The following is a 72,089-nucleotide window of genomic DNA, read 5'->3' as shown; positions in this document are numbered from 1 at the left end:
CAGTCTCATCTTCCAAATGTTTTTCAAATTACATGTGAAGCAAGTGGAGAAGGAATGTTTCCTTCTCTCTCCTGCTCAGCCCAGAATTCCATTCCTGATCAGAAGTTAAAACGGCTGGGGATCTTAAGCAATAGTAGTATCGTGACTGACTCAGGCTGATTCGTATCAGCCCTGATACAACTGTAAGGCTAGCTGGTGGCAGCTGTTTGCAAGTGACATCTCTTTTTTTTAATTATTTTTTTTCTGCAGTAATTTCATGCCTGGATGTAAGTATTAGCAGCCATGAATGTTCAATCAGAAATTACATTGGTCAAATTATCATCATCAAAATAAAAAAAAATCCAGACATGAGTTTTAACTTATTTTCATGCTAGTTAGCAATTTTAGCAGAACCTTAAAAAAACCCGTTACCTTTGACATAGAGAAACCATCTTCAGCAGTGCTCCTAAGTGACTTTCATAAAAACATTTTATGCAGTAAACAGAGCCACCCTTATTTATTTACTTTCCACTGAACAATAGCTCAAAAATATTAGAAAGAAATGGTTTATCACAGTAAGCCACATACACCCTAGTGAGGAATATGTGAGAAGAGTAAGTGGTACATAAGAAATACTTAGAGATCTCCCTTTAAAAAAACAAATGAAAACTCAACAAAACAGCTGGAATACAACAGTGACATTATGCACCTGTTTAGGCCTCAAAACAAAGAAATGGAGTTCTGTTTTAAATTATTAAGGAACTAAAATAATAAGCATGATGAAATTCCATTTCAGTCCCCAGGAAAGAAGGGCTTTACACTTGCATGAAGAATTGTTTTCTCCAGCCTACTAAATGGTGCAGAGGTTTGTGGAAATGTCCGTAAGATGGGGCATACAATAAATGATTGGAGACTTGGGAATTCATTTCCTACGAATATTTTTCTTTCTTTTTCTGTCATTATCAAATTAACACAGACAATGTTTTTTATTATTGCCAAGTGGTTACTACTAACTTAAGTAAGCCTATTTTGAGGCATTTAAAGCACTGAGTTTCCTTAGAAATTAACAACTTTAAGAATCAGTACTTTTCATTTAAAGACTATAGATTTCCTTTCGCAAGAACTAGCATTTGATTCTAACTGCAGCTGAAGTGTCAAGTGTGACTTTGCTGTTCATGTCTATATCCAATGTACCTAAGGATAATGACCTTTCAATTCATCACACAATGTAAGTAAAAACTAAATCTAGTGTGTTGCCTGAAATCAGCTCTGGCTCTGTCTGTACTCAAGGAAGTTATACTCATGAGTAAATTAGATTACTGTCTTAAGAAATACCAGTAATTCTCTTTTCTAAGTATAGTATGGCATTGGTTAAAAGAAACACTGTAAATCTTATTTCCAATTAGCTTAAGCCCTATAAACATTCACTGAAGGCCCTGCTAAATCTGCTTAAATTCAGAGACTGTCCACCATTTGCCAGCTGATAGCTCCTGTCTGGAGATTTAGCAACAGATATCTGTGGGATGGGAAAAAGCTGTTTAGAGATGAATGATGAAGAGAGACCAAATCCCCATTAGCCAGATCTGAAAGCAGAGTCTAACAAATGACCCCATGTGATATTTAATAGTGCCCAGTTAGGCAAAAAGCAGTAAGCAATAGATACTGCTTCATATGAAGGACAGTGAAGAATTGTGTATATCCTACGTGCTTTGAGCTTCCTCTGGATTTGGTGACTTTTTACAGTAGACAAAACCCCCTTATACTTCACCAAACTGATAAATAAATATTTAGTTCATGAAGTTACATCAAAAAATGACAGTCTGGATTTTTATAAGGCAGATGTGTTTAGTGAGTTTCCTGAACAGTAATAAAAAAGAAGTTACCCTTCAGAAATGGGGAAGGAGAGTTTAGGTGATATGATCACACTGGAACAAAAAGTATAAAAAAGGTGCATCCTTATATTTCCTCCCATATTCACAACACTGTCTGTAAAGAAAACACTGAGATATGTGTCAGCGTCTCTTCTTGTCTATTTGACAATAAATTTAAAAATGTATTGAAGCCAACAGGAGTCCACTAACTATGGTGAGCCTTGTGTCAGAACTATTCTGCTTTTGCTATAGCAAATTCCTCTACCCATTCTCTCAGGCAGAACAGATTTCTTCGATGACAAAAAGCATCAAGCATCCTTTGAGATGACTCTCCTCTTTGACACTTGCCACACTGGGAAGCTGAGTAATAAGCTTAGGATTCAAACTTACTCCATTCAAGTCATCATATTTTGCTAAGTATTTGGACGTCTCTGCTCAGTATATTTTTTAAAAACATCAATGCCGCTTTTATTTTGCTATTTCAAAAATCTATGGATATCTTTCATATAACTCTGCATCTTCAAAACAAATTCAGTCTATAGCTGGGTAAAAAAAATCCATAGGTTTTTCTTGTTCTGAAGATTACGTACTGAAAGAAGAGGCTCGCTGTTCTACTGTAGTGGATTTCATATTCCTAAGATAAATAACAAAATGAAATATCATCTTGTTTTCTGATTCTCCTGTCTAGACACATTTTGTATAGTGGGCAATTCTGAATTATGAGACTAGAGTTCTGCTGAGGTGTTCTGCTGACATCACAAGCCATACAACTGAAGCTCAAGTGGTTTATGTTGTCATTAGAATCCCAAGATAGAATTGTATAAACCTACATAATTCATGGTGTGCCTGTTTGTTTTATATGATAATACACAGTCTGAGTTCCTGATTCAGTTCCTTGTATTCCCATTGAGGCCATCCTTCCCTTTCGCCCAAATAGCTTTCTGACAGCACAATTGAAGCAGCAGTTTGTTATAAAATAAAAGGTATTTTTGTAATTGGCAGATTTCTTTATTGAAAGAAAAGAATGAGCATTTCTTGAGAGGGAAATGTAGAAGTGAATATGTCAGTGGGGATAAAGAAGATGAATTCGGGGTTGAACCACTATTCATCAAAACAAGATCAACTAGAGCAGGAGAATGTAACAACTGGGAAGGAACAAGCCTCTTAGATGAAAGTATAGATCAAGCTGAACTGCTGGTCTGAAGACTATTCCTTTTAAGAGATTTAAATTATTTGAAAAAAAAGCAAGGTATTTTCTTATTCAACGAACAACGGATCTGGAAAGAAACCATCCAAGTTTAGGGTTGTCAATACAAGCTCTTTAAGGTTTGAAATATTTTAAATATGAGCCATGTCTCTTTGAATTTCTGAGCTGGCATTAGAAAGAACCATTCTTCCAACATGTCCTCAAACCTCCTTGGCCCAAATTTCTCTATGATAGGTGTTAATGCTAAGAGAAAATGCTGGCTGAAGCTTATGTGAAACTGAAAGTTTGGAGAATTTAAATACTGGCTAGTTTTTCTTTTTTTCCCTTCCCTGCATAAAATCCAATTGCCACAACCCCATGGCATTAGGCAGCAAAACAGTGTCACTTTTCTGAGTCTTGGATATGGTCCTTATGCATTTTTGAGCAAGGAAACAAAAGCGTCTGAAAATAAGAAGCAATCAAGAGGTAAGCTGGTATGTCTTCATGCAAATGTTAAGATAGGCTAGTTAAATGACTTTAAAATATCCAGTGAAAATTTCATTACTGTGTGTGGACTCCTTCTAGTAGTCTTAAAAAGTTGAATGAATAACGCATTGCAAATCTCCTATGATCTCACCCTAACAAAAGATATTTTTCATTAAAAAACAAACAGTGTAGCTCATAGCCTTAATAGAGGCTGCTTTAGTAGATCAGACTATTTTTAGAAGGTAAGTGGGGATTTTATATTTTCAAACATGTTGGCCATGATAAGAACCCCTTAGAATTCCTTCTTTTAAGTGAAGGATATCAGCAAACAGCTAACAGCATAATTTACAATTCTGAAATGATACTATTGTTTGTTTAAATCTGTTTTCCTTTTGAAACAAAACTTGGGCTGATACTATAGATTCTTCTCTAGTTAAAGTATTGTGCTTAGATTGTTGGGAAATTCAAAGCTCCCACTCTCAGCAGTGATATGACACAAATAAAAGATCAGCAGAGAAAAAAGGGAAGACTCTTTTTCATGAAATGGCACCAGAGGATCTTTCTTCAGGGAATATTTAAAATAGATGTGTTTACTTCTGTTACACTCACATGTCTGATAACAGTAAGCAGTTTAAGTATATACAGAAGATCTTTTATTCCTGCTTCCTTTGAGTGAAGGGTATTATGTTTGTAAATCAAAGTCTAGATGCTGGCAAAGGGAGCAAACTGCATAATCCTATTGAAAGGTTTATATCTTTAAACAGCATTTTAACATAACTGTAACTTGGCTATTCCTTCAGTTCAGCTTCAGGAACAGACACATGAAGACATGCTTCCCAATAACAAATCAGTCACAGCTTCTAAGAAAGACTTTTTAAAAATTTCTATCCTAAATTTTCAAACTGAAGGTATTTTTACTTTTATTTTTACAAACCACAATGTGTGTTTATAAGAAACAGTCCCATCTTCTCTGAATTTTGTAAGTGTAAATTAAAATTTTATATAAAGCAAGCCTTAAGCCTTAAATTTATAGAGTTGTGGTAAAATAAATCAATTTGATTTTTTTTTTTTTTTTACAGAAAGAGGAATTCATATAACTTTCTGTCTAGTAGTACTGCAGATAAAAAGAGTAGACACAGTTTTAGGTGTTGCATGCATTAAGTCAAACTCCTCAAGAACTATGAGCAAAAAGAATATATTATACTTGGAAATATTTATTGTGCTTTATGTTACAGTTGGTTTTTTTGTATGTGTGTTTGTTTCATTGTTTTGGGTTGTTTTGGTGGTTTTTTTCCTCCTAAAATTGCAAAGATCTACTCAGACTGGAGCTCTGGAAAAACCACCTGAACTAGATTGCTGATGTGACTCCAACTGAAGTCACCAAAGTGTCTGGCTGTAATATGCATTCTCTCCTGTCCCAAAACAAGAAAAAACCATTTTCATGTTTTGACTAATGTTGCTGGACCAAATATTAGCTTAAGAAGTAACTATGAGCATGATATTGCTTATTTTACACTCTCAATTCCTCACTCATTTTGTGAGAAGCGGCTCCACAGCAACATATAAAAGCCTGTAGGGAGAAGAGATTAAAGAAGTCTTGGGATCCAGCAGGGCAGTGGAGTGAACTAAAACCAGAAGGAGCAGAAACAGAGACAGCAAAGAAGAAGAGCGGCAATATTTGAGGAAGAGAGCAAAGAGCAGAGCTCCTGGAAATCTGTGGACAGGGAGACTGTTGCCTGAAAAGAAGGAACTGATTGTGCAGACTAAGATTGGGTGACACACTCTGGTGAGAAACTTGTTCTGACTAGGAAAATACCTGGAACAAGGAATAAATGAAGCTGCAGATTAGAAGCAGCCTGGATGTGGGCAATAAATTGGAGTAAAAGAGATTGGGCCAGGGAGACCCAAGACCTTCTGTCCCAGAAATATCTGAGCTTTTAGCAAGAGACTGAAATAGGAAAACTGAGGCCCTAAAAGTAAAATATATAATGATGAAGACCAAGTCTGGGAAAACTGATGGTACGTCAATGGAGAAAGGTTGGACTGAATAGAACATAAAATACCTGTCGTGGTTTAACCCCAGCCAGCAACTAAGCACCACGCAGCCGCTCACTCACTCCACCCCATCCAGTGGGATGGGGGAGAAAATCAGGAAAAAAAAAGTAAAACTCCTGGATTGAGATAAGAACAGTTTAATAGAACAGAAAAGAAGAAACTAATATTGATAATGATAACACTAATAAAATGACAACAGCAATAATAAAAGGATTGGAATGTACAAGTGATGCGCAGGGCAATAGCTCACCACCCACCGACCGACACCCAGCCAGTCCCCAAGTGGCAATTCCCTGCCCCCACTCCCCAGTTCCTATACTAGATGGGACGTCCCATGGTATGGAACACCCCGTTGGCCAGTTTGGGTCGGCTGCCCTGGTTGTGTCCTGTGCCAACTTCTTGTGCCCCTCCAGCTTTCTCGCTCTCTGGGCATGAGAAGCTGAAAAATCCTTGACTATAGTCTAAACACTACTGAGCACCAACTGAAAACATCAGTGTGTTATCAACATTCTTCGCATACTGAACTCAAAACACAGCACTGTACCAGCTACTAGGAAGACAGTTAACTCTATCCCAGCTGAAACCAGGACAATACCGAACAGAAAGATTTAGGCCCAGTAGAGCACATTCCTTTTTAAAAACTAAGATGGAATCCAGACTCAACAATTAATCTGTGAAATCCAGTGGCAAGTGTCTCAGGCCCACAAATACAGGTGTATGTTGGTAAGCCTGTTGAAACTAGAAAGTCTGGACTCAGATGTGTCCTACATGCATTTATATACAAGACGAGCAATCATCTTAAATGTTTTGACATGATCAAGGCTATAGCCAGTAATTTAACTGTGCAATAAGAAAATATTTGGAAGTCATGTTCCAGACAGAAAAATTCGGGCTTATACATTTCAAAGTTAGCTCTGAGTTTTGTAAAGGTATTGTCTCAGCAGCTGCTTTACACCAGCTTCCCAAAATATTCTTGTCCAAGAAAGTTCTGATTACTAGAAGTAGATGGATACTGTGCTCAGTGTGGGGCAGTAATAAATCACTTGGGACCAAAAAAAGGATAAAAAGTGAGAAGACGACAGGATTATTTTCATTCATTTTGGTCCTAGACATATCTGGGATTTATGCAGTTATAACATAAGCAGCCAAACTCTTTCCTGTACAAATTGTCCTGAATTTTACATGCAAGTTCTAAAACCCTCTGCTCAGAATTTCTTTTCAAGTCTAATTCGCAGAACTGTCATTTATAAATTTACAGCCCAAACTGCAGATGGTTTTGAACTGTGTGTATGGGATGGATTGTTATCTCATTCTAAATAGACTGGAATGGAAAGTCACATCCTACACCAGCTTGTACAAGAGAAATGAAATGATGGTTTTTTCTCCATGTATCACTTAGTTTAGTATGAAATGGAACTTTTCATGAGATTAAATTGGGGATGCAGACCAATTTTTAGTGAGTGTTTACAACTCTAACCATAACACATTGCTAACTGTGTTAAGTGACAGTGATTACTGTAGTTCTGACAATCAGACAAGATATCCCAAGGAGGAACACTAACCAAGATGAAATATTGATTTAATGTGTGTAATGACAACTGAAAAAGAAGAAAGGAGCTGTTCTACTAAATCAGATTCTAAAAATCAGTTGTACCTCACTCACTGATCTAAGGAGGGCTAAGTTTCACTGAAATAATATACACAGTTACTGTAACTTAATTATGACCCCCAAGTTTTAAGTTTTGTTAAGCAGTCAAAAGCTCCCGTAGAAACCTCATGGAAGGAAAAGACAAATATTTGGTGGCTGAGGCAATAAGCAGAGAGGACGGCTGTATCCTTAGCAACTTTGTCACTAGATATACACTTAACGGAGCTGAGTCTTGAAACACATCTTCAGACAATCTGACACTGGTTTAAACCTTCTGGAGTGAATTTCCACTCCAGTACACATAATGACATTTCTCTTTGATACAATGGTGTCACCTATCTGTACCGTAGTGAATAGTTGGGATAAGGGCAGGAGAAGCTAAGCTCCTAAGTTTTCAGTGGATGCTACACAAGTACATCCAATAAAGTCAAGGATGCCTGAACAGCTGATGATGGTACATGTACCTGGATCAGCTGTAATTCCAAGGTGAAATCCTGCTGCGGTTCTGAACCATGCCATTCTAAATCAGTCTAAGCTTACACATTTTGTGGTCTTTAACATCTACAGTTATTCCATGATGACTGGCTTCAATTTTACGGCTAATGAAAATAAAAAGACGAAGAGGCAATCCTCTGCTATGCACACAAAATTATAAAAAAATACTGTGAGAGCATTTGTATGAAAACACCAAAAAGCAAAAACAGTATTTCTTTTGAGGTAGCTTCTGGACACAGAGGTTTCTAAGCAGTTTTATTTGGTACCAGATATGTCTTGGAAAACAAATATGGTAGGAAATAAGAATCAAGAAAAAGAGCAGGTAGATTTAAAAAATAGCCAGCCAGTAGATTAAAAGCAAATTATGATTATGCTGAAAAATGAGAAGGACTTCTAGAGAAAGTCTAGAGAAAACTGAATGTAAAACCTACTATTAATACATATTTTCTGCCTCAAGCTGTTTATGCTTTTCTTCAATCACACAGCTGATGTTTAAATCTGAGTTTGAGAAATATAACCTGAGGACAGTCGCACTAGTAATATCAAAAAAATAAAGAAATAGCCATATAATAACATAATTCTTAGTATGTTTTCTATGTGATGACTGTTTGGACACTAACCTAAAAAAAGCTTGTGGTGCTTTCATTTTTCTCCTATGTACTTTTGGTTTTTCTCCATCCCATATTTGTATATGGTCCCTACCTGTTAGATGTTTAGATGTTTCTTAGTTTGATTGTATTAAATCAGCATAATTTGGGATTAGACTCTCAGAATCTTCCTATTCTGTGAATATGGTAATATAGAATTTTCACAGTAAAACTATGTGCATGACAAAGTATGTGAACAAGCAGATTAAATAAAAAGTCATTTTTCCTTGGAGGAGTCACAAAAAAAAGTATGAAGTTCAGCAAGCAAATCCACTACAGTTCCCTTCTCCTAGCCCCATTTCTCACTTCAGGAAAGCATCAAAGAAGCCTTGTTATACAATGGAATTAGAAAATGATCAAGGTTGTCTGTGAATTTCTATACGGTTTATACTATACATCTCACTAAAATATTTCTGAAATCAAAGCTTAATTTACCCTAGGAGAGACACTGCTGCAAAAAGCTTAACGAGTAGCTGTGGGTATAAGAAACATTACCAATCACCCCTTGGTACAAAATAAATAGTGTAAATTATGCTGTTTGAAGTGAAGAAAATGTTTTGTGTGGTAGGGCTATAATGAAGTTACAGACCACTTCATTAAGAAAGCTCTTGTAAATATGTATCTGATTATATTTAACTACAGGATACTTTTAGAGTAGCATTCCTTCCCAAGTAGAGCACGGATAGAATCTCTGAATGAAATATTGACCAAACTCAGATCAAAAGAGGAAAAAAAAAATCATGTTAGCTTCACAACGAGGGCCATAAAAATGAATTTGAATTAGGCAATATAAAGCTGCCTCCTGAAAGTGGTAGGTAGCATTCCCTCAGAAGACATTAGCCCCGGAAGCTTTTCCTTTTCATCTTCAAATCTGGGAAAGGGAGCAGGAAAAGAAAGCATAAAGAAAAGAAAAAAAATTGCTCCACTGCTGACACACACAGAATGAAGGGCTGAAGAAGGCCGATAGAGTATATCAGCTTTCAAGTGGACTTGGACACCTTACTGCCTCAGGTGCTTTTAAATGTAGCGAAGGCGAGAGCAAAGAGTCTGTGGGTATTGCCATTCTGTTTGGCTAGGGGCAGCGATACGTCTGCTCCCATCGCTTAGCAAAACTTTGGCATGATAGTTTGGATAATGCTTTAAAAAATTGGTATTGGTGTCAGTTAGTATTTTTACTGTCAGTGTCATGCAGTCATAGTGTACAGCTGTAAATGTGGACTGAAGTAAATGTTCTGGCTACTATGTACTGGAGAATAACAGAGAATTTCACTGGGCTGGAGTATGATTTTTAAAGTATCCATTCTGTGAATGTATGGATGGAAACAAGATTAATGAGAAAATACTAAATAAGAATACTCATGGAGCATTTGACTGTGTCGTCCCTGATGAAACTGTTTACAAAAGAAATTAGCTGTTTTCATGTATTAATACCTTAATCCCCTTGTTTCCCTGTGGTACATGCAAGTATAAAACTTGCCTTTCACTATGGCAAGCTTTAGATTAGCTAAAAATGAGATAGACCCTCAGGCACCAGTGCTTGAAAATACTGCCCGACTCAATCTAGTTTCGTTGAGCAGACCCTTGTTCAGATTCATTCCTCAGCATACAACAACATTTATATTGCTAAGCCTGCAAAGAACTGTGCCTTGTTAAATGACATTTACAACTGCTTGAATTTAACAGATTTTTATATATATAGCTTGTATTTGCTCAGGGACAGAAGTAAGAAACTTCTGAAATTTTCAAACTTTAATACTTAGAAAAACCTCAAGCAGAGAAAAAAAACTTAAAAAATATTTAAAAACTTAAAAATATGTTTAAAAAGTCACAAACGCCTTGCTTTAATGACAAACAAGGGCTCTTGTTGCTTGGAATTTAGCCTTCAATTATATCCAAGTTCCTGTGTGTAGAAGCATCCAACCCATACATTCCAGTGTTACAAGAAAATCTGTTTTGACTTGGGAGCCTTCATAACACTTAAAACTGACTTCATGCACACACCCTGGTATTTTACCAACCTTTGTATTGGCACTGAGTACAACTAGGCAGTAAAGTGGAGTGGAATTTTTCATTTCAGCTCCAGTGTTTGGAAAGGCACTGAGTGCTTGTAACTCCAGATGAAGTGAAAGGAACATGTAGATCTTTAACACCCATAAAATTCAGCGCAGAGGAGCACTTATAATAGCTGATGGCTGTGAGGATGGAAAGGAACAGTGCTGTCCTTCTGACCCTACAACCGCAAGTAGGTTTAGAGCCAGAGGTGAGCAGGAAATATATTTTCCGTGTTCTGTATCACTGATATTTCAAAACTTTTCCCTCTTTTCATGAGGCTAAATGTTAATATTGTGTGGGGATATAATGTTTTAAAAGACTGGAAGAGGCAGATTGGGTTGAAGACTGCTTCTACGTTCAGTGGAGGTGTGGGAACCAGTGTCCCCCTGCCTGTCCCTGCCTGGATCACAGCAGAAACCAGAACACAGACTTTCCTCTCTTGCATAAATGTTCTTAGCAACAGCTAGAGGATGGGAAGAAAAAACACCAGTCTCGACCCAGATCTATCACCTCTCCCTTTTCCAGATTTTCATCTTGAATTTCTGAAAGGTTTTCCTGAATAAAAATTTCATCAGAAAAATAGTCCTCCTGAAGTATCATTTAAAAAAAAAAAAAAAAAAAGAAGCTGGGGCAAGGGGGATTACAGACTGAGAGTGTCTGTGATCTTTTGGAACAAGTAATGAAATTTTCCTTGTCTTTACACTGAAAAAAAAAAGAAAGCTGGAAATCCGGCCTTTTCTTTTAAATTAAACTAGACATCTATTAATTATTGAAATTTGCAGATGACATTTTGGGTTCTTTAGAGCATCTAATTTTCTAAAGATGAAACCCCAAACTTCAATCACATTTATGATGTCAGCTCTTTCTGTTTATTACTGGTTTGCTGCCATATTGTTCAGCTCTATTCTTCTTTATAATAATGAACATTAATAATTACACCAGAGTAACCTGTACTAAATGTCAACAGTTACCCTACAGAATCAGCAGGGTTAATCCACATTGTCTAGGATCATTGAAATAAAGATAACAGGTACTTTTCTAGCACCTAATCTTCCATGAAACAAAGAGTAATAATAAGTACAAATTGAAATCCCTGTCATGCCAAAGGTATTCTTCTTTGCTGACAACATTTAGAGTACATTGCTCTAAGAAGATGCTTAGACAGTGAAACCAGACATCACAGTAGTGTCACTCCTCTCAAAAATAGTATCAGAACTGTCAGGTCATTTTGGATCCCTGTTGGCCTTAACACATCAGTCACATTGTGTTCACATAAGACTTTGCTATTTAATAATTTTTTACAAGAAGAGAACATTTCGGGTACTTGTGTGGGGTTTTTTTCTCATTTTTGCTGTCCTGTGTGCAATCAACTTCTGAAAAGATCAGATGATTTTGGGAAGGTTAGTGTTCCAGGGACTCTGCTTCTCTGAAAATAAATTTCACTTACCATGATTTCTGTGCCAAACAAGACACTAAATCAGCAAAATGGAACTGGATTCAATGAAACTGACCCCCTTTGTCTATTATTTCACTGAACTTTAGTTATTTAAAAAAAACCCAAACACCGACACTTTTTTTCAGTGAAGCATAAAAAAGTTTTAGAAGCAATATTATTTTTAAAAGGCCAGCAGTGATAACCTTACTAGATCTGAGCATGTCATCACTCACCCTACAAGATGGTCCTAATATATGTAGATAATTCTTTCAGCTGTTTCTGTTTCTTGATCTTCCCATGAGCATACCTGAGAACTCCATGACTCCACTCCAAAATAAACCTCAATCACAGTACACTTTCACAAGAAAGTATTTTCTTAGCAGCACTTTTGATGACTATGTCAAGAGGCATTTTACCCCTCCTCCCTTTAATTTGACATTGATCCAAATAGCCAAGATTCGCAGGTGCTGAGCTTTAGCTATGAATCATTTGATCTGCCCACCCACAAAGAATTCCTCTGGAAACATACAGCTATTGCAGCAGTTCTCCAGCTTGCTATTGAGTATAACAGCCACTCATGGTCGCTTCATGATCACAGACCAGAAAGGAATCCTGAGGCATGTCCAGATTACCTTATAGCACCTACTGTAAATTAAATAGCCCCCCTTTTTAGTTCATTCAATTGCTTCAAACTCCTGGCTCTGTTATAACGTAAGTAAAGCTAATTGGGACTGGGTTGTATTTCAAATAGAGTTTAAAGATACCTGCATTGAATTAAGTAGAGTAATTCATGGAACTGTTTGAAAGAGGATTTACTACAAAAATCTCATGTTTGTTAATTCACGTAGAGGAACAGCATCAAAATTGTAATTTAACAGGCAGTATCTGCTACACAGTTGGGTCCCTTTGCATGTGTCAGCCTACACTTGAGTCTTTGTGAGCAGCAGAGCACAGAAATAGGTTGGAATTAGTAATTGTGACCTTCAATCACAAAACCAATAGGTATGTGATGTTACTCCAACAATTATCAGTGCAGGCATGTAACACTTGGTTGGTTCAGGCAGGTGGCACAAAAATAAACAAAACCTTTACCTTAGGCTTAAGCTTTTCATTTCTCATTATTGCTTCTCTCAATTTACACAGACTCTGACTTCTCATTCCCTAGTGGTTTGTTCTGCAATTAAGACCTTTGCTTCGTTTTAACTTCCTAGTCACAAAATGAGAATGGTGACTACTTTGTGTATCCTGTGCTCTCACTTAAAAAGCCTCAGCCTGAACTTAACCTAGATGTGCCTCTTACCTGTGAGAAACGACTGCCTGCTCTCCTTCTGAGGCTGGGAAGCAGACCAAGCCTCAGGTCTGGTAGGGAACAAGGGCTGTTCAATCATCGTGCAACCTCCTGAGGTTTCCCTGCTTTCTGCAGGATCCCAGAATCCAGTTGCCCAGAAAATGCAGACAGGAGCTGCAAGAATACATACAGCAGTTTGATATTTTGCTGGATGAACTTGTGTACATGACTTTCAATTTGCTATGGCATGTTCGTAACAGCAGATATTTACATATTGCAAGAGTTGGCTATATATTATAGGTCAAAATAATATGTAATTCTAGTTTCTAATATCTAATGGAATTCCATTTTGAGCTAAAAAAAACATGGAACCTTTTCTTCTCTTAAATGTTGAAGCACAGCTTTTCCTTCTCCACAATATATCTGAGAAATCTGTCAAAAAACAGCAATTAAGAGATTCAATAAATCACCATTAAGCAATCAGAAGCAATGCACATTTCTATTCATTTTTCAAACCTAAAACATAAAAAGTATCTTCCCCCGCAGTAAGACCAATGTAATGTTTCAACGTCTCTTTAAAATGCTTAATGAACTGGGAGGATTTATCTTTTATAACAAAGCATTTAGAAAGCTTCTCTCCCAAATGTTAATATTCTGTTACAGTAAGCTAGTTGTATGAAATATGTTTAAAAACATCTGAATGGTAGAAGGAGCTTATTTATCCGTCTACCAGTGAAATGTAGGGTCCATAGGTTTAGCTTTTAATAATTTTAATTATAACATATGGAAAGCTGATCTGTTCACACACAAACTCAATTTTTTTATCAGTGTCCAGTGGTTAGAGTGGGAATCACAATTTCAGTCATTTTTGAGAGAAACTTTTCTTCACTCGTTTCATCTGTAAGGGCAGACTATAGGATACAACTTACTAAATATTAACAAATGAAAAAACTAGAAAGTTACCTAAAAGATCAGGTAGATTCACTGGGTGGGTAGAGAGTGAAAGGCATTTTGTATGCTTTCTAAAGACTTATTTCCCACCTGCTTCTCAATTAGAAATTCCTTTTACTGTCTGTAGCGTCATGAAGGGAAAATTGCAGTGAAAACACCACTGCTGTATTAAAAGAAGAAAGTCCCCAAACCTGAAAAATAGACAACTTATTTTGGTTTTCTGTGGGTCTCGTTTAACTTCTTTAACCAGTCTGGTGAACGCATTAGCAAAAACGCTTTTTGTTGAAAGATTCACACGTTAGATTAGCTGAGACATCTCACATTCTCATTCTTTCATACCTCAAAGAAATCATCCTGCAGGCCAAACCCCACACTGAAATTCATAGTATTTTAAAGGTCAAAAACAAGCAGGAAAAAAGTCAAAAAACATCTCAGAACTTGTTTACTTGTGAGAAAGAAACCAAAAGTAGGAAGGCAGCACACTTTGTTTATCTTTACAGGTCACCTTTTCTAATTTGATATGCTGTATACCATCGAAATAAGAGAGTTTTCGAGGTTAATAGTCTATCAGTCAGATTGCATTCAAGAATCTTTTAAAATATGGTTTTGGTAATAAATGAAGTCTGACATGATTACTTTCTCACTATATCCAATGTTTGTTTTATTCAGAAGCAAAATGGGAACCTTTCATGAATAGCAAGTGGTAGTAAGGTAAGTAATCTAAAGACTGGCATAAGAGGAAATTCAAAGGTTATAAAACTGTAACGTTAAAATACAGTAGTGAAAGAAGAACTGCAAAGGCGTTCAGGCATCTGGTTTTGAGGTTTACTAAAAGTATTAGGGCTAGTTCTACACAAACGACAGTTCTTTATGCTTCTTTATTTTCAAATGATCAATTTTTGGTCAATTAAGAAAACTTAAACATCCATAAACACATACCATTACAATTATGAGGATTTATTTAGACCAATTTTACAACTACTGTATTCATAAAAAGGCAGTGTGCTGTGTAAATGAAACACAAATTTTATTGCATTGTTATTATGCTACCATTGGAAATGAAATTAAATAGTTAAAAAAATTTGAGTATATTTTGCATAACAACTGTAATGTAAAAGATGCGTGTTCTTTCCTCTGGGATGTCTGGCAATTTCAGCAATGCATCAATATAAGGGACTTCTTAAACTCTTTTTTTAAAGACAGTACCTCCGTAGTGAAACATTCACCCACAGTTTTGCTGATTATCATTGGTTCTTGCACCTGAGTAGTTTTACAGTAAAGCAGCAGCAGGGAAGAAAAAAAAAAAAATCAGTTATGTAATCACTACTGATTATTGATTTATATTCCCCAAAGTTTTAAGTACAAGAGTGAAGGCTGAAAATCTGTGAAAACAGGCTGGCTGAAGTCAGTAGACACAGAAAGGACACAGATTATTTTCCACACTATGTGGTAGTTACCATGGTATACCTACCACACAGTACATTTACTCCCCTCAGATATTACCAGAATAGACTTTACCTACTTTGGCATCCCCTCCCTTCTCCTCCCATCACACTTTTTTACTGATTGCTAAGGGATCATAAAATAGTAGTACGGACTAACAAAACCTCAGGGCTCAGATTTCTTACTAAGTAAAATTCTGTTTGGAGAGGCAAGGTCAAAGGGAAAATGCCTAAAAGCTTTGTTCATTTCAGCAAACTGGGAGATCTGGTGCTCTCAGGTTTCAGCAGAGTTGCTAGCAAAGGTTATCACACCACTATTTTACAATACTATGAAATGCATGTATTAGCTAAGGCATTAAATACGCCTTTGTTGAAGGGAAGAGAACCTCTACCCCAACAACACAGTCAACAGGGATCAACAGTCTCAAAATGTTCTTAAAGTTCCTCTCACCTTGTACAAGGCAACTAATCCAAGAACAAAAGCTTTTTAGAATAACTTTCCAACGGGGAATAACTTTTGGCATTGACTTCTCTTTGTCTAGAGTTTCATCTTCATTCCAGAATTAGTCTGGATGGTAAAATGCTGGAGGATGCTCAGATCAAGTCTGCATTAAATTTAATATCAGGTTCGGCCTAAGAAAAAAACAAATCCTGAATCTAATGTATTCCAGGTAGGGTATAATGCCCTATTCAGAGCACCTTTAGACTCAAAGGAAGCAGAGGAGGGGCAGAGGAAAATAAAGACAAAAAGGAAACAAATTAAACCCAAAATAAAAACCAGGCTAGTTGTGTCTTAAAAATGGAAAAGATTCATTCAAGCCAGTCAAGAAACAGATTTCAAGGGGGAAAAAAAAATACCCTTAACATCTACAGCACAGTAGAAAACAGGAACAACAAATGTGAATTCAGATCTTCCAAGGCAAAACGAAAGAGGGAGAAGTTAGATAAATACAGCTACTTACTGTTAGAAGGAACAGTGCTTACTCCTTGTCATTAGCTGGTCACTGGGAAAGAAAAACCAAAACATTCGGTCAAGCTGACAGTCTATTTTTCAGTCTGGCACTGCCCACTACACTAGCCAGTCCAGCTCTCCCTTAGACGTTCTGCGGTGGTGCAGTATGGACGTTGTAACTGAGGGAACAAGACTGACTGTCTTACTAGCAGACCAAGTAAAATGTTTTTGGAGCCACTTACGTTCCAGTAACGAAGAAGCTAAATCAAGGTGTGAGAGGTCTGTTGGTACGATGTCTCCAAAGTAATGGTATTACAAGCATGTAATCTGCTCTCATGCAGAGAAACAGTATATCTTGCAGTTCACTTGAACAGTGACTTTTTCTTCTTTACACTTCATTCAGTTATGCTCATCTGCTGCTGGTTGCTTCTTTTTCCTTCTCTAATAAGCAGAATTAGTAGGTGATATACTCACAGTCAGAATTCACTGTGATTGCAGATTATAGGAACATATATGTTACTCACGTTACTTTCTATTTTTTTTGACATCATTCTGTAGACCACCTTCACAGATTCTCATCACTCAGGGCATGTAGTTAATAAGGTGTTATCCTCTCTTTCCATTCATTAATAAGAACATAAATTGAAACAATTCCTAAAGTCACTCTTTGTCACATTAAAATTAACAGCTGGAGCTTGATTCTCAGCAGTCATGCAGTGAGAAGACCTCAAAGTCTTTGCATACTAGCAAAGTATAAATAAATGAATAAAATAAAATCTCTAAATAGATGAGCTGCACCTCTCTCTGTACTTTTTTCCATAGCCAATATTCAGTCTGTGTAACAGGTGCCCTCCTTCTCATTTCCAACTGAAACAAAGTTGAAAGGGTTACCCAGCGTAAAACTTTCAGTAATAGAGTCAGAAGTGTCTGATGGAGTTATTGCAGAATAACAGAAAGAAGGCTAGCTCATGTACTGCTAAGGATGTGAAACAGAACTGTCATATTAATGTGTGAAGTGTCATGAAAGAAAAGCATGGCATAAAACATGGTACTTTCACACAGATCTGTCAGAAAGCTTCTAACAATGTGTTTACCAGAGTTGGCAAGAATTATCGGGCCTGCTCTGCTATGCCTGGTCTGGCCTCATACTACTCATTATTTATTTTTCTGCATTTATTTTAGGAAGGCAGTAAAGACCATGCCTCAGTTTTCCACTGTGTGCATTTGAGTCTGAACACTTGGAAGAACGGATCAGAAACACAAGGATATATGTAACAAAATTTTTTACTTTATCTGTCACTTGTAGCTTAATTGAAGGCGGAACTGTAGTGGGCTGAGTCCACACCCGGAATAAGGTGGAGCCAAGGTGATAAGTAATTGTACTTCAAAGCTATATAAAAATCTTTAATTTTTTTTTTTTTTTTTTTTTTAAGGTCTAATAGAACTTTTTCTTGTTTTCAAAAATTTACCATGGGTTTCCCTTTTCTTCCCTCCATCTTTTGGGTTCTCAGTAATATGTCTGTGGTTGAAGAGTATAGATTGTTTTGCTCTGTAAGAATAGAATTTCTATTAAAAAAAGTGTACCTCCTTGTGAACCTCTCTGAGACTTTTATGAAGTGAAGTACTTGGGGATAATAAATAATGTGAGTCTTCAGTTTCTTGCAAACAGTTTTGGTCCTGAAATCTAACTGCTTAGTTAAATTCCACAAGTATATTGCAGGAAGGCAAATGGTTTTAGTCCATAAAGTTTACAAAACCCACTGCCTGTGGGTTCTGTAGTCATGTTTGTCATTCAGCGAAATGATTTATCTCTTGGTGTTTAACTGAACAGAATATTGTCTTTTATGATTTTCTTCCCTTGATATATACATTGTCTACATATTGTTTTCAGAATTCTAATAAGAATTTCATGGATTTCACAACTGTGGATATAAATCTATTTGCAAATTATACACCTGCATCATCTTTCACATCCTGTCTTCACACAGAAGAAAATTCACTGATTTTGAGGGGATTGTTCACTATATATACTATAACTGTAGGCAAACTTACTTTTTTGAAATCTGTTGCACTTCATGAAAGCACAACTAAAATCAAAGAGGTGTATGAACCAATTTCATTTTCACTAAACAAAGCTTTTAAGTGTTCTCACATTGGTGTGAGATACCCTGCTATTTCCTTTGCTTTTTTTGATATTAAAAAAAAAAGAAAAGAACAAAAAAAACCAAAATCAAAACCAACACTCAGAAAAGTTTAATGTTTAAGTGAGAGATGTAGGGAAAAAAAATTGTATACATTTCCAACATCAAGGTTTTATTTGTCTTATTTTTATTCTCTCACATCTTGATCAGGATAGACATATCGTCAAAGATCCCCTGGTAACACAGAGTGACAGGGTGTATACGGATGGGTTAAAAGATGGGATTTTGGTCCATGGATGAACACTGGGGGAGAGGTAGATAGCTGAGGAAAACGCAGTCGGCACAGAAAATGGATGGTTTGTTGCCTGTTGCTTGGAATGCTGACCACAGAGATAAGAGAGCTGAGCAATACCGGTGGAGGACGGGCAGCAGGCTGTTGCACAGCACAGCCTTGTGCATGATCGGTGCGTGACTGCTGGATGATGACAAGATGCCGCGTGTACAAAGCCCATGAACCAACAGACAGGGTGGCTGTGGATCATGCAGCACGCCTGGCCAGCGAGCGCATGCCTCATAGGCTCCCTATGTTAGAATCGAGGCGTGTTTTGGCACCCGCTGGCCACGTGTGCCGAAAACCGTTCCTCTGCAAATGTATAAATACCGGGATTTTTCCGAAGAGCATCAGGCTGGTGTATGGCGAGGCCACTGTTGCCTCCATGGGGACGCCTATGTAAAGCTGGCACCTACTGACTGCTGGGCTGAGCTCGCGGCGCAAGACGGTGCAAGAATGTACGAGTGGTCCATCTTCCTCACAGTCCTCGGGTCGGTATGTTAATTTGCTTTACAAGATACCCTTAGCATAACGCACATCTGTAGTTAATAAATGCTTGCTTTTTCCCCCTCATAGTCAGCGTGCCTGTGTTCGCCTTCTTGGGAATCTTTGAAACCGCCCTAAAACATAGGGTCAAAGGCAGGAGGGTCTGTAGGACCTCCTTTCATATAACCTTGAACAGGTGGATGGACAATTCATCATATTTCTTCAAGCATGAGACTTTGAGGGGAAGTATCAAGCAGTGTATCTTGAAGCATATCTTGAAGCATTACTTGAAGATTTCTTTGTAATCACCTCTCCAAAAAATTTTTCATTACACTGTTTTTCTTCTCAATAGAATATAGCTGAATAGATGTACTGCAGTATATATGAATATGTCATATTCCATGTGAACATACATACACAATCATATCTTTCCCATATTCCTCCAAGGCTGCATTCTCATACCCTCACTGTTTGGTATACAGGGGAATCTTATGCTAATGCTCAGTAAGTTTACATTAACAGATGCTGGAGTGAAGAGACAATCCAATACCTTTGGTCTGGAACTCAAGGAAGATCTCCAGACTCTTTATTGGATCTTTATACACAGGAAGCATATAATTACTGCTTGGGCTTTGCTCTGCTTACTTTCAGTTTTTCTTGTTTTGTTTGACCACTTCCAATACCTTTAAATGTAGTTTTGAATTGCAGAGTATAAGACACATGCTGAGAAAAATGCTTTTACTTACTAACATATGTATTAGCTACAGGTAATTTCCTCCTCTAACAGCTATCAGAGCTGTGTAATAGGTATTCACGCCCCCCACCCCCGCCAAATGCCACCCTCAACCTCTCCTACTGAATTACAAAACAAAGAATTAAAGCTCTTTTAGTCTTTCATGTAGAATTCATTTGCATATGTTATCTTCTAAATGCATATTTTTGCAGGATAGCTGTACCTTTGCAGGGCTGAATAATTCAATCTCACAGTCCCATAACAATTTCTAAGACGTAGCTACTCTCTTGATTAAATGAAACTACTAGTGATCCTATCATAAGAATGACAACACGCACGTGAAAAACTATTTGAGAGAGAAACCATTTCATCTCAGGGAATGGCACCTGCCTAGGTAGCTGTTAAATAAGTAAATAACTGTAATGAGTAAGTGTGCTTGAACAAACAGAGATATGTTTGTAAATCCATTGAAACTTTTGCTGGCTGGAAGCAGGTTCACTGAATATCAAACATTCACCAACATTACAGGTCTGGAATTTTTGTTAGACTTCATGACTACTGCCAAGGTTCATTAAAAACACAAATTCTAGGTTTCTCTGCATGGAATCACTGTGTGGTTAAAAATGTTTTTTAAAAAGGATCTCTAACAACCTTTTTAGTATCCCAGGGACTAACCTGTGTCCTTTGGAATAACAAGGTTATACTAGCAAATATGAAACAGTAAAATTTTCTGGGCTTCCTGGTTCCATTCTGGTTAGATGAAATGGGGAAAACCCCCAGCAGGCTCTTCCCACTATCTTAGCATTTTTGTTTCCAGTAGAAGTTAGTAATTGTAAGTATGAACTAAATAATATACAAGTAATGATAAAAACTATTAGTTTAAGATGCTATAAAGGTAAAGCGTTACTGCTTTACACTCAATGTTTATCTCTGTTGGAACAGAGATTTGGGTTAATTATGAATGGTAATACTCATCCCTGCAGAGGAAGAAGGGCAAAGTACAAGGACCATTGAACATTACAGTTTTCCAATGTTACCTAATTATAAGAACACCTGTGCTGAATAACTTTTCAGCTGATCTATTTGCAGAGTGCTTAATAGTCCTTAAAATTCCTCATTTCTTAACAGTAATGGGCCAGCGATGTTTGCACATTAAGTTGTGTAAGAAATATATTGGCAGAAACTGCTTGAAATACTTATTTTCCTACATTATATGTAACCAGTGTTTTCTAGCAGCGTGCTTACTTGAGATCTATGCCAATAAGTACATTAAATATTAGTGCATATTCTTGGTCATTTTTGTTAAGGGTGAAGTGTTTTGCCTATGCTACAAAGACCTCATTCTAGAGAAAAAAACCAATGATTCATCTAATCAGCTCAGAGAAGTTACTTGCATGCCAAAGAGCATGTACACTTCTAAAATGTTAAAAGGGAAAGTTTTCTTCTACTTCTCCCTCTCTCACTCCCTCTTGCTGTCTTTTTTTTTTTTTTTTTTTTTTTGAATACATCGTACCCCTTGCCCCACAGTATACTGGGCAGATTTAAACATCTTCAATATCAAACACAGTATCTTCTCTGTTACTTCTGTTGCTAGAGAAACTGAAAATAATTATTTCTGGATGCTGCAAAATGGATCCTTTTTTTCACACCCCAAGACTTAGTAGTGAGTCATCATTACAAATCCAGACATAAGTGTTTATAGTAGCTCTGGAAGAGTCCCACAGACAAATGCTAATGGTTATTAATCTTTTTTTGATTGCTCATATCTGTTAAGTTCCTCCGAAGTTAAATAGAAAACTAGCTCTAGAAGTTAATTAGATGAAAGTCAGGGAGAGGAAAGGAAGTCAGGAAATGCTTTTAAAGCTGTTTAACTGCTGAACTTCCACAGAAATCTTTTTGGTTTGGATAACTGTGCAGTTTATGTTGCCAAGTCAAGAAATTAGCAGAGGACAACTGTGGAAGGTTTTTTGTAGGTTTTATGTGTGTGGGGGGGAGGGAGAGGGTAGTTAAGACATGCTGCAGCGCAGACAGATCTAAGTTCAGAGCCAAGGTTATTGCAGGAGTTTCTGCAACCTAGATTGTAGAAAAAGTTATGCTATGACTATAATGATCCATTCTGAATTTAAGCTATACTAATTTAAACTCTGTTTTCCTCTCACCCTGAGATCTTCTTGACTGCTACCAGAAGCATCTGTGCGTCCTTCGGCCATGTGGCTGTCTTCCAGGCTGTTCCTACTTATAATCTCTTTCCTTCAGTGGTTTAATAAGATGCTGGGTGATCCAGTTTTCTCTGTCAATTGGAAAACTGATGTTTGTCTGTTTGGATCAGAGTATTCCCAAGGGAGGGAAAGGCCCCAGAAACAGTCTTAGTAGTTTAATCATAGAAAGATATATATGTTCCTTTATCTGTTTTTTAAGACTTAGCCTTAGAAAAAAGTCAATCATGTACCTGTGTAAGAAGAAAACAACTATGGAATCCTAACCAAGTATAAAAATCTGTTATGTAAAATTAAACTATATAAGGCCATATTAACAAGATGTTTAGAAGTTTCTTTAGTTTTACCTGCTTTAAAGAAGAACATGTGTGGATCTGGATTCCAAATTAGTATCTCCTAAACTGGAACTCAATATTGCTCAGTCTCTAACATAGGTTGGACAATAAACAGATTTCTTATGCCTGGAATCTCCCACTGACACTCTTGCTAGGAAACATGAGAAGGTAAGGTCTTCACTGCACATTTGTAGTGTATTCAAATCTGAACTTGATTTTTAACACAAATTGTATGCAGGGTGGACAAAGGTTGTAATTTCAGATATCTTCAATAGATATGAATTTGTAAAGACTTTCTTGGTTTAAGTTAGACAGCATACTCAAATGTTGTATATACTTTATATCAATTTAGATTCCCTTTGGTATGTATATCTATCTGCATGTATCTAATTTTTGGCTCATAATTCTTAAAACTCCAGTCTAGGCACTTGAAAAGATAATATTATCTTTAACTGTGAGAAGGTCTAAATCATCAAGTGTTAGACATTGTTTTCTGCACTGGAGCAAGTGGTATTACTTATTCCAAATACAGACCTGTGCTCACTGAAGGGCTCAGGGGTTGATTTCTGAGAATTCAGTCTGGCAAAGACCCACAGATCACAAAAATATACGTAGATGTCCTTATATATCAGGCTTGCATTGAGTTTTCCCTCAACAATCTCTCCTCTCCATTTGATTATTTCAGTCATCTATTAGAGAGAGGCTGCTCCTATCCACACTAAGCAGACTGGACTGGCCCTGAAGCAATCACTTGATATTGGCGTGAAAAAGCAGCAGGGATCTTGGAAGAAGTGAGAGAGGTAGGAACTTTCTATGAAATAATCCTTTGAACTGAGACTGAAAATGGACAGTGGCTGTGAGACACTGTGGCTGGGAACAGGTGAAGAAGAGCGAGAAAGGGATTTTATTTGAAACACAGGTATTAATGTCAGCTCAAATATATTAGGAGTAAGCCAGGCATTGAATAAAGGGTTTTCTGTTGCAAAAGTCAGGATTGAAGGTGGTGGGAAGATTCGTATGATCCACTCAGTTTAGAAGATAAGTAGGAAAAAAGTCTTAAGATAAAGCAAGTTCTTTAAAAAACCCATTGTGCTTGTATTATTATTTTTCTTTTTAAATACTGTCAGAATTAGGAAAAAAATCTGAATCCAGAAAGAGATGTCAAGACTTAATTACAAGGGAGGATCTATGCAGTTTTAGAACATAACATCTATATTTGACTTCTGCTGACAATGCATCTGGCTGGCAAAGAAAGAAAGATGGAGTTGAAAAGAAGGATGTGACTTTTAGGTGCACCAGGACCTTAATTAAGTGGGGGAGTAAAATTATAAAGGAATTTTTGTTGGCAGTCTTTATTTTTTCCTGACTGCCAATCAGAAATGCCTTTCTTCATTTATTAAAGAAAATGGCAGATTTTAGATGTAAGCTCAAATGTGCTCTTGTAAACGGCAAGTGTTTAGGTTTGTAAATGTCATTAAACCATGGAAGCAAACAATGGGTGGTATTTTGTTGCATCAGTTATGTAGGCAATGGTCTTTTGGAGCCAATATTTCTTTAGACTTAGAAACAGTTATTGTGGTGTAGTGGGAACCTTGGCAAAACAGAGATCTTTTTCTGACTTTTTGCTCTTAAAATAGTGTGCTACCTACTTTATTTCCAAGTAAATATAATGATTTGAACATTTAATGACCCACATTTCTGCAATGCAGAATTTCAACTATATAAGTTATTGATAAACATATCTACTGTTCCTGTTTCCAGCTTTATATCGAGCAGAATATCAGCAGGTAACACCCCATGCCTTGGTAGCACCTTTCTGTAATTTAACAGTACTAAATACAGACCAGAGCGCAACTTTTTTAGTAGGCCCTTATTTTATGAACCTTATTTTATCATTTCACTGCATGGGAGTAAGGACAAGTAGTATTTATGTGTCTCAGTTCTTCCCAAGAACTATTTAAATTTCTTACATACACAGACTAAAGGTGAGTAGCCTCCTCTTGTCTATTTGAGAACACTGATGTTCAGGTTTGCTAGTGTATGTGACCTGCCTTGATCATGTTGCAGTAGGAGAACTATGTCAGTGATTTTAGAAGCAACTGGTGACAAGTTGATTTGCAGATTACTCTGAGTCCTTCAAGACTGGAATTTTCTTATTGAATTACCTAAATTTCTCAAAAAGCTCATTTAATTTTTTTATTTTATGTAATTTTAGCATAATAGTAGCTCTTTCTGTAAGTTGATAACCTTAGTTAGATGAAATGTATTTTTCCATACATGATTCACAATACTCAGGAATTCTTTGTTCCTCTTACTGTCTTTTGAGCAAGTGATATTTGTGATAGCTTTGATCTTCTTTGTTGTTTACCAGGCCTCTTGCTGTAATAATTGCTCTTAGAACTGTTATTTGCATAGAACAAAATTTAGATTTTTGTTTACGCTAGTTGTAACCTGACCCCCTGAGTTCTTTCTAAAACTGTTTGAAGCCCCTGGTCATATAGTTTTTCCCCTTTACACCCACTTCATGTCAAAATGTCACCTAAACAGATGGTCATACATTCTAGACCTTCAAAACCATATGTATTTTCTACTAAAACAGCCTGATTGCTGGACACAAACCAAATGGCAGTCTGAGAAAACAGCATGTTGGAAAGGGGGTGTTGACTACGCACCGTGTATATGTGTGCTATGTGTTTTTAAAGACAACTGCCAGACTACGCAGATGTAAGAGGTATAGGAAAACATTTGCCATCAACCAACTGTTTTGGAACTTTTCCTCTTGTAGGTAGTGGAAAATATTCGCTTCTTATATAATTATTTGATTTCTTTAGGTCAATACAGAGATGAAGAGTTCTGGTTTGCCTTTTTTTTTTTTTCTTTTTTCTTTTCTGTATTGTGAGTGTTTACCTTCTCCTAGTTTTCATTTCTTGCTTTGAGCTTGTCCAGTTATATTCCTAGGGCAAGTGGGACATTATCTGAGGTATGACTAATGGGGTAGCTATATTCATTCTGGATATTATCCGCTCAACTAGGTACTCCCTTTCCCCTGAATTTTTTTTTTTTTTTTTTTGCGCTTTCTTAATTATATCATTTTCACACATTTCCAATGAGGGAAAGCTCATGACCATGCTGAATACCCATCAGACGGGCACTTTTCCCAGATGAAATTTTAACAGGTGTCTGTTTCCATCTTTCATGTGCCCATATGCTCAGTTCATGTTGAAGACAACATAGTCAGGGCAAGTTCTTTTACCTTAGTTCAGTCTGACTTCTCTTTCAGTTTAAATGCCACTAGTCCTGGCAATATGTGGCCTTGTATTCCTGTTGCCAACTTCAGTTAAATATAGTAGTCCATTTGCTTTCCTTCAGACTGATAGCTGCCTTGAAGGTAATACTGCCCATCATTCCTGATGAAGAATTTTTCCCACTATAGTCATTCTCTTTCCACATTTTTCATGCTTGACTTGGTTTTTTGAACACTGTAAAGTGATATTATACACTGTCATTCTTATCTCTTTTCCCAAATACTCTTTCATCTCTTACCTCACCTGTGGTCCAGAGCCTGTTTTCTATGTGCTCTGACTTTGAGAAACATTTCAGGTAACATTTTGGATTCTTTGTCATGTTTTTTTTCTTGTCTGCCTTGGTCATGGTGTCAGCAAAACTGACCTTTTCCGGTCAGTTTCATTTTGAGTTGGATACTGTCTCATATTTGGCCTATTTTTGCTGCACTGTTAAGCATAAACTGTGAGCTTTCCATCCCTCAGGATCTGGGACTAAGCATACAGCTTAGTGCCTACAGTGGTGTTCTATGTCCCTTTCTTGAAACTCCTCAAAAAAAGCTAATCTTCTGAATTCATTTGTACTTGCTTCTGTTTTCCATCTTATTTTTGCTTCACCTCTTTATTTAAAAATGTGTAAGTTGCATTTCACTTTTTTATGCTGACACTATCCCTGTCAGAATTCTGTGTTGCAGAACACAGTAGCTGTTGTCTAAAAATAAAGATGTAAAATATGGAGGAAATCTTGGAAATGGCAGGGTATTTCAGTTCTTTTTTTCTAAATGCATGTATCTGACAATTTAGCTGGCCAAGTCAAAGTGTTGGGGAAAATAATACAGAGTGACACTTAGCCATTAAGTCTGTACCTCAGGGCAAGATATGTTGGTTGACCTGGTCTCATCCTTAGTTACAGCTTTGTGTTGCAGTGCTCCCCTTAGGTATCTTTTTAAGATTTCCTTTTCCTGGTATTTTGTATGTGAATAGTTCTACTTGGAGGCAGGAGGACTCATTACTCCTTAGATGAATAATATTAGTATAGTCCCTGAAGACCTTGGCAGGGATCTTTGGTTTTTTGTTTGTTTTTCATTTTTCTCAGCAGAGATCTCTTATTTCTCTTGTTCCGATTCTGTTGGAAGTGTTGATACATAGGCCATTGCTCTTCCATGTGTCATGCTATAAACTTTAGTCTGTCTCTGCACCATATTCTTGAAAGAAAACACAGAAGTTTCTTTGGACTTTCTATAATGAGGGGTGATTGAGCTGCCCTTTTATTCTCCCAAAGCACTTATTTTAAACTAGTGCCTTAAAAACACTTGCAATGCTCTTGATTCTGCCTCAGGTGATAATGTATAATTTTTGTCTATTGGAATACAGATTCCACTGGAAAATCTCGAGGCAGAACTTCACCCATAGCCAATTTCTGTGTTGCAGGTTTCTTATCTATTTCCTCCACTCTCTTTCTACCATCAAGCTCTGTTCTGTATTTCTTATACCACCAAGACAGACACAAACAAAACTGTTTTGTTGCCTTGTAAGAATCATGTATCTAAGACAAGAGCTTGATGATGTGGCATCATAGAAGAGTCAGAGCAAAAGTCTTTGATGCATCCCTCAATTTGAGCTTCTCCCCCCCCACCCCCCTGCAGTAATATTTTACTTGTTCTACAGCAAGATACATTGAGTGAGAAAAATAGGACTCCTACCTGAGATTGTTCTCCATAAAATTCCAAGGAGCAATGCTGAAAATTGTCATCAAGTCTTAAAACTCAAAAGAACAGTTTTCGTGCCAGGAGGTGCTAGTCAGTTGTGATGCCAAGTAAGAAAAGAAATCAGACTCTATAGAGTCTGTATCATTAAAGTATCATTTAAAATACTATTTGTTAGAGCTAACACAATAATGAAAGAAAGAATAGTGTAGATAATCTTACATCCCTTCAGATGCTGGGAACACAGAGTTGTGCAGCACCAAACGTGCCTCCAACCAGCTTGCAGCACATTGTGCAGGCCCCGTCTGAAGAAAGGGTCACCCCATTTTGGTCATTCGAACTGTTACCAGATTTTCTTACAAGAAAACAGCTCTATTCATCATTTCTACTGTCAAACAGAGAGGTTGTTCGCACGAGAACTTCTTGCCGTGCTTTTGGATAGAGGCAAGACGATGCAGGAGGTGTAATTGCTGGAACCAAGGGGGAGCTGCCTGCAGGATCCTCTGCTACAATGAGCAGGCTGCGGTTATCCCACGGGCGAGGGGTTTGTGTGGCACAACACCGGCCTGAAGGCTAAACTGTGCGTGCAGCGCAGCACAATGCTGCACAGCACAGGCCTGGTCCTACTCACATTAACTGTGGTGTGGAACACTAACTCTTCCATGTACAATGGTCTTGTGGTCAGGATCACTACAAACCGTTATTTTTTGGAAATTGTAAACAATTGTGTATGTTTGCTATCTTTCTTGCTAATAAAAAGGTGGAAGATCATACTGGTTTGGAAGATAAAATGTCTTTTCAACCACTGAGTGGCTCCCTCCAGGTGAGGATTGCAGCACTGAAAGGAAACAGTAAAACGTCTTGGTCTCATCCCTTGCCTGTGGTGTTCTTGTTTGGTGAATAAAGGATTCAAGTCATTACACTGTCAATCTGTCAGATTCACTGTGAATGAAGGAAGGATTTCAAAACTGCCTAAGTAGGATGTGTGCACTTAAGAAGATCAGGTTCTTTTGAAAATCCCAGACTAAATTCAAATGATTTTCATGGATGTCAACATTTTCTCCCTGCTTTTATGGAGGGGGGAGAAAAAAAAAAAAAAAAAAAAAAAAAAAAAAAAGAAGCTTTATTCCTGCATATTTTTCTCATTCCTGGAACAAAATATCGCTGTTGTATATAAAGCTTTATTTTTGCCCAGCCCACAAGTTGCTTAACTACACTAACTGAGGGAAATTTAAATTCTGAAATATGTCCATCTCAGAAGTAGACATGCCTGACCTACTTTGATGATGTGTTTCAGGATGACAGCAGGCATTTTAATGGTGCAGTACTATAACACATCTTCAGACTGAGAGTTAACAGTAGTTCCTAAACTTGTTTCTTGATTACCATTGTTCTATGCTTTGGGTTTAAGAAACTGGTTTAAATATACTGTAACAGGGTTATGATATCACTATTAATAAAACACTAACATTTGGCTTGTCAGGAAGCACTAGAGCTCAAGGGCTTTATGGAAAAACTGGCAATGGGAAGAGTCAGAAAGCCTGAGTGAAGGGGAAAAAAAATAATCAAATTTTAACCCCTTCAAAAAATTCCCAGTTTACTTTTTTCTTAGTATCTGTTCAAATGGAATAATTAATGTTGAAAAGACAATTTGATTTGGACTTTTTTTTTTTTTTTTTTCAAAATCACTTTTCTTAAGGAATAGCTTGGGAAAAAGATTGTCACTGTCACTATAGGGTATCTGCACATGTTCCCAGCCGTCCTTTGGGGAAAGCTATTATAGGTAATTGATGCTGTTTCTGAATGAAGATGTATTTGGCCAAATGCTGCCCTCAGCTATGTCAGTGGAACTGCCGATAGATCAAAGCCCATGAAATGAGTGATTTTCCAGTGGTATAACTGAGGGCAGATTTTGTCCTACTGCATTGAAGTACGTAGGCAGTTTAAGAAAAACATGAAGTCTTTTGATCTGCTTATAACCTCTAGTAAAAGTACACAGAGTCATCTGACAGAATGAAGCTCTTCTGTAGAATATTTCTGCGATCTCAGTTACTTGATAGCTGTCCAGCTAATTCTTTAATTCATTATGCTGTGTGCTACATTATTACATTTCATACTGTAGCCCTGAGAACATGTTCCCTCTTAACCTTTAAAGGTATTTTAATCCAGAAATGTTTCCCCAGAGAGGTTGCACTGAAGAACTATAGTGACTAATAATTAGATGAAAAATTGTCCTGACAGGTTTATTTTTATCTTGATTAAAATTATTTTTGCTTTTTATATCATACCAATATTTAAAATTTACAGGATTTTGGGGAATTTATGGAAACCTCCACAAAACTTGCTTCCAATGTTTGCAGCAGGACAATTCATCGCTGGCTTCCTTTTTTTTCTATTAAGCTCTCAACAATTCTCCCTTTCAAGAGTTAGATAGGAAGGCTGGGGTAGTGCTGAGTCTTGAACTCTCAAGTAGAGTTCTTGTGCCTGAGCTGTACTACACAGTCGACACCAGGGCTGTGGTAATCCAAATCCATTCTGAAAATCCAAACTGCTGGCAGGAGAAATCACCTGAATACTCAAACAATTGTCCAAGTCAGCCATGAAAAGTATAGCTTCTGCAGAGAAACTTTCTTACCTGTGAACCACTGCTGGAACACCTCTCTCCTCTTCTGTTGGGGATATGATTCTGTGGCTCTTTGCCAAAAGTCTTATAGAGTTGAGAACATTGACTTTCTCTTTCTTTCATCCCTTGCTGTTGCAGATTTCCATAATGTGTTTTGATGTGTAACAAAATATTTAACAAGGCTGATATTTAAAGTATCATTATTGGTGCCTGGGTAAACATCACTGGGATGAAGCAGGAATTAATGTAGCACAGCTATTGTTTCAGGTTTTCTGCCTGCTTAGTCAATCATATTTGCATGCATCAGTCTTGCTTCTTGTTTTAAATCTTTTCTTTGCATCTGAAGCAGACAGATGTGTTTAAACAAAATCTAAATAAAGCTGCAAGGTTCTTTCACTGTCACTACAGTTTGGCAAATGACCCTACATAAACTCCTCTCAGTTTCTATGTGTGATGGGCAAACCACAAACTGTCCTCAGTTTGGGTTTGTTTCAGATATTTGGCAAAGTACAAGTTGGAGTCCTCTGAAATCTAATGGAAAGAAAACAAATGAAAACTTTCCCATGTGAACTCTTGCATTCAGCTTCTGGTCTCAGTGGGAAACAGGACAGCAAGAGTTTCCTTCATGGCACCAGGTTTTCTGCCATGCAAATTTTCAAATGTTCTAACAATTTAGAAGCTCAGTGAAGTATATTATTAAGTGGAGACAATAGGTCCTCTAACTATATGAGGAAGTGTTTGGTTTTGTTGTTGTCTTACAAATACATCTATGGCCTTCTAAAAAAATCTGCCAGAAATTATTCTTGCTGTCATTGAGCCATTATCTCAACCTATGAGAATGTGTTTGGGTTTTGTTTGTTTGTCTGTGTTTGGGGTTTTTTTTGTTGAGGGTTTTGAGGTTTGTTTTTGTTTTCTTTTTCTTTTTTTTTTGTTTTTATAGTTAAAGAGTTTAATAGATTTTTCAGGCTAAAGAGTCCCTTAGATTACTTATAACTCACACCAAGTTCTTCTGGAATAGAAATCTTTGCCCAAGTCAGCTACCAAGTAAGGTATGTTTTCATATGACCTCCGTAGAATTCATCAGCCCTTAGAAGTTATTATCATATGAGTACAGTTCCTGTAAAATAGGACTGGGGTAAAATAGGACAGATCTAGGGACTTGATATTTTGAATGCATGCAAGCATGCCTAGATCCAGGTGCATATAGGTTAGAGATTCTTTCACAGCTTGGCTTATCTCTTTTCAGCACAGATCAGTCTCCAGTTCATGCTTTTAGAGTAAAAAAAAAAAAAAAAAAAACTTCTTTGCAAGAAATATTTGGAAGACATAGGATAGTTTAAAAAATCTGGCATCAATGGGTACTTTACCATTTCATAATAAAAGCATCATATTGACTTTTTGGCCATAATTCTGGCTAGTCCTCTTTCTTCCTCCCATTCCTCTCATCAATATGCTTTGCTTAAATCCAGATTTTATTGATTAAGGCCATTGTATAGTAACATGATTCAGCCCATGACATGAATAATGAAGTGACTTGATTTCTGTTCTTGGCAATGGCTGTGAAATATTTTTCAACTCTATCTGTGATCATTTAATTTTAGGAGGTTGTAAAACTGAGCTATTTCTATGTCTAGGCAGTACCCAACCCCAAAGGCACTAATTTCAGTGGGGATCCATCCAGCTAGCACTTCAGAAAACCAAACGCATCCCCAAGTAAAATAATAAGATCTAAAAGAATGGCTCTGAGTGAGCGCTTCTTAGAAATGAGAATATTTGTGATGTGAATTAATCTAAATAACTTACCATTGGGAAAAACGATTCTGACATGCAGAACAATATCAGTTCTGTAGGGGGCAGGAAAGAACCTGTTTCCAGTGAGAAATCAGTAGGTCCTACCAGCTTTTAAAATTAATTTCTTTTCCCCCCTGGAAGATCTTTATAGTGTCTACAAGATGTAAATACCTATGAGTCTGTGATGTCCTCCTGTTTGTTTATTTGGTGCAAATGTGATAGTTTCTGCTTTGTGCCAACTTTTATGCCATTATTTCAGTAAATTTTTGGTTTTTATCAGCCTCTTTCAATTTCTTAAGGCAAAATCTTTGCATTTGAATGCTATGGACCCCTCAGAAAATATTTGTTTGAGAGAGCTGGTCCACTTCAGTTACTCTGCTGAAGAAGGAAGCCTTGGCTGCGAGGACGATTTTCTATCTTAAACCATATTAAATTCTTAAACAGACTTACACATGTTACATAATGTCTATGCAGTAATTTATATTATCTAAGAAAGATGACTGATAGCATAAATAATATTCTACACCAATAAATCTTATACTGTAAAGTAGTTTTTGCAATATATGCTTTCTTGTATCTCTGTGATAATGCAGTAGTGGTAAAATCTTCATTTGCAGGGGGTTTAGCATACCGTTTATATCTGACAAAAGTTAACTTTAGCTCAATTATTTCAGTGGATATCTCAACATCTGTCCATCTCTTTCCTTTTGTCGGTTCCCCCTCCTGCTCCCAATTTCAAGTGTAGTTTCTCTGGCCAGGTCTGTATCTGCAGCAAGCATACCCAATCTGAAAGAATAACACAAAGGGTCACTTCCATTTCTGCTTAGGCTTTCAGTGAGGGCAGTATGTACACTACAAACTTCCATGGGGTGCAAGGATACTTAGTGCACACAGAGACTTAGACTGCTACAGTCTGAATATGTGCAAACTCTGTTTTTTTACCCTTTGCAACTCAGTTAAAAATGCAGACTGATTTTTAGAGGAACAACTGGACTTTTTAACAGCTGCTCTCAGGCAAGAATTCACAAACCTTTAAATGGTTAAAGAGGGGGACTTTAAAGGTATGCTTTGTCAAATGTCAGATTTGAGATTTGACATTATAAAAAAGTAATTTCCTCAACCTAATTTTTGAAATGGCTATTCTGACTGTGTTTTCCCCAAAAGCAATGGCTTGAGGCAGACATCCAGCACAGATAACATCAGCTCAAGTAGTTACATTTTGGGAAAGTTTTTTTTATAAGCAATGGAAAATGTCTTCCTTCAGAGGGAAAAGATGGGCTCTCTGAAAGGGTGCAGGATGAACAACCTGCTCCTGAAAAGAAGTGACTTGACCCAGTACAAGGCGTGCTTAATAACTAATTACATCATTAGCAGTTAGAACTCAAATAGCTTAACCAGGATTCATATATATATATCATTGCAAGTGTTCTTTAATACAAGTAGATGGTTCATAAAAAAACACTGTGCCAAGAGAACAATAAATAAAAATCTTTATTGAACTGGTATACAAAGCAGAGTAAAACCTGTGCTGTATCTAGTAACACCATAATTACTCTGCTAGGCAATACAGGGGTTAACTGTTTGTTGTTCTCATTAACAGTTGCAGAAAGAAATGGTCCTTCACTAATTGGCAGATATTGGCTAAACAAAACAAGACTGGACTGGAACACTAAATAACACATGTTAGGTAAGCAGTGAAAGTAAGAGAAAATATATATATATATATTCTGATGATACAGATATTACTCATTTGAAATCATAAGGTCAAAACTAAAAGTGATGGAAGGGAGCATATCTACATTTCCCTGGGTTCATCCATTTCTGGTGACTTCTGATCATTTGCAGAAAGAATCACAGAAATTGAAAATACTGCCTGGATCAGCTTAGTGAATGGACTTTTCCATTTAACTGTGTCTAAGGATAGGTGTGCCTTTTATATCCTAAATGTAAGGATGTGAAAGGAAAGATAGAAAAATTGTAGGTTTGACTGGGTGTCGCCAAATTTCTTTCTAAAATAGTATGTAAAATAAAAAGCAAGTAGTGGATTTGCCTCAGACGTATGAAATGGCATTGTATACGGTCCATTGAATATAGGCAAGGATTTGGGTATGAAAAACAGCTGCACAGTACAGTTAACAGCCTTGCCATAATCCAAAACATAATGTATCAGGTTCTCTATCTTTGCTTTTAAAGTTTGTCTTCTGCTATAAAATGGTATGGTATTAACTGCCAGAAACAGAAAAGATCATCCAGGAGACTACAAAAGCTTCTGAGATTGTTACAAAAATAGGGATTAAAGTTAAGACATTAAAGTTAAGACAGAAGAGCATGGTATACTCCAATATAAATGGGGAGGCAGATCATATAGAATTAAAAAAAAGAGTTTCTCTGGAGCTGTGTCTCAAGAAAAGCCGTATAATATGTTGTCTAAGACTAGCAATACTAAACGTGCTCTGGTATGATGCAAGATGAAGTATAAAAATCAGCATGACATAATGAAAAAGAAACACTTTGGTTCTGTTATTTTTTGTTGGATGAATTTAAGTGAAGAGTGCAGAAGAGAAATCAGTTGATGTAGACTGCATAGTTATCACCCCACATAGCACAAATCATCCCACGGACCTCGCTTTGATGGCCAGGAGACTTCACTGTGTGGTCATTCTGTCAGTCAAACACAAGCCCTGCTGACACTGTAGAGGAGGTGAAACCCTTAGCCGTTTGGGCATGAGCGTTCATGTTTATTCCAGCCGGCTGCAACTGGTAGAAGGCAAACATTACCGCTGCTAATATTCTCGGGGCATTGCATGATACGCTTGCTGAGATGAAACACAGGCAGGGACTATTTCACCTCAGTTTTCTCTGAGGAATTGTAAATTACCCTCATGAGATATTCAGTAACACACACCAGATTGGCTGTTTATCAGCCTGTTTCAGATGGGTTGGTGTAATGGTTTCTACAGAAATTCTCACTCCTTGTAATTTAAAATATGGGTCCTAGAACACCAATATATGAGATTCAGTATAGCAGGCTTTAAGGAGGAAAGGAGTTTTGCCAGCTAGCAGAGGAAGGGGCAGAACCTCTCCCCTTTAAGATGCAAGGTACAGCTAGATTAGAGGATTATATTTCTACCAGCAATCCGACAGGAACTTCTGGAACAGAAGTAAGGACGAAATGGAGATAGTGGAATAGAAGGAAGGCGATCGTTCCTCTGGCTATATCTGTACAGAAGTTGAGAAGGCTTCGGTGTCTTTCATTAATTCAGTTTCCTTGTTTGAGATTGTTTGGAAATTTCTTCCCCAGTCCTTCTCAGTCTTGTGCAGCCAGAATAAGAACAAAGTATGATGATTTGCCATCTCACACATATCAGCCCTTCCTTTTTACCAAATGCTTATCATTACTGTCGTTTATTATGACTGAGATTACCCTCTTGCCATCATACTGATTGCTGTTATTTCCATGCATGGGTAAGAGAGATTTGGTTAAGTAGGAAGTTTCAGACAGGCAAGCATTCCTGCAAGGGGTTTCACTCCTCTTCTTAATGGTGCCTGGGAGCGACTTTAGGCAGCAGGCAACAACAGAGGTGAGAATAAACTAAGCTCATATGGTCATGTGAAAGGCATTGATTTTCAACCTTATCAGTGCCTCTTATGCGATGGGAGAAAAGCAGAGTACAAACAAGTGACCAGCATCAAATTAAAAGATGGGTGTGCTGGTAGCACATGCCTGGAATGATCAAATGAAAATTATGATCTTCAAAAATCTAGTTCAGTGCACTACTGTAGTCTCAGCCAAGTCAGCAAAGACGTAGATTAATTCAACCTCGCTTCTTGCTTTTTTTCTTCTTGCTTAGTTTGAGACAGATTGTATTTATTGCACAGGCCAGCACTACACCAAACTACAGCACGTTCATTCCTTAAATGTCAGTTGATTTTATGAGCTCAATTTAACAAAAGAAGATGCAGAGTAAGAGACTCACAGTTATTTATGGGTAGACCAAACATTTGTTGAAAATTACAGAGGTAGAACAGGATATATAATATCTTTAAAAGTACTGGGCTGAGATAAAGGAAGAAATAATAAAGGAGGCTACTGATCAGCTGTTGCTCCAGATTTAGGGAAAGAAAAAGAACAGGTGGTGCTGGCAGCACACACAGAAAGCCATGTACACTTTATTCTGAGAGTAACAGCATGCAAGGCTTTGAGCCTATACAGGCAAACTGAAGAAATTCCAAAAGTATGTGCTGGCTTGCATAGGAAAGGAAGGACAGACACTTAGTGAACACATGTTCTGGACACTTCCTTTATTTCTGTTGTCCCATCTCTATCCAATATGTAGTTACGAAGCTATCTGTTGGATTACTTTTTGTCATTCATCAATTCACTATATGAATCATAAATAAAAAATGTAATCGTTTCTTTTGTGGAACAATCAGAAATCTGTCTCTTGTATGATGCTGGGAGAACTGTTCTGCCCATGTTGTAAGATTTCAGTGGTGTTATAAATAAAGGGCATTTACCTGAGTCTCTGAATTCCTTTATGGGAGAAAGCCCTATCTTCCAGCCTATTTCTAACATTAGACAGAAAATAATTTTTCTTCTGATACAATTTTGTGTCCAGGACTAAATTTCTGCTACAGCTGAAGTCATGCCAAAGCACATGCTGCCTGCAGGGCAGAATTCTTATTACTGTCTTGGAGCAGCATTGTCTTCCAGAACGGTTCTGCATTTCAGGCCATGCATAATATCATGGGTGCTCTAATACAGAGCTACGTTCAGGGAAAAAGCTGCCTTAAGAACAATATTCCTACTGTTACAAAGATTTAATTCTGAGAATTTTCAGGAAAAACTGTTTTTTTCACTTTGTTAATAATTTTAGGGATGATTCCAGGGAAGACAGCAATCTCTTCAGAACAGATATTAATTATCATTCTAGATTATTACTTAATGATGAGAAAGGGTGATGAAAGAGAATACACGTGTATATAAAGATGTTGTAAACCCAGTGGTACCCAACAAAATAATTTCAGTGTTGAGAGACGATTACATTTCTCATTTGTAATTTTCCTTTTATGATGAAACATGACTCAAGGGCAGAATTTTTATAATTGCTATTGATGCCTAGATAAATTTTGAATTGTTCCTTTAAAAATTGCCCTTAATCCTCTCCAAAGTCTCAGCGGAACTCAGTGAAATGTTTTCTGATACAATATTATTTCACACAAGGATTCGAATAAGTAGGTGGGGTGTTTTCTCAGATTATATTTTTTTTTTTTTTTTTAGTATTAGGAAAGGGAAAGGACTATATTTTATCACCACATTACCATACTAGAAATTCTACATATTGTAAACTCTAGAGTTTTTACAAGGACTACTGCTCTGTACCAACTCAAGCTGGAATGTGTGAACAGTTCACTAAGGGTGAAGCAAACAGGTATTTTGCACTAGTAGAGAAGCAAACCCCCAAAGTTTTCTCCTTCTCCTTAGACAAAGCTGTCTTTCTTCTTCGTTGTGCAGTGGTGCTTCGTACACAAGTACATAACACCTCCGCTGAGCAAGGGCATCACCACCCACATCATGGTAGACGAGGTGGCAGGTCTAGCACGCACCATGTGGTGTTAGCATACAGTAATGACAGGTCAGGCTTCAGCGTTTCGGGAGTGATGGCACAGGCAACACGGCCTTTTCCAAGTTTGCTTAGTAGCGAGTAGCTCGCCCCCGACCCGCTGCTGTTCTGGGCTGTTTGCCCAGAAGTCTTCCCAGGAAATACTAATTCATGACAGCAAGAGGAATCATTCTCCATGTGCCTCTCTGTGGAGACAGCAGCAGACTCAAATGCAAAACTGTGCTTGTTGTTTTTCTCTGCAGTGCTTTCAAGTACACCCGCAAACCTAACAAAATGGCAATGTCCCTGAAGTACAGCGGAAGCATCTGTTGAACTCAGGTGGCCGATCGGGGTAACCAGCAATGTCTATAAGAAGTGAGAAAGGAGAGAGTAAAGATCAGTAATATGTAAGACAGAGACCTGGTATTCATTTTGCCACAGAAATGTTGTAATTTTTGTGCCACTGTTGATAAACTGTTGCCATGCTGAATGAACCTCAGCCACACGATTGCAAAAGAAATTGATGCTGATTTAAAAAAGAAAAAAAAAAAAAAAAAAAAGGTGAAGAAGGTGGTTGGCTTTGGATCCAGCCCACAATGATCACATGGCTGGGGCAGTTAGGTTTCCTGGGCTCTCATGGGAACTTCAGTTTCATATGTTTGCTCTCTCAGCCACTTGCTAGCTCAAAATAAAGTGAAAATTTTAGACAGAAGGCTTAGGTAGAATTAGCATGTAGAGCTCTCTCTTGGGTGATAGCGTTTTCAATAGTGTACTGCTTAGAATATAGGTAACGGAATGGTGGTTTCAGTTAATTTTTGCCAAAAAGGGAGTAAAAAAGAAAACCTTCACATCTGAAAAATTGTTGTAAAGGGAACTGAATAACCTAATTTGAATCTCCCCTTATCTGTGTACTGAGGAAAAAAGAAAAAAAAAAAAAAAAAAAAGAACAGATGTATAGATGTTTGATTTAGATTTTTCCAGAGAATATACTTAAAATGGCAGAATTATTTCCATTAATGTTCCACTTTGAATACAGATAACAGGCAGTACAACCTAATTTTGTATTTGTTATATAGAACAAGAAGTACCAAAAGGAAATGGCTGAATTAATACTGGAAGAACTGAATTTATATCAAATGTATCATTATTCTCTGGTCTCCAAAAGTAATTAAAACTGGGAAATAGGATTGCAAATGAGCCTTTTGATGTGATATCAGCAAATCTACTGTAACCAAAGGATGATTGGCTGAACCATGTCTTTCACATGATCTAATTGAGAATGTGTTTTACAGACACAATTGTACAGAGAAACTTAGTTTTAAATAAATTCTAGATTTTATGCAGTAGAATAGACTTATTTTACAGAAAGGCATGTATTATTTTACACACGTGAATCAATGATGGTTTAAAAGTGACTCATAAAAGTGATTTCACATGAACAGATATTTTGCATATTATACAAGAAAGAACGAAACAAAACATGTAAGGTAACATATGAAATTACATCAAGTATTTCTCCTCTGTTTCATGTAAAGGATGTAAAGGATCTTTTAGTTAATAACACATATGGGATTTGGAAGCGCTGCATTTCTTCTAATCAGCCAGTGATGAAATAAGAAGAAATTCTCTAATGTTTTGTGTTGAGGCTTACACAAATTATAGATAGTGCCTTAATATGCTGCTTTTCCTTTTTGGGGATACAAAGCAGCTTATCCAAACAATGAAGAATGCTACATCCCAGCTGTGCTTCCATTGTACAGTAAGGAACTTTCCACCCTTTACCTGCTGGTGAAGACTAAAAAGGTATCCATGCTGTTGCAGGTTGATTTCTCTTTTGGGAAGGTGGTAGGGATTCTACACATTTATATTTTAATACCTTACGTGATCATGGAATTACATATTGCCATATTGCACACAGCCCGCAGGGAAGAGTTAAAGTTAAGGTTTCAACCCTAAATCTTGCATTTCCTGGCTAGTGAGCAATTAACTTATAATGTTACTTAATATGTTTGGGCTGATCCTGTCACTGTTAAAGAAAACAGCAAACTTGCACTTGTTACAAAAATGGAGACCCTTGTATGCAATACATATATAATCATATTTCATACCATATGTAATGATTTTGTGCTTTTTTAGGCTGTTCAAAGATTTTTTTTTTATTTTTCCTCTGTTTATGTTTAGCATGATATGCCATTTAGTGAGGAAGCAGAGATTTAGCCAGATTATTAAATGAACAAATTAAATGTCAATTAGCGCCAATATTATAGTGTCAGAATTCTAATCCACAACAGAATTTTGGTTCGGCATAGTAATCCATGCTCATTTGCTTCTCATTTGTGTTGTTAATATTTATCTTTCAATTAAATAGTAAATAAGATGAACTTTTAGCCAAAATGTTCTATACATTATGGAAGAGTTTAGGGTCTCTGTAAGGTCTGTTCCTTGAAAATGTCAGATTTTGCAAGTATGTGCTCAACAGTATTTTGATGTTATCGCCATAAATGCCCTGGATTTCCTTGGAAATTAAATAAAATCAACACAGTTTCTCTCCAATCCCCCTAAGGTATATACAAAAAAAAAGGTCACTTCTGTATAACCCATTTGGTGTTTATTTGTAGATTTTAATCTCTTTGAAAACTTCCAATTTGCCAATATTTCCATTAAGGCAAAATACTAACATTAATATCAGCATCTGACTGAAGGGGACAGAAAAATCCGTGCTTTATTATAATAGTGCAATTTAAAAAAAAAAAAAGAAAAAAATAACACACTATTTACAAATCATTAGCCCTAAATTTACTGCTCTTTTAACAAAAAAGCTAGACCTCCAAACACTGAAGAGTAATTATATATCAAAAAACCAAAACCTGTTTGCTGATATTTAGTAACTAAATTGCAAACTGATGGTTCTGATATCTGTGATTTTTTTCCCCTGACTTTCTTTAAGTCTAAATTCCCTCCTGAAGCTCTAAAAATGTCAGGTTCCTGCCTGTTCATTAATGATTCACTTTACGTTTCATGAATGCAACAAAGAGAAAAATATTATTAGTTTAGCTTAAATATCTAGATATACTTCATGGATATCATAATGTTCAATTTTCTGTACTTAAAGTATGTTTATGCATAAATAATTGGCTAAATTAGTACCCAATAAACAAGAGTATGTGTCTCTGTCTGTAAAGAAACCGGAATGGTGAAAAATAGGAAAAAAAAAAGAGACTTTAATTTCCCTTAAATGTTCAGGTAGGGAAATAGCACTTATTGATCTGATCTAACCCATATGATTCAATGGATAATTCCATGTTGAAGTACCACAGAATGTTTCAAAATCTGCCAGCTATTGATAACTCTCCAGGGCTCATATTACAAACTGAACAAGCTGACTCTGTTTTAAATCAGCATACAGCTTTTTCTCTTCCATTATTTAAATGGGCTTTGGAATAAGCATTTCTAGAAGGAGAGACAAAGTGATCAAAGCTCACTCTCCTAAGCAAATGGCTGGCTTTCCTTATAAACACGATTTTACTTTGTAACATGTTGCGTTCTATGACCATGGGGATGTGGAGGAGGCTTTGGCATATGCATGGTTTATTTTTTTAATTTTTCAGCAAGTATCTCTTTTTAAAAGGCTTCCTGCAGAAACACAAAGTATGTTTCCCTCACCTAAAGAGCATGATTTCATTGTCTTGATATCAACTCAGCACTTCCAATTTTCATAACCACAGTTATGGCACAAACTTGCATATTGTTTTTGGGCAGGTATCAGGGAAACACATTGAAACAATTAACAGATTAAATTAAAACAGAGCTAATTTATCAGGAAAAACAATTCCCTCAATCTTTATTATGACTTAAGATATAGAAGAAGTCAAGCCAAGTTTGCACAATAGTTGTCTGTTAAGCATACAGACTAAGGACTGGATTTGAAGACTTCAGGATGTGTAAAGATGACATTGAGTTGGACAGGCAAAATGTTAAGTACCAAGCACACTAATTAAGCACTTAAGTACTTTAAAAAAAATAATAATCTCAAGAGTGTATGTGGATCCAGTTATAGGAGACATCCAGTGGAACCTAATTGAGTTGGAATAAGAGGAACATTTAATTAATCTGTTGCCTGTCTACATTTAGCTTTCAATTAGAAAAGCACCACACTGGGAGCTGACAAAGGAAATGAGGTATTGAGGTCTTATCAAGAGAGATCTTTCTCACAGCACTTTCTATATGGGGCTCCGATCAAGAAATGTGGCCCCAGAAACATGTTTTTCTTTTTTCACTAGCTTGGTCAGATTTTTGCTTGTTTGGTATTTTGCTTAAAATATATTTATATTTGCTTTGTTAAATACGTTTTAATCAGTTATTTTTTCATGCAAAAATATTTCAAAACTCAGTGTCTCTAGTGCTGGTATACCTGGGCAAACAACAGCAGTTTGGGTGACTTGAAATGCAGTTGCTGAAATGCAAAAAATCAGTCTAAGAAACAAACACACTCTATTTACATCAGGATATGCTATGTCATGTTTGTTTAATATAAGATCATTCTTAGTTATTTGAGATACAGATGTTAGTTTATTACAGTGTGTTATGAATGAGAAGCAATAGCAAGAAAGTCATGAATATTAATCTTGTGTCTAACACAGATGCTACTACTTTGGCAAATATCTTTAAAGCTGGTAGCTAAAAACAAGTTTATAGTTTGATAATCGTAGTCTGAAGACAGATCAAGACATGTATATGGTAAGTATTAGGGACCAGCTGCACTGGGAATTAATTGTAGCTTATTGGTGGTTACTATATCATGATGTGACCTCCATTTCAAGTAAACCCCAATAATATGATAATTTCTTACAGCTCCATATTTCCGAGTAATGAAAGGGAATGCATTTTATTTCTCAAGTGGTGATAATTTAAAGATAGTTAACATTCATAAAGCATTTAGAAGAATTGGTGTAGTTTGAAATTATATATACAGATGAATGAAGTGAACTAAGAGCTGAGCTTGTCACTATGTAATTGATATATATCTTTGCAATGACCCTTTCATTTAGCAAATGAAAAATTTCACTTTATTTGGTGTATTAGTTTAAATGAATATTGCATCATAGCTTGTAATTTTGATGTTACGGTCAATAAGTTATATCATTTGTGATGAGTACTTCTGTTCACAGTGTTAAAAAATGTATTTGTTGATCTGCATTCTGCTGTTGTTGATGACAATGATCATAGCTGGAGATTATGCAATGAGCATAGTGCAGAGAAAGTCCCTTAGAGAGCAGTGTAAGCCTTGTTGTGATAAAGACAGCTAGAGCTATTTCAAAAATAGCGAGTGACAGAAAAACAGAGAATATGAAAGTGTTAATTCACTTAATTCAAGAAGTATTTGACTGTAAGTCAAGTCTTCATTCAACAGCTATGACCATGCTTTGTGAGCACTCAAACAATGAATTCAACCACATTTCCAGCAGAGAAGACAGAAGATGGCTTTCAGGTTATCAAATTTAAGGTCAAGTGCTTCAACAATATGAGTGGCTGGTATGTATTTTAAGTGGTTGTTACGGGGTGTTTTGCTTTAACGAAGAGAAAAAGGGAGGAAGGGCTGAATATAAATCAACCGTTCTTTCATCTGCTATGAATGTTTATACAGAGACAAATGACATTTTTTACTTTCCCTGAGAGCACTTCTATTCACAAGGAACCTGAACCTGTAACTCCCTAACATCTAAAATGTCTCCTTTATCATTTTTTCTTATTCTTAGCCAAGTACAATACTACTTATTTACCATTTTAAATTATATCTTATTATTTTCAGAAAACCACCATGTTTCCTTCTGGATTTTTGCTCTGTTTCAACGGTTGACCTAGAGTTTCAAAAAGGTAACCTCCTCTCCTTTAATAAGTGTACTTTGGTACGTGTGAAAAATACTCGACATAACTAAGCTGTTCTGTTCAGTTCCCTAGGTACATTATTCTACTTCTGCTTTGGGACAGTATAAATACAATATGTGGTGAACTAACTGGAAGTACTGTATTAATTGAAAACAATCCTGTATAAAATACACGCATTTTCTGTCTGCAGTCAAATAAGGGGAATGGTATTTCCTATGACTGTATTGAATTTCTTCAAAGGGTCATGTTTGTGTTTAAACCTTACCACAAAACCATAGAATCCACACCTTCTTAGTTACATATAAAAACACTTCAGATATAACAAGTCCTGAATGAGTATTTACTTAGCTTTAAAAACAAAAACCTGTAAGACTGTAATTCTTATTAGATACCAGATGCTTTTACTTTCTATGGAGACCAAAGTTTTCTTTTGTTCTTCTAATAGGATCATCTTTAAAAGGATTTTTTTTTTCTTTTAGGGAAAAAATACAACCCGCCAAATTTACAGTGATTTGTCCCAGAAATCTTTGGGTTTCTTATTATTATAGTATTCCTTAATATAATTGCTTTCTTGTATGGAAAAGAACTCGACAGTTTTAAGCTTTATTTTTTTCTCATTTGATGGAAATTGTTTTCTGTATTAAATAAAGGCCTATATAAATGAGTTTAATGTCTCTCACAAGCCTGACTGATCAGTGGATGAAGTTAAAGAATCACCCTGCTCTTTTGTTCCTTCTGCTTGTTTTTCTGCTGTCTCAGTTCTCCAAGCTGCTTCACCAAGCAGCTGCACAAATTTATGTCAGAGCTAGAGACAGTGGGATAGAATCAAAAGACCCACAGAAGGGAGAGCAGGATCTGCTTTAGACAATGCTGGGATTTATCGTTTATCACCTCTGGCTGGGTTTCACAGAACAACTCAAACCAGTCAAAAATTAAGGCTGGTAAGTTCCTGTCCAGCTTGTGTTGATGCTGGGATGATGTGCCAAAATTAAGAACCATTTCAGAGAGCTGATCTGGCTGAAAACCCTTCCTACCAAAAGCTTGCTACAGAAGCATGCAGGTGAGGCAGCAGGCAACAGCCTGCTAAATAGCAGGTGTGGGCAAATTCCCACAAATAGCAAGAAGACAAATCTGAAAAAGGTTGGTTTGCTTCAAAGAGTACATGGACTAGGATTCAAGTAAGTTGCCACACATATTTAGTGTTTGGGTGTGAATATGGCAGGGAAACCCGTGGCTCCTTATATCAGCATCAGAACTTTCATTGACTTTAAGGAAAAGGTTTTCACTTCAAATTACTTATTCTTCCACCAGCATCTCTAGCTAGGGAGTGTAAGAAGAAACATGCACAGAATTTTAAACTTGTTTATAAATTCAGCAATATAATAAAAAAAAAAATGCACCTTGATCACATGAAAAATATAGCTGGTTCATGTAAATTTTAGAGAAGGACTTTAAAATTGACTACTTTTCTGGGAAAGCCCCCAACAATTTTCTTCAGATTTCATCATAGGGAATTAAAATGTCCTGAGAATTGTGTTAACATTATGAACTTCTAGTGTCAAGAGTTTTTCCAAGAGTCATATAACATTACAGTTCCTGCTTTTTATTGCTATAAGTAAAAGCTGGGGGCATTTTACTCCTATTTTGGAATTGTACAGTATCATGGAACGCAGCCCCACTATTTTTGTTTATATATATATATATATGTTACATGGAGAGACCCTAAAGGTAAAGAAGATTGAAATCAAATAATGGTCTAATACTCATCGGCATGCCTGTCAGTAGACAGATAGGGTGTGTAATTTTTGTTACCTACGAATGGGATTTCAAATACACAGGAAGGCAACTTTCCTTTAATCATGTTGTTGTTGCAGCCTGCAGAAAAGGCTTCTGTCAGGCACCCAGGCAGGCACAGGTGATTTTAGCTGGGGAAGTTTCAACATCAAGAGCTGAGTGCAGCTGTGAAATAAGGAGTGATACAAGTTACACGAGGCAAACGTGTTAGTTTGTGTAAATTGCTCTTTGTCAGGAAAAAATCGCCTTATACCTTCTTGCTATTTTTCTCTTGCCAAAAGATCACAGTTCTGTTTCTTCAGAGGACAGTTTTCACCTACCTATATTCTTGTTCCCACTTAAAAAGTTCTTGTCATAAAAGCATTGCTTGCTTAGTGTGTTACTTAAATATCCTCCATTGACTAATTGCCAGTAAGGGTAGACATAGTAGCTACAAAACTCCTTCATGGCTATGTTAACCCTTAATGAGGAGGGTATTTATTGCTGGAGGAGCTGATCATGCGTGAGAAAGCAGAACTCCAGTGCCTTGTCCACTAGTATTTCTCCACAGCTGTCAGCAAAGCCAATAAAGAAGGGTCTAAAGTGAATCTATAGATAAATGTAATCAGTTGTTTGCAGTTATTTTACAGGTTGACTTCTGATAATACATTATTTGCTTTATTTATCTCCAACCCCTCGTGGTTTTTTTCTCCAATTTGAAGAATTGGGAGAGACTTGCAGATGAAGGAAACATCCTACATACTGCAAACAGTGCTGCAAAACCTCTTCTAGAACAGCAGAATACCCTTTTTTTTTTCTTTTTGTCATTGTTCTGCACACATAGCATTCTTTGCAAAATATCAGTAGAAAAATACTTTGAAACCTAAAATACATCAGAAGGTATATCTACATTAGAGTTTTAGTTTGGATAAGAAATGAGAGTTTTTAAGCAAATCTCTTGATTGTCCTCACTTACCTATGCTTTGGTTCACATGCTGGGGCATTTGAATTGGCTTCCTTTTTTGATGAAACTAGACTCAAAGGTGTGCTCTGGGAGGACTCCAGATGTACACCACCTGTGAGTGAGCATTCAGTCTATGCCATCAGATTAATCCTACTCCAAAGTAAAAAATCCCCCAAAATACATATATGTATGACAGGTCCCCAACATCAACATTTTTTGTTATATAAATGCACTCAGGCTATGCTGCTTGCAAAGGTAGAATAGCCTTCATACTGTAACAAGGTATTGTACAATAACAAGATATCACTTTGTTCATGGCCTAGATTTATGCCCACAAAAATGACATTGATTCATTGTCTAACTAGGCTACCTCAGCTGCAGTCATAATTTTAATTGCATGGTAGACTTGTATTGCATGTTGCTGTTTCGGTAAATGGATCTAGAAATCCCTGCTGTACTAAGGTATCATTTAACATAGTGGTCAAAGGTAGGATGAAAGGCAATGGAAATAAACTTTGGAGCAAATGAGATTGCGTTCATCTCTCTTTACTTTCTAATTTTCTTTAGCTCATTAACAAAGTTCTGAATTCATTCAACTGTGCAAATGGGAATTTCTGAGGCATGGAAGTACTGAGTTCTAGAAAAAGTTCAGGTGAAATAACAGAATGAAATTTTATTTGGGGGATCAATTGTAGTGCCGACTTTTATCCACTCTCTGTAATTCTGTCAGTCTGAGAAAAATAGTTTCTCAGATAGGAAACAGAACAATGTATAATACAAGATGCTTCATGTGAATTCCTTGTTTGCTCACTATAACTCTTACTTGGACTTATGCATACTTGTGAGGTTGTCTCTACTCGCTTGGCAACTTTGTCAGTAGTACATGGAAACGGAGACACAATAAAGTTGACACATACAGATATTCAGAAATCTTTAAAAAGATACTAGAACTAAGTCTCTGTTGGAGATTGTAATTCCTTGTTCCCATAAACTAGGTGCATGTCCTAAGAGAACTGTCAATGCATCCAAGGAGAAAGGAAATAACTTGTGGAAGAGAAAAAGCGTACTCTGAAAGTAAAGGCTGTGCCTCAGACTGATTTATTGGATGGGATTGTATTCACAACAAGTAGTACAAATAGGTTAATTTGTTTTTATCTGTAAGTCAGCTAACTGCATGTGAAGTAGGTAATCTGAGTTGAAGGAGACAAAAAATAGTGTTAATTAAATTTTTAATGGCTATCTCACCCCAGCTGAACTTCTCAACAGAGTTTGTTAAACTTTGAATGAGCAATACATGTGCTCTGAGGTTTACAAACAATTAAAGTGCTGGATGTGGAACTAGCGAGAAGAAATGCACTGTATTAATGATCATATCAATTGGCAATTCATAATTACTTACATTGCTATTTTTGCCCAATATTTGTAACCGTATAATTAACTCAGAGTTTAAGGGATTCAAATATCGGGGAACTGACATTGGAAAGTAAGTCTAGGAAATGAGTTCAAACAATTCTTAATTAGTTTTTGTCGGTAATTATTAACTATGAGATTTCAACAGATACAGTACTAAATTTTTTTTGAAGGATGAATTGATTAGTGTATCTTGATAATTTGTTTCTGAAGTCCTTCTTACTTTCCATGTGATGCAAAAGGCAATTTAACGCTTTTTGAATAACTAATTTTAAAATTAAGCAGCCAACTTCACCATAATTTCTCTTCTAAGAAGATGAAGTTGTCTACTAAGAATTGTGGTCTTCTTAAAGCTCAGCACTACAATTATTTGATAGTCTCTAGGGCTTCTAAATTGTGATGCTACAGCAAAAGCATATGGACATTTCTCTGATATGTTACATGTAGGGCTTTTGCATGTGACTAAGAGGCACACAAACACTCAGAAAGAGTGAGTATCTGAGAGTGTGTCATAGTTTAACCCCAGCCAGCAACTAAGCACCACGCAGCCGCTCACTCACTCCCCCTCCCACCCAGTGGGATGGGGGAGAAAATCAGGAAAAGAAGTAAAACTCGCAGGTTGAGATAAGAACGGTTTAATAGAACAGAAAAGAAGAAACTAATAATGCTAATGATAACACTAATAAAATGACAACAGCAATAATAAAAGGATTGGAATGTACAAGTGATGCGCAGTGCAATTGCTTACCGCCCGCCAATCGATGCCCAGTTAATCCCCGAGCGGCAATCCCCCCACCCCCACTCCCCCCAGTTTGTACGCTAGACGTGATGTCCCATGGTATGGAATACCCCGTTGGCCAGTTTGGGTCAGGTGCCCTGGCTGTGTCCTGGGCCAACTTCTTGTGCCCCTCCAGCTTTTCTCGCTGGCTGGGCATGAGAAGCTGAAAAATCCCTGACTTTAGACTGAACACTACTGAGCAACAACTGAAAACATCAGTGTGTTATCAACATTCTTCGCATACTGAACTCAAAACATAGCACCGTACCAGCTACTAGGAAGACAGTTAACTCTATCCCAGCTGAAACCAGGACAGAGCGTTAGGAAAAGAGAAAGAGTGAGAGCGTGCGTGTGAGAGAGCTCCACTTTCCTATATGAGTAAAGTGAAGAGAATGATATCTGTCCTTTAGTTTTGTGGTGAGAGCATTCAAGGCCCCTGCGGTCAGGTTTGGACCTGCTTCCTTTCCTTCCTTTCTTCTTTTCTTCTACTTCTCTTGCTCTTTGTCTTGCTATGTGCAGACCCCATATGTACATGAACCAGTTACCTTCATTCTCATAGAGTCTTTTTAGATTTCAATGTGTTGACAAGAAGTCGATCTTAACTTAAAAGCTCAGCTTGGAGCATCAGGGTAGAGAATAAAAGTTTGCTGTTAATCCTGGGCTGAGTCAGGGGAGGGGTAGCTGGCTTCTTGTGGTAACACAAGCTTAAGAAATAAATTCCATACACAATGGAACTAAAGAAATCTGAAATTATTTAAGTAGCATTAATTTCAGTTGCACTATCCTGTTCTTAAAATAGAAGTTATGTACACATGAATAAGTCTGCTCTTTTTTTTGTTGTTGTTGGATTGCTGCATGACATAAGGATGATTTTTTTTTTCTCTACCTTGACTATTTCTGTTTTCTGGGGAGTTGTCCATTATCCTGTTTATCACTGAAAATGAAAAACACACCACACAATATTGCTGTTTTATGAGAGGAAAGCTATGTTTTCTGCTCCCTAGTGTTGACGAAAGAATGAGTCTGAAACATTTAGACTTTGCCTTGGACTTTGTTGCAGAGTGCTCTGCTAGGAAGGTATTGCAGGAGCAAAGGTCTCGCTCACTTATTGCACTATAAAGCTGCTACCACCTCTGCTAAAACACCTCTGAAAACTGATGAAGTGAGGTTCTCGCATATTTGTATGCCATGCTTGGTCAGCATTAAGACTAGAAGAGAGGTTTTTCCCATGATGTAGATGTATGTACTTTGGCAGCTTCTGGGATGTCTAAGTGTAAGCTAGGACTACAGCCTTTCAGCCTTACTGGCACTAACAGGATGCGTCCTCCTTAGTGTTCATTTCTGTTAGACAGTACCGTTCTCTGCAGGCATCCGTTTTGTCCAGTTTGGCTGCAGTTGGCCAGAAGTATTTCAATTACATGCGTGCACACAGACACATTCTGAAACAGCAGGAGAGCAGAAAGCTTATTTCCTCAAGCACAAGCTAAAAAGCAATGACTAGAAGTGAAATCAAAACAACTTACATTAAGAAGACGCACATTTTTAACCAACTGCAGGCAGGATTTGGGTCCTTGGCATTTCAGGACTGTGCTGTATAGGAATAAGACTATAGTCCACACTCTGCTCATCTTAGTTCTACTGAATTCTTTATTTCTTATCATCAGAAGTCTCCTAAGTGTAATGAATAGATTACTTAATTTTCATATTGACATTAGGTTATAGAAAAAAATGTAGACTCAAGTAAGCAGTAAACTAAACTTTAGTTTTCCAAAAGGTTGCAATTTCTGCTCTGAACAAGAAAATACAAAGCCAGTGCCTCTCAAAATTGTTGAGCTACCCTTAAAAACATCAGGGGTGTAAAACTTGCCTCACTTTTCCGCTGTTTGGTTGAAGACTGCACTGGACAAAGTTAATTAGGAATGAAGGCAGTATTCTCTGGTTATGGAGGATTCTGGGAGGATGCTGTGGTTGGGGATGATTGTATTAATGGTTTTTTTCTAATGCTGAAGTCTGTGTGCTTTTTTCTTGAACATAGAGTAGTAAAACTGAGGTGGGATTTTTGTGTATTTATTAGGATTTCCACAAAAGATGTAGAAACAATAATTTTTAGGCAAAAAAAAACATTGTAAAAAACTATTACAAAAGCTGTGAAATTCAAGTTATCAGGCTGGAAATTTATTGATGTTAGACTTCAGTGCAAAAATCAAAGTTCATCGCTATATTTAAATTTATAACAGCTAATGAAAACTGCTAACTATATATATGATTGTTGTATTGTCCATGAGCTCCATTAACTGTCGCCATGAAGGTAGCTGGAACTGTTTCCTAATGAAAGGGGGAAAAAATGATTCTGCTAATGACTAGAAAGATCTTCTCAGTTTTCAGAAAGTGGTCATGTTACAGTGACTGGACTTTTTTAGTTGAACATTTTAAATGCCTTAATAAAGTGTCTTCATTAGCAACATTTGCATTCACTTGTCACATTTTTCATCTTTCTTTTGTCTTTAGTAACCCAGTAGGTTTGATTTCTTTCAAATTCCCTTGTCAAGAAATTTAATTGAGTAGTAGAAGCTTTGTACTCAAGTCATTCATAAACTAGATATGCTATTTAAAATGGATGTTAACAATATAATTAGTTGTGTCGATAAAGGATATCAAGATTGTCTAAAAAATGCAAAGCAAATATCACAGGAGTAAACAGAACATTTCACTCCCCTCACTTGTCAGTTGAACACCTTCATGAGTATTGATTAATTTAATCTACAGCATTTCCTTCACCACTGAAAAAAGCAAAGTAAAACAAATAATCAGAAGATGAATTTAGTTGGTTATCCGTTTGACAGCTGACGTGCTGAAAAAGTCAGGCACTTTGTGTACCTGTAGTGCATTTTCCATCTGTCAAATACTTGCTGTCACATGATGCTTACTTACCTGTGAATAAAAAATTTGTTACAGAAAATGGATTTCAGAAGATGCATCTTTAAACTGCAGTGCACATTGTAGAGGATGTGTCAGAGCTGAAGCCATTCCAAACATAAAGCCCCATGGTGCTTCTTATCCTTATTTGCTAAACATTTTTAAGCAGGCTGCTAAAAAATAGCTCTGGGGAGACGGATTGGGTATGTTTTTCAAAACATGAAAAATAAACAAGGGTACAGCATACATATACTACATGCACACACACACTCCCCCGCCCCATTTCCTGACTTTTTTTCATTGCTATCAGAACCTGAGACTTGATGCAGTCATTCCACTTTATAATTACTGGCAATTTCTCAAAGAAATCAACACTTGGAAGCATCTATTTTCTACCTCCTCACTATTTAAAAACAGATTGAATTTTTTAAAGCAATATAGAAGTAATTATTTCTTTTTTTTGCAAGAAAGCAGTTTAAAATTGCTTTTGGTAAAATTATTTTTCTACAACAATGGGTTGACTATTATATAAATGTTGCCTACAGGAAGGACCAGCAACAGAGGGTGTAAAACATGCATTTTAGTTCTGCCATCACTGGAAACATGGTATGTGAAAATGCTCAGGAAATTTGCACTGTGAATAATTTACTGAGAATCAGATATGGCATACAGTATCTTAAAAATCCATAAATAACAGCAACCTTCTTCAGCACACCTTCTTGCGAGTTGGTGGTTTTTTTCATAAACAGATTGCTCTAGAGAAAATAGCTTTCAAATATTAAAGTTCACGTAGATATGACTGGAGGGAATATAAATCTACCTGTGCTCCTGTTAGACCCTTATCCCCAAATCATCTTTCTATTCAAATGAGAAAACTAAACTAACTGCCCACACCAGAAAGACTGTGTTTGGCAGTAATTTAACACTGACTAATGTTACACAGAACATTTAATTGTTTTGAGATAGACCAGAAGGATATTCTGGGAGAGGGATAAAAACTGACTTTCTTTGAAATGTTTCATCCATAAGGAAAGAGAAGACTAATCTGAAAAGGCATAATGGAAAAAGTGGCTGTTGCAATAAAGTTTATTCAGGTGGAAATGGCATTTCCTGTAGTTCAAAACCAGAGGTAGTGACTCCTCTACTCAGATTACCACGGACAAAAATAAGGTGTTATTTTTTTTCTTAGTCATTGGAGAAATGGAGCACTATGCCGCTACGCAGTGCAGATCTGGCCCAAAGAGGGCTTAATGCAAAAACGATCATACAAAGCTATTCTTTTAAAGAGCAAAGCAGCTACTTCTGCAGTACCGCTCTGAGCCTTCTGTCAAATTGTCCCTTTATCATCCGATTCAGAGTCTGCTAATGCAAACAGGGGAAGCTAGTGCCCAGTCCCTGGCCTTCGGCAGCCCCACATCCCTTACTGGGCCCACCTTACGGATGCTCTGGTAGGTAGCTCCGTTGCTTGGATCTGCGGTGGACATTGTGCAGGCAGTTGTTGGAAGATAGCTCTCTGAGAAAAAAAATACCAGTCAGTAGAGGGACGTAGTTCTGCCCAGAAATCAAACGTGGAAACAGGGGCTGAGCTACAAAGCCGCAGAGCTGTCAGTGTGAACAGGACAGCACAGGAGGGCTGCAAAGTAGTTGCAAATCCAACCTTTTCCCTGGTTGCTCGCAGCCTCAGCCCGAGTGCCCACAGCTACTTCTAAAATGCCTGTGACTGTGCTCGGGGAGGATGCCGTATCAGCTGCCACCATTCAGTGTTCTCACGCTCTCAATATGAAGAAAATGCTTTGCAGGAAGGCTCCTGCGCTCTACTGACAAGGCACTACAACTAGCTCTTAGGCTTTCAGAGTGCAGAGGGTGGTTTTCTTGCATATTTACTGCCTTACTGTATTGCACATTAGGAGTCTGACAATGTGGACTTTTTCTGCATGCATGAAAAAAACTTATCTTCTTAGACATGATAATAGCTCCTGAATATTACAGAAAAAGTAAAGAATGGAAAACCCCTCTCTGATTTAATTTTCTTTGCCAGTTCCATATTTACACATGACAAGCACACTGCTGATTTATCATTAAGTCAGAGACTCAAATTAACAAGACACTTGCTGTTTCAGACTGATTGCTGTGATGTGGCAGAAATAAATGTTGTGTTATAACCAATTTCAGGCACGCCATGAGAGCACCACGGGGTTGCTGCAGGGTGTTGGGATGAGGCTTTTCCTTATGAGTTGGCTGGCTGGTAATTGAGACTCAGCGCGGAACTGTGTTCTCGTGACTGAGAGGTTGTGTAGATGGGCTGTCCTTCAATGAGACTTCTGGGCATGGTTTTATCAAAACCCTGGCAAGTCCCAAAAGGTCCACTCAGGAAGCCTGTTCCATTTTTTTTGTTGTCAAGTTTACTCCTTCTGTCACTCATAGATCTGTTGCCAGCTGTTACCCTGCAGATTTTCCATGTATTATTCAAAATACAGACTAGATATTTCAGATGTTAGCTGTTTCAAATATTTTAATATTGTTCTTCAAGAATTTATCAAATAAAGCCCAAATAATAAGAAGCTAGAGCAAGATCTATAAAGAAAAAACGCCAGGTAATTCACAAACTCAGAATCACCACCATTCACAAGATAAATATGGAACAAGCAAATCTTTCAAAGACAGCATGCATCCAAAACCCTTACTCTAGTGAAATAAGCTTGCTCAAAAAAAAAAATAAAATATCCTTTTCCCAGGATATGTAGTCCAAATAGACATCTCTAAATTCCAAACTTCACTAAAACGAGAGTCTCTGTCTTTCCTTCATGACATATGTAGAAGCAAAGTCCTAACAGTTCTTCAAACAAGATTCTTATGGTGAAACATACTGTCTTAATGTGAGCTCAGGTTTTTGCTGTTTGCTGTTCATTCTTGTACTGTTGAATGCTGGAACCAGAAAACAACATGTAAGCAAAAAAGAAAGGAGATAGTAAGACTGTTATTTTAAAGATTCATCTGTTAGATTCTTATTTGATGCTGTATAAGTTATATCCTTCTGCTTCCCTTAGGTGCTGAGTTCCCCACCCAGTCTAGAGAGACTGACTATCTGGCCCCCATTTTAAGTGTGATATAAGCAAAAGATGTTATTTTGATTTCTGGTGATCCTATTGAACAGATTATCCTGTTTCACTCCTCCAGGGTGTGCATGCCTCCAGAGCCTCCTGTGATGCCAGGGAAAGGCAGACTTGATTTTCATCAACTGTGAGAAGGCACTTATGCAGATGATTAATGATTCCCTGCTCCAGGAGTACCGTTCACTGGTGGATGCACTCCACTAACTAACTTCAGATTTCTCTGGCAGCATGAGCTGTAACAATTTAACATTTGTATTCTGTATGCAACCTTCCCATTATTTTCAGTCTGAGAGGAAAAGGTGGTTTGGTCCTAACCTTAGTGGAAGTCTTCAGTTCTATTATAGGTTCAGAGAAATTTGAAGAATTTCCTTGCTTAGGGTAAAACTGAGGTTCTCTGTTCTTCTTGTAACTTAGCTATTACTCTGTGCTATATCTTTTTTTTTTTACCACTTTGAATATAATTATTTCCTTTTAGCTCTTTAAATTCCTTTCTATCTCTGCCTCCTTTCTTTATCCATTTGCTATTTAAGCTGTCATAAGTGTATGCAGAACTTCCATTGAGATCCTAGCTATTTGTCAAGAGTCCTAGCTAGTTCTTATACTATAACCACTGCACTTCTGCTGCATTTTAACCATGTTGAGGAAGACAAGATTTTTCTCTTCAGTAGGAAAATTGGAAACCTATCAAAAAGAATAAAGAATAAGAACTTCTTTGTCAAAACCCCCAGCAATACTAGTTTTAAGTCTGTCAGATGTGACTTACTCAACTAGTAGTTCCCCATGAGCACATTTCTTCCCTCTCCTTTTTTCTCAGTTTAGGTAATTTTTGAGTAATTCTTTTATTCTAAAATTAGAAGATAACTTTTCCTTTTAAAAGATACTGCATTTAAAGTTGCACACTTTCTGCAAAGGAAATTTTATGGTTAAAGTATTTTGACTGGGAGACTTTCCTTCTTTAATGTGGGTAAAACTTTGAATATGCCTGCCTTCTCTGACAGTTTCACTAGTCTTGTCCTAAAAGTTTAGTAGTTTAATACTCATAATTGTTCAGAAATTGTGAAGGTGATTCTAGCAAAAAAAGAAATTCACATTTTATCTATTTTTAAGGAACATGTTGGTTTAAACAAAGCTATCAAGACAACATTTTTTCTCAGCTCCAGGGTGGAAATGACAGTTCATATTGTCACACAAAAGAGAATGTGAGCACAGTATGAGAACAGAACTTGATGATCTTGATATTCACCTAAATTGTACAAGGCACAAGTTTTGACCCTACAGCAAAAGTTTTAGAAAACAGGACTTGATCATTGATTTTCTACATCCTCTGAGCTCAGGCCGGACTCATGGTTATTTAATGCATAAACCTCTTTTTGCAGCTGAAAAGACAGAAAATGTAAGAAAAAAGAATGACACAAAGCACTGTGGATTGGGAAAACAATTTTATATCAGAACTGATCTCAAACTGCTTTTCTCATATAAGATTTATCTTCACAGTGTATTTTTAAGGTGATTATCAACAGTGTCCAAAGAAGTGGAGCAAGGGTATGTTATTATCTTTTTATTTGGGAACTTTAAAATTGTGAAGAAGATAACAGTGTATTATGTATTTCCTTAGGGGACAATCAAACATGGCATTGGGAAAACACTTTCAGAAGATAAATGAGAGGACTATATTTTAGTAAGTGGTCTTGTGGAGTAAGGGAGAAAATAATCATCACATATGACATAATTGAAACATGAAGAACACTATTTTGAGGATGTAGTGTTAAAGGTAAGTGACAAGTTGAGAAAATGGAGGCTGGTATAGTAGTCCTGAAGCTTGGTGAGGATGCAGTCATTAGACACTAGTGGCAACAGTTTCAGCAGAGATGACAGGCTGAAAGTCACACTGAAGAGATTTGTGAGGAAAGACTTTCAGTCAGCAGAAACAAGTATGCTTGTTGACTCTTGGCATACAAATTGTGTTTTGCTTTCTTTTAATCTCTTAGCAGAAATAAGGCTGGTTTTTATTAACTTGAATTCTGAATATTTTGTGATAACAAGTTACTTTGTGCTTACTTCTCAGATTTTGTTCCATTTCATACTTTTTTTTCTCTTTCTGAACCCTGAATACAAGAGACAGTAACTATTGCAAATGTAAAGTTCCAAACAATAGAGATTAAGTTTTTAATATTTAAGTCACATTCTAATGGGTTTGAATGTTTCTGTAATGTTCTATATGTGCTGGATCCAGTGACAGAAGAGTTCTTCATAATCTTAATTTATTTTATTGAGATCAAATAATTAAATTTTTATACCACAGTGATAGCTGGACTGAGGTAAAATGCAGGAAAAATAACAAGACTTTGTATTGTGAATTAAGTGAAATGAATATATGTACAGCTACACACCCATATACAACAATCTAGAAATTTTGCAGAATTGTTTTCCTCATGGTATTTGTAGGATTTTCCCTCAAAAGAAACATCCACTGGACACAGTGCTTTGTGAGCAGAGTTCAAATTCTTCTAACATTTATGCAGAATTCAAAAGCAGCCAGGGGGCCTTGGGATCCCCTTCTCTGAGATACCTTATTCATGAAAATTAAAAATGGCTGTTTGGCCTAGGGCTTTTGAGAGCTCTTTAAAAAAAAAAAGCATAAAAATTAAAGAGAAATTCCTTTCAAAGGAAGGCATTCATGCTTAATGCTAAACAGATACTCAGCATGCCAGATTTAATGCAAACACTAGTAAGATGCCAAAATACAGGAATAGCACAGTATAAATGTGTCTGCATAAAATAAAATTAAAAATAGATTATGAGAAGATAAATATTCATTTTAGTCCTTCTGTTGTACGCAATAGGGAGAGAAGGAGATGTGAGCATCACCTTCTTTGTTTTCACAGGTGTGCGTAAGCACTGGACAAAGACCAAAATATTGTGTATTTACAGTAGATGTTCCGACTTCTGGGCTCATTTCTGGTTAGCACAGGGGGGATGAGGGCAATCAGTTTGCCTGGAGAGAGGTGGACTCAAGAATCATTCTGAACTGTCAGCAAGGACTAAACTCTAGTCTCTCATCTCTAGCCTTAACATCTGTCACTAGATGGGAACAAGCTGACATTTATGTAGCAGTGGTTTCCCACTAATGCGGCCTCAAGCTTTGCTGTGCCCCCTTTGCAGCTCATCTTTTTTTATCTTGTGCTTATACAAGCAACACTCAGCACCTCTGATGTGTAGGATTAAACCTTTAAAGCTGGCAGATTATATGTGTAAAATATAACTTCTGCAAAGCAGGATATTTGGTCTGTGGCAAGCTTATCCCACCGTCTTTAGTTAATTCATCTATATCCCTGTAGGAACTTTCAGACGAATATGTCCGTAGGGCTTATCTTCAGAGATATGAGCAACTAACACAACCTCACGTTCTGTGTTTCACAACACACAAATGACTCAATGAGTTAGTTGTGAGCGACAGTAGATGTGAGAATTACAGCGTGTATGTTCCACACTTCACCCATGGCAGAAGAAAGCAAAAAGCAGCAAAGGATGCGGGAGAAACTCTTGGCATATTTGCTAACCAATCATGTCACAGGTGGAATATCACTTCTCATCTCTCTGCATTACTCTTTGTATTATTAATACTTAACAGTGACTGACTTGCCTGAATCTCCTGAACTCGATGTCCATAGATAACTTTGTTTCAATAACTATATCTTTAGCTTTAATTTAGAAAATTTAATGTGGGGGTTTTTTTGTTTTGTTTTTTTTTGAGATGTGGGGCTCCAATCTGGTATGCATTGCAGGTCATTTCTAATTAATATGTTAATCTGAGAAAAAAAGAAAATAGAAAACAACAAAAACCCTTTGGGCCTGACAATTGTAAAGCTTTACTTACAATGTTAATACAACTGGTCTAGTGCTCTGTCCAAACCCTGATGAAGCAGTCTTATGGCCTCAGGTCAGAGCTTACGGAGTGTTTATTACCCAACAGTTCATCTGTGAATTAAGAGACATAGCAGTGATTTTTTAACAGAAAATTAAACAAGGGGAAGATCCTAAGTAACTGCAATCTAATTTTGCAAATTCTACGCCTGTCAGGGTCCCACTATTTTGAAGTCCTGAAGTTGAATAGATTTTAAAGGTGTAGCAGTTCACATTTAAGAAACACATTATGTGGTCACACAACTGCCAGTAAGGGAAGAACTTACCACTGACAGGACAACTGACAGTCACCACAGCAATGTTATCACTGAATTTTCTTAAAGTTATGTCACAAACTAATAAAGTTATCTGGGAGGGGGAGGAGGAAAAGGTGATTACCTGTAAAGAAGAATGAAATCCTGGAAGGTAAAGAGAATTTGATTTAATTTTTTTTAGAATTTTCTTGGAAACTTACGGCATCATATCCCTGAGAAATCTCCTAAATTAAGGAGAAAAGATAGAATTAAAATTAGAGAAACTTAGTGCAGTTTGCGTTCATATCTCAAAAAGATTGATTTCAGCGTTCCAATCCGTTCTTAGAGTTAGTATTCAACTAAAATCTTCCACAAATGGAATTACCAGTGTAGCTCCTGACAGAGTAAACTATGTCGTTTTGGCTCATAGTCACCCTTAGCTGTTGTTTGACTTCTTTTTAAAAATGGTTCCTGCTGGATAACTACACTAGCAGTGCAATTAAAAGCCCAACAGTAGTAGCTGAATACAAATGGTTGAAAAAAAAAAAAAAAAGGCTTCTGGAGCAAGACTAAAATGCACATACCCCTGTACACTTTGTATAAAAAAATGTGGCTTTTTTCCCTCCTCAAATAGAAAAAACAGTGTAGCTTTTCTGTTTGTAGTTGTGAAAACTGATCAGACAGAAATTATTTTCCTGACTGCATACTGTATTAAGTTCAAATTTGATATTAACAGCAATTCATTAATGAGAAGTTTAAATTTAGCACAGTATATAATTATGCCTGTAGTAGTACAATTGTCACTACATTAACCACACTTGCCTCACCACAGGGTCTATATGAAGGAAGAGGACGTTGTGTTCTGTTAGCTTAAAAAATCATCATCTTTATCGAAAACATTGCTGTTATTAAGCTAATAACCTTGAATATCTGCAGATGACTGATTTAGTTATCCAGTTCCAGGGTCAAGACTAGCATGTTTGAAAGTTTGATAACTTTGTTATCTCTCGTGTTCCTTAGTCCCTACATTTCTAGCCATAGCCTAAGCAAACTGGATGGGATTTAGAAAAAGCGTTTCAGCTGAAAATCCTGGCCAGTAAATTCTCTGGAGAATCTAACACCTCTGAATAGGATAATGTCCCTACAAACACAGTAGGAGCTGGGGCTATATACTGCTGGCTGCTGGTTGCCTTGTGTTTTTCATAGAATTTCCAAGTGGCTGGAGAATTCAGTCAGAAAATTGCCTCAGAGGCTTTCAAATTCACAGCCTAATTTCCACTCTGTTGGCAAGACTGAGTAAGAGCAGAATACCAGCTGAGGTCCAGATCTTGCAAAAGTGTTAAGAATGTTTAATTTCACACACTGTTAGATCCTAAAGTTTTCAATTCTTTTCCATACATTTTCCCCTTTTTTGCCATATGCAAAATTAATTTTACAGCAAATATTGGGCAACTTGTTGCTCCCATCTTCTTTCTTCAAATCTGTCCATGGTCTCTCTCTCTCCAAATACTCACCACTGTGTCTGTCCTTATTTTACTTTGACTAATTGCCTGGAATGTGACAGGGTTAAATTCAGTTTCTCAAAAGGAAGAAATTAAACCCATGCTATAATATTAACAATCACAGATATTTGGAATCTCTGTGATGAAATAATCTGTATCTCTACATATTTTGAAATATAGAAAACTCTTTAAAGATGTATGGATAAGCTTGTTCAATGTAAACTGCATCAGAAAAAAAAAATCTATCAAAATCTGTCATGTTGAAATTACTCATGCTTCTTGAAAGGGAATGGTTGGGTTTTTTGTATGTATAACATGAATGTCTTATCTTTATTCTCCTCCATATGTACAAAAAATGCCTAGAAAGACTATTTTAAAGATGAATTAAGTTCCACATGCATGGTAGGGATAATTACTTGCTGATTTATATTTGACATGCTTCCTGAAGCTAATACTCAGCAGGTGTCTTGTTTGCATTTGAGACAAACGACACAGTGTAAGGACATGTGTAAATCCTCTGTCAACAAAAATTATTCACAACTAGGTCAGGCTATTAAAGATGTCTAAGGAGACTTTCATGTGGCTTTTAATTCTAAACTAAGTTATCTTAAAAATCCTAATTGTCCGACTCATACACATACAAAATTCACAAAATTATTAATTTATGAAAGCACCTAATTTTCCTACTTAAAATCGTGACATTTAGCCTATGCAATTAAACTCTTGTGAACTATTCTGATTAATTCTTTAATCTACATTAGAAGATAGTTGCAAATGTTTCTAATTAATTTGTATATCATATACAGTAGAAAACACTGTAAGTACTGCAGCGTGTCTACTTTATTGTGTTTGGGTAATCATTTCCTTTACTCTTCTACTTAGAAAAAGTTCTCTTCCTATGCTATTTCCTTTGCTAAACAGAGGTACAGGTAGTAGCTGAGAGTTTTTTTACAGATGATCCCCGATTCTCATGGTGAATTTCAGAGAAGTCCCTAGCTCTATTTTAAGCTGCACTAGACTTAAAGATAAGTATATAACAGTATTTTTTCCTCTTTCCTATTTTTTTTTTTTTAACCTTATCATTACAGATATTACTTTCATCTGGTTGTCATGAGTGTGTTTTCACAGTGGAAACAAGCTAGCCATCATTTTTTGGTATCTTTTAAGCTCTTACCACTGTCTCTCTCTGTACGGGTAAAGCCACAATTTTAAGAATTTTACTAACATGCCTAATTCCCTCCATAGCATCACACGTTTACTTAAGCATCAGGATATTCAGTGTCTGTGCATGCAAAGAGGCTTCTCATAAGCAATCAACTGTAGCTTCAGGACTGCAGCATACATTAAAAAACCAAAAAAACATAAAAAAACCCAAACAAAAACCCCCAAATTAAAATCGCTATATGTTTGGTTTTCCAAAATGTCCCAAATTTATTGGTTCCTGTTTAGCATCTTTCACCAACACTCATTCCCCCCTGCCCTTTCATTGCCATTGTGGCAGAGCTGAACTCTCCTCAGTCTTTCCCCCCTCAGCTCCCTCCAGTTCAGAACTGATTTTTTGTCTGTATTTCCACTCTGTTAGACTGCTCTCTTTTCACCTCTCTGATAGCCATTTCTGCTCTTGAAGCCTTTACTTACAAGTTTCTCTGTAGCTTAAAACTCACCAGCTCTGCAAATTATTTGTGGCCCAGTATGTCATTTTAAGAACCTAATATACTGCTCCATAATCGCTTGTGCTCTATTAATAAACATGTCATCATGAGTGTTGTTTAATGTCATCTCTTTTTATTTTTATATTGTTCCTAGTGCTTAGGTTTTCTATTAACTAATTGAGTTGTACTTTCACTTCCTTCTTCAATTATACTTGCAAGACTAAAGGCATACTAAAAAAGATACATGGTATGAAAAGAAGAAAGCAGAAATAAAACTTCAGGATTTTTTTACCATTTAAACTCTGTTAAGACACTTAAAAACATCATCAGGAGATTAATTTTGAAATAACAAGCTTCTTGCACTATTTTAGGTAGAGAGGCTACAAAAACTGTCTACAAAAGAAAATAAAGTGATTAAGGAAACTCATTGAATATCATGCTATATTCATATCCCCTGTTACTTAATTCTGGAGATGGAAGGACACAGATGTATCAATCAGTTATGTTTGCATTTATTTAAAAAAAAATTGCTAAACAGCAGATGGTTGAGACCCACAGTTTTTGAAATATAGTAAGGAAGCAGTGATATGTTGAAAGTGTTTCTGGCTTACTCTGACAGCTGCACTGTGATTTAGAGTCTGATCCTGCATTATGACCTCAAGCAAAACTCTGTGGATGTCAATGGGAGTCTTATTTCTCTAAGAACTACAATATCTGACTCTCAGCTATATGGCAAAATTATGTGGTATTCTGGATCCATCAATATTAATACTTAAGATTTGTACATTTCAGAGCAGCTCTGTGCCTCTATTTGCTAGAAAAGGCTTTTCAGAAAATAAGTCTTTTTGATCTTGCACTTATAAGAAAACAATAGATTTTATGGTCTTCAGCTAAACAAATTCTAGAACGGGAAATTGAAGGGGAGAAGGCATAAATAAATAAAATAAACACTCCACTTCATTGCACAATACTTGAGGCATTGTTGCCGCCATCTCTATGGTCTGAGTCATGGCAATTTCAGAGGAAAATGGGAGATGTCTGCACTGACATTCTGCATCTTTCTGCATCGTTCTTGCCTTCTGTTACTCATTTCAGCACTGCTGAGCAAATTTTAGGATTCTTGCCTTCCATCTTTATCTCACCCATGGCTCAGCTCTGAAACATATACTAACACTTGTGATAGTTCAAATTTATTATTATTATGATAAAAATGTTGGGTTCTCTCCAGGCACAAGATTAAGACTATAAAGTGTTCAGTTTGGAAAAACAAAACAAAAGAAAACAACAAAAAAGGAAAAATTGCCACCTGCTTCTGCTTCTGCTGAATATTTTTGGGGTTTTGTCGAATTTCTTTATTTACTTTACAGTATATAAAGTACTTGTAATATAATCTCAGTCTACAATCACTGCATAGCTTGACAAAAAGGAACAGACCCCTCCCTACTATCTGTATCTCCCTCTTTGTGCACGGCTAGGTAAGTGATCAGAGAATGCCTGAGTTCTATAGTGATCAGCTCAAGAATGAACTTGGAATCCATTAAAAAAACATAAAATTGAAGTCAGTGGGATTATATTCCTTAGCTCAGGATCCCTTTTCTTCCTAAATTCTTTGGTGCAATTTTTTGTGTCAGTTTCTGGGTAAATCTACCTACTTTGGGCTTGTTTGTTTGTATGGCTGAGTTCTAGATTAGACATCATTAAATTTTTTCCAACTAATTTAAAAAACAAGAAGGCAAATGGATGTTTAGATGTTTGCGTGAAAAATGTTTGGTTTGCCTCTTTTCTAAGAGGCTAACTCATGGAAGCAAATCTTACAATATCCAGGCTGAATTATTGAGTAAACTAAAGAAGGCCAAGGAGGGAGTGATGTTCATGTCCTGGGACAGTTAGAGAGACCAGCATCTTATGTAGATTTTGTTACTGTTATTGGTTATTCCATCTTAAAGAAGCAATAAAAAAAATAAGGTATAACAAATGTAAAGGAAAAAAAAATGAGATTCATTTCTTTCCTCAGACAAACATTTATTTCTCAAGTTCCTTTTTTCTGTCACAAATAAGAAGGAAGGAAAGTGAGAAGGTAGAAAAGGGGGATACATGGACTATGAAAGAAGAAAGAATTTTAAAATAAAGTAGTGGACATCGGGGTAGAAAACAGTTGGAAAATGATGGATTTTAGTAAAAAATCCATGGTGGACTGAGTGCTCAGCCAGCAGTCTGGGCAAACAAAGGCTATTTCAAGAACATGGAATTTTGAAACTCTAAACTTATTCTTACATGGAGGTAAGGGGATTCCTTTGTTAACTCTACTTATTTTATGAGTGTATGTTGGGCCTGAATGGATAAAAGCACACCACCACACTGCAATTAAAGAGATCTACTGTAATTACTGCATGATTTGTCAATAATTGTTGAAATCAAAGTACATAAAAAGATCTATGAAAGATACAAACTGAAGGATGCTCAAAAGGGCACATTTTCAGTTCTTTAGTTCTACTACCCGTAGACTCAGACACACACAGAGGCACACAAAGACACAGACACTGACACACTCAGACACACACACACACACAGAGAAATCAACTTATACTTTGTTCTTATATTGAAGATAAAACAGATTTAAAAAACCTAGCAACTAAGGTGCCTATTCAGCTGCTTTAGAACAGCCAGGGGACCTGCCAACGTGTAGTTTTGACATGGATATTAATTTACCTTCCAGCCATTTTCCATAAAGAGATTTACTGTGGTTTGCAAATAACAATGCTTCTGTCTTCAGAGTGTGAGGTCTGAAACAGCATATGTATGTTTCTATGACTAAAATGATATTCTGTTTTAGTTCTTATATTTTTCAATTACTTTTTCAAAGCCACAATTTAGAAGTATATGAAGTTGAACAAAAGTTGTGCAAAAGTAACTACTTTTTGCCTCTTTCTGCACTTGTCTGAGAATATATTTTTAAGTTCATTGCTTTTGAATAATAAGCTGTATGCATCCAGTGAAAGAGAAAAACATTTAGAATCAAAAATGTACATTGCACTCAATGTATGTAAGGACGTTACAGAAGATGATTATGTAAGGGCAATGCACTTTCTCATGGATCCTAACTCACAACCAAATTAATCAAATGGATCAGTTCTGGCATTTACACAGGTCATACAGCAAAAAGAAATAATTTCTGTCTTAAATGACAGCCCACATTAAATTGTCTAAAACCTTACTTTCTATAATACAGAAGTATTACATTCATCCACATGGTTACTAGCAGAGCAGAGCAGCCTGTTTTGGTTTCTATACTTACCCACTTACCTTTCTTTCCAACAACCAAGTATTTTTGACCACAGAGAATGGAAAATATAAGAATATACTTAAAATATTATGGAACATATATAACTGAAGATTGTGACACGTGTGCATACAAACGACATGTACAACACACCTATAGGCAAATGTTAGGAACAAATAATATTATGTGACAAAAAAATTAATATAGTTTAGCTAAAGACACATGGGAGGAGTTACGTATTTCCTTAATGACCAGCTTGAGGCTGATTACATGTTTTCCTGGGAAAATCTCTCATCAATATTTGATTCTTGGACACTGATGTAAAATTTAACATGAAAATGGCTCTTTCTGTGTCTACAAGGTATTTATTCCCCTCGTTCCTCTTCTTTAGTTGCTATTGTGAATCACATATATCTCTCTTAAATTGCATATTTGTTATGCATACTCTTGGCTTTGCTCTGGGGGCACTAGACATGGAATGGATTTAAAGTAGTGGGCCATAACATTGATTAATAGTAGTATACATGCTCTGATCTTGCTCTGTTGTAGTGAAACATGTTCGTCAAAGAAAAGCAGGTTTTTGCTTAGTTGATTAATAATATGCATCAACCATTAAAACAAAACTGGTCAGAAATTATTAACGGTAATAAAAAATATTGTGACTCAAAAAATAAAAATCAAGACAGAATAATATCATTTTTTATACCTATTAGGCACAGCTATAATAGAGGTTGAAAAAAAGCCTGTGAATGGTCTGTTATTTATAGAAGCTCAACGTATTTCTGTGCTGAAAAATAAAAAAGCTGCAATAATGCTGACAAAAGTTTACCTTTCCTCTACACATAGTTATTTAAATAACTGAGTTCTGACATGGACCATGATTCCCTCCCTCTTCCTATCCTACTCTTTGACCCACAGCTTTCTCCCATCAGCAATTAGCTGAGACCATTTAGAGATGTTTTTCAGGGATTATCTTCATTTTACATTCCAGTGGATTTCATGAGAAGAAAGAAAAAGGAAGTGTTAAATGGAGAGCACTAAAGTGAAAAATGTTTCTTTTTAGACAAAGAATAATCACTCTGTGTGTCTCTGTGTATATATATAGATACACACACATACAACCCCCCCCCCCCATTTTATGTGCATGTATATACGTGTGTGTGTGCATGCATATATATGCATATACATACACATATATGTACACTTTAATCTCAGTTCAGTTTAAGTGCACTTGGAACCATAATGTTTTAAAGAGGGACTATTTTTGCACTAAAATAGAAATTGGTCTTAATTTCCATCGGTGAAAGATGACCTATCAACAGGACTTTCACCTACAGATTTCAGTAGCCAGAGACTCTAGCTATTTTCAGTTCCTTTGATTTTACCTACTGGTCCCCATCTCATCATCTTTTCTTCTCAACTCTTAGAGTATCTCCACTTTTCCTTCTTAAGGAAGTCACATTTGGAATAACTAAAATAGAACAGGTATAAGATTCTGTAATGCTTCAAATATTCTTTCTATACTATTTCACTGTATTTTTAATCTGGAATGTGTTTGCCAAGGCATTCTTATGATTGTCTGACAGTTTCTGTGGTCTTACACATAAATTAGTAGTTTAGAGTCACTGAACTTCATTGTAACTGATACTGTACTCAGTGTGAATGACTAAATAAAGAGCTCATTTACAAAGCTAAATGCATCTTTGAGCCATGCCTGGCCTGACTGCATGTCCTGCATATGTGAGGCAGCATGTATTTACTTTTCCTGGAATAGAGTATCATCATTCTCCTATTCTTAGACTGGGTCTTCCCAAGTGTGCCCATGACAGATCCAGCAGGGTTCAGCATCTGAGATTCTGCACTTTGGAAATCTTTGGCAGTGATTGCTTTCTTAAAATAAAAATATTTATTTTATTAACCATGCAAGCTGAATGTTTGATAAAAGTCACTCTATATGCTGTATAAACTAATATTCTTCTGAATGGGACTCGGGTAAATCAGTATTCTTCCAGATATTACTCTAATCTTCCTTTAAAGGTTCAAAAGTCTTGCTTTCTGTGTGTGTATGTGTGTGTGTGCGTGTGTGCGCTTGTGTTTGCAGATGAGAAAGGAGAGGGATAGAGGGAAAGGATACGTCAATCACCAAGCGTCTGGTTTGTCACAGTGACTGTAAGCAGGTAGTGGAGAACATATGACAATACAGAAACATGGTAAAACTTTCCCGGAATATTGTGGTAGTTCCTGTGAATGTGGAGTCTAGAGTTGTAATGTTTACTGGTGTATTTAAACAGATCTTGGAAAAACCTTTCTTCTGTGAATGTCTCTGAACATTTCCTGAACCTACTTACGTTTTAGGCCTCTATAATTTCCTGTGGAGATCAGAAAGTTCTGTAATATATTATTTGCAATGTGAAAAGTACCTCTTGTTTGTTTTAAACCCAGTGCCTAATAATTTCTTTGGCTACACTTTGCTTCTTCTGGTATGAAGAATTATGAATAATTGTTCCCCTTAAGCTCTTCACGATTTTGTTAATTTCAGTCCATGTCATTATTGAAGATACAAAAGTACAGTAGATTTAAAAGAGTATCAGTGCATCTCTTTTGCTCATTGTTCCTTTTTAGTTTTCCCTACCATCCATTTCCTCTTCTTCACCATCACAGAACATCATAGTGGGCAGACACTTTCAATGAACCATTCAAGATCTCTGTCTGGCATCCAGCATCCCTTCTTTTATTCCCAAAAATGACCTTTCTGAATGTAATTGGTTCTGTAGCCTTAGCTTCTTCATTGCTGATTCCCCTTCAGCCTCTTTGTGCCAGCTTCCTGCAGTACCTATAAACACTCTTACTTGCATTAACAGTCTCAGTTTCCTCAAAGCACTGTAGCCTCTTTTGCATTCTCATCCTTCTCAATCTGCTGCCCTTAGTTGATCATAGCCTCCTACTGGTAACCTGTTTTCATGAATTAATGCTGTCCTACTTCTTTAGTTCATGCTTCTTTATCAGCCTACTCAGTTACTGTCAGCATCCTGTGAATTTCTGCCTCTGCCTTCAAAATCATTCTAATCCTATCAACGGGCACTGTTAAATCCTAAGAGTCTTTCCCTTCTGCACCACAAGATCTTGGTAGGTCTTGTAGAAAAGAGGATCCTACATAAAGAATTTTATCTCCGTGGATTCTAACCATAAAATTTCCCTTGAATCATCTGCTTCATTTGGCCTTATCCAATTTCACTTCAAAACATTTCATAGGCCTGTGCTTAGCCTACATCACAGCCTCACTGCAACTACTTAGTATATGACCTCTGCACATTTCTGTGTCGTGGTTTAACCCCAGCCAGCAACTAAGCACCACTCGGTCACTTCCCGCCCCCCCCGACCCAGTGGGATAGGGGAGACAATCAGAAAAAAAAGGTAAAACTTGTGGGTTGTGATAACAATAGTTTAATAGGACAGAAAGGAAGAAAATAATAACGATAATGATAACAATAATAAAATGACAATAATAATAATTAGAGTTGGAATATACAAGTGATGCACAATGTAATTGCTCACCACCTGGTGACGGACGCCCAGTTAGTCCCCAAGCAGTGATCCCCCCCAGCCCCACTCGCCCCAGTTTATATACTGGGCATGACATCACACGGTACGGAACATTCCTTTGGCCAGTTTGGGTCAGCTGCCCTGGCTGTGTCCCCTCCCAATTTCTTGTACCCCTCCAGTCTTCTTGCTGTCTGGGCATGAGAAGCTGAAAAACCCTTGACTTACTTAGTCTAAACACTAAGCAACAACTGAAAACATCAGTGTGTTATTAACATTCTTCTCAAACTGAATCCAAAACAACACTATACCAGCTACTAGAAAGAAAATTAACTCTATCCCAGCTGAAACCAGGACACTATGAAACTACGTGATAAAACCCAATGATATGCTAAATGCACGGTACTATTAAAAATGTTTAATGCATGACTTGTCTTGATGATTTATCTTAAGTACTGGTTCCTTATTTGCAAAAGTGCACATTTTCCTTAGGCTAATAGCTAAATGTTAATATTTACATCTAGATTGCTTTTGTGGTGAGTCTAACAGATACTTATGGCCAGTCATGTAGAACAAATATCACAGTAAAGCAGCACAAAATTCATACGTGTATCGCAAAGGCATGTTTGTCAGTGTGTTGATGTGTAAAACAATGTTTTTCAGCAGAACTTCAGATACATAGAGAAATGTATGCGTGAGGTCTTGTAGTGATAAAAATACTATCCTAGTGTGCAGAATTTAGTATGTAGTTCATAAGTAAACAGAAACTTATTTTTCCCCTTGAAATATAAAATACTATTCAAAAACCTAAATAGCTTCCTTGAGTAACTTGGAATTTAAATGAAAGTTTTATCAAAGGGTTAGCAGAATATATTTATAAGTATCTGCTCAGACACCTCAGGAAATTACTTTTTCCTATGGCTATGATTAAATATTTCATGGCAGTACATGCTTATTTATTTGTACTTGCTATGTCAAGATAACAAACCCAAACAAACAAACCCCTCTTTTTATAGTAAATACACTTATTTTGAATATGGTCCCCGTCAAAACCAGAAGACCTGACCTAGGCAGACTGCTGAGTCTGCAGGGTGAATGTTGTCTCATACTGAAAATGAATATGTAGGAACAGTCCTCACTGAGCTGTTTTGTTAATTTAACACTTGAAGAAATACATCGAAGACCATAGGCAATTTGTTGTACTGAAAGTGAGGGGAAGCATATCTTACTCTAGACCTTCACATTGGTAGAGAATCAGTGGTAGATAACACAATCTGCTGTCTTTTCTATTTTTTAAAATTAACAATATTTTGATAAGTTTAAACCCTTTCCTTTTTTTCTGGAATAGATGTTGTAATAGTTCTCTTTCTCATGAGAATTTTATATTATTAGATTTCCTGTAATTAAACACTGATAAACAAAACTGACCACAGACCTAGGTCCATTCTGGCAGTCACCATGTGGCTATCATGGGCAGCATCCCTTTTTTTCACATCCTTTTTCCACCCCTGCTTTACAAGCTCATGTTGCCTTCTTCCTCTCCACCCACCACAACGCTTCTGCAACCTAGAGTAAAAGAAAAAAAATAATACAGTAGCTTGTTTTGTTTCTTTGACCAAAGGTTTTTACTTGGTTCATGAAACATTTTATTTGTTTGGATTGAGAGCTATTCCTTCCTCAGATGTAGCATAAAGAGGTACACCTCTCCAACTCTTACTTCTAGGATGTCCTGTCTGAATCAGTCTTAATTCTTTTTGAGCATCTCAGAGAAGCTCCCTCCTAGCTTTGTATTCAAACAGCAAACTCATTACTGTGAAGCAGACACGTTTTCTGCCGTTCCAAGCAGCTAATTTTGTACAAGCTATAGCAGAACCTCCTGGCAAAGGATCTGCTTGGTAAGGCATGTATTCTAAGAAATATATAATGAATATTTACACTTTTTCTTTAACATCAGAAAATGTTAACAAATTTTATTATTATTTGTTTTAAATATCTGCTCCTTAACACTCTTTAGTCTGGAGTTGGTTTTATTTTCCACATGCCTGAGGTATAACGTAGCAAAAGCATTTTAATCTTGAGCAAAACTAGAAATCAAACTTTTTTTCATCTAGTGGATAAGGCCTTGGTAGAATCTGTCCAAATTCCATGAAAAAAATAGCTCAAAATGTCAAGGTTTCTTCAATTTTCTAAAAGACACAAATCTTATTTGTTACGTTATTGACGGTTGTTGTCATTTTTGTTACGATTGTGATCCTAACACATCATAGATTGGTTTGGGTTGGAAGGCACTTTAAAGATCAGCTATGATGCCATGGGCAGGGACACCTTCCACTAGACCAGGTTGCTCAAAGCCCCATCCATCCAACCTGCCCTTGAACACTTCCAGGGATGGGGCATCCACAACCTCTCTGGGCAACCTGTGCCAGTGCCTCACTGCAGTGAAGAACTGCTTCCTAATATCTAATCTAAATCACCCTCTTTCAGTTTTAAGTCATTACCCCTTGTCCTCTCACTACATGCCCTTGTAAAAAGTCTCTCTCCACTACATATATATATATATATATATATACACACACACACATATATATATAGGCCTCTATGTTGTCCAGCCATATGCTGAAAGACAAACTGTCTCAAAGATCTTTAAATACATTGCTGGATGCCATCGACATGCAAATAATTTTATGTGTTTTTATGAAGCTACATGAAATCACTTATTTTCATAACTCTGCTTGTATAAGGACCAGCTCTAGCTATTTTTTAAGGTAGGTGGGATTACCAATTACGGCTTCCCTCTGTTAACTTCCTTAATCCTCAATAAAATACTGAGAGAAAGCAATTAATCACCCTTGCCAATTTTAACAGGAAATAATTATTGCTGGCAAATAATAAATGTTTCACATTTACAAATTTGCAGTTTTTTGGCACGTGCAGCTTCCTGGAAGTTTAAAGGCTTTCTCTGCCTGCCTTTAAGTATACGAGCATGGGGTTTCTCCAAGTGTTTGAGATTTGGAAGAATAGAGAAGTTCGGTCTGAATTCTGATCTTGTACTGCTCACTATGGACTTAAATAGAGCTCTGCATGTTTACAAAGATTGATCCATGTCATGGGATGAGTGATTCAGTCATGGTTTATAGAAATAGTATAGAACTTGGTGGAAGAAAGAGAAATTTTGCATTTGAAACTTGTATAAATATTATTAATTTTCAGCAAATGAATTTTTAATTCATCTAGTGGAATTCACATGTATTTCTACATTATTATCCACTAATAACAACTTCTCTTTTAACTTCAATTTTTGGGACCTTACTAAGTATTTATGAAATGTTCCCCTTTTTTTCCCAGATGACAGTTAAATATTTTCTAAATCTTTGCAGCTGGTAAT

Source organism: Accipiter gentilis, chromosome 3 (assembly GCF_929443795.1).
Source record: "Accipiter gentilis chromosome 3, bAccGen1.1, whole genome shotgun sequence".
Taxonomy (NCBI): Eukaryota; Metazoa; Chordata; class Aves; order Accipitriformes; family Accipitridae; genus Astur; species Astur gentilis.
This window is presented reverse-complemented; position numbering follows the sequence as displayed.